Source organism: Apis cerana, linkage group LG3 (genome assembly GCF_029169275.1).
Source record: "Apis cerana isolate GH-2021 linkage group LG3, AcerK_1.0, whole genome shotgun sequence".
Taxonomy (NCBI): domain Eukaryota; kingdom Metazoa; phylum Arthropoda; class Insecta; order Hymenoptera; family Apidae; genus Apis; species Apis cerana.
Window position 1 is genome coordinate 2,523,844 of NC_083854.1, and position 56,839 is coordinate 2,580,682.

The following is a 56,839-nucleotide window of genomic DNA, read 5'->3' on the forward strand; positions in this document are numbered from 1 at the left end:
ATCTACATAAAAAAGTTTCAAACATTAAAAACAATTACAGTATAATTATTCTGCTTTCCTATTTACGTACGCTTTTTTGCATACATTCTCATCTGTTTTAATTTACATTTAGGTTTTAATTTAATTTCTATTCGAAATATATAATGACAGATTATAAAACGAAGAAAAAAAAATAATAGAGAAAAGTTGGAATTTTTTTATTTATGATACGCGATACACAATTTACGAACATCAATTTCAAATTGTCAAAAGATAAATTTTTAATAAATTTAAAAATGAAACAATTACGGAATTAAATTTCGAATAAGTTATATAACAATTAATCGATTGATAAAATTTGTATCAATTTTTGTAAAACGATTTATAATTAAATTTTTCGTTTTATATTTTCTTCAATTATTGAAAAATTAATTTTTTTGAAAGCTAGATAAAAAGAATTAAGTATTTAAATTATCGATAATTTAATATTTTATGTACGATTATATACATTTAATATTTTTAATATTTTTTTAAACAAAGCTTTTTATATTTTATCTGTATAAATCATTACAATGATTTTTCTTCGAAATATCGAAAATATCAAATATCATTCCAAGAACCAGTTTATTTTCATTAAAATTAAAATTAATTACTGAGTTAAATAATTAAGAGAATAATTAAAAGAATAAATAAGGGATTAAAATACAGATTCATTGCATTATAATATAAAGTTATAAATATTAAACGTATCAAGTTTCTGAAAAATTATGAAATTAATAAATCTAAACTTTTTATAAATTTTCTATATTTTTATAATTTTTTAAATTTTTTATAAATTTAATATAAAGAGTTAAAAATTAAAATTCTTTAATTTTTAACTCTTTATGAATCTTAATACAAAAGAAAAAATTAAAAAACTTTTGGAATATTATTCAAATTGTTTAAACATTTTCAAGTGACCAATCCGCGAAGGTGCTATTTACCCCCTCCTCTGTAAAAATTTGTCAACTAAACACTGATTTGTCAGCACTGGTACCCTTCCCCCAATACTTCAGGTATAAATACGAATAGACGTGTTATCGTGCTCGAGCTTCATTTAACATTTGATTTTCAACGCCTGAGCATCTAACTCTATCCCTCTATGTCTAACTCTAGTTGACTTCAGTAACATATTCAAAATTTTTCAAATAGAATAAAATTTAATTTTTTATCACAAATTTAAAATTTAAATGGATTTATACAGTGAAATATTATTTGGTGAAACATATATTACGTGTTAATTAGAACAGTGAAAATATTCAATAGATTTTTATCGAAAGTTTAAATAATACAAGTGACAAATAAAAATGAAGAAAAGTATTCTTCAGCGCATCATGAGTACGGATAACAAAAAAGAGGTCAGTTTTTCTAAATTCTTTTTTTAAATTTTATATTTTTTTTTTATCGTTTTTAAAAATTTTACTCACATTTTTATAGATTCATTAAATTAAAATTTAAAAATTGTATTAAAATATTTTTCTTATAAATAATATACGACTTTATTCTAACTTGATTCTTATTTATAATTTATTATAAATTATTATAATTATAATTATAATATTATAATTTATTATAATATCTAGGAAAAAAAAAATTAAAATTGATTTAATTTCATTCTTTCTCGTGCACCTTTTTTTTATCAAATATGAAATAAACTTACAATGAAACAATAATTAATTTATTATTTCAAATCTATGTTTTCTAATACATTTACTTCTAATACATTTTTCAATTGAAAATAATGATTTGAAATATTTATAATTTGATATATTTTATTTTATTATTATATAATATAATAATATAATAATATATTTTATATATTATTTCAATATCAAACAAAATTTGCCGAAATATAAATATTCTTAAATTCTCTAAACTCTCTAATTTCTTATTTCAATTTCAAATAAAATATCCAAATTCCAAAGCATTTTATTATCGCGAATATAAAATATAGAATCGAAATTTTTTCTCACGGGAAGGAATTCAAGCAAAAAAATTAAATTAGAAAAATCTGAAAAGCGAACGTGAAAAATAAGAAACGCAAATTTAAATATAACGCTTATTTAAAAAAAAAAAATAACAAAATTCCCAGAAAAAGAATAAAGAAGATACAGAAGAAAATTTTGATTTCTGTTACAGAACGCAGAAGACGGAAAAGTGAAAAAGGAGGAACAAAAAAGTGAAAGAGTAAGAAATTACTCGGGGATACCGGGGGGGAATTGGATTAAAATACGTAATAATTTGCCCCGCAATCCGATCGGCCCTATAAGGATGAATGCGATGAAAGCCACGGACAGAAGTGGTCACAGCGATCCCTACAATATTTTTTCCCCTAGGAGCCCATGGATAAATATTGGGTCATCGCCGACACGTCCGGAGATGATCGATTTGGAGACAATTATATGCGAGTTCGAGAAGGGTTTCCTCTCCCCATCGAAGCACGAAGTATCGAAGGAAGTAGGCAAACAGAGGAACTTCGTCAAAAAGATCGTGGCAGCATTTGAAGTGAAATACAAGGCGTGTAATGATCCAAACGGGCAGGATGGAGCCGGAGGGAGCAGCAACCCGGACACCAGTTGCGAAGGGGAGGTGAAGAAGTCACCGATCTTTGAATCCATCCGTTTCAACTCGCCATCTGAAAATTTGTGCGATTCGATGATGATGATAATGGACGAGAGGGGCGAATTTGAAAACGGGTCGAGCAGCAATTCGATGGGGCAAACTTTCGTCTGGACTTCCGAAACCAAGTTCTCCGACGAGGATGGCTTAATTGATCTTCGAAAGAAGAAATACGACGACGAGACGGAGAATCGTGAAAATGAAGAAATATCGGTGTACCCGAACGATTTCGAGACATCAACAATATTCCGGAGCGAGTTCAGCACAGATTGGAGGAATGAAACGGGAGAATATTCTGATTATCCGTTAAATCTCAAGCGACGAGACTCGAACGACTCTAATTATTCTTTAAATAAGAGTTTCTTTAAATTTGACAAAGAAGAATCCTACCAAAGATCAAACATTGATCCGAAGGAGGCAGAGACTCTCGACGACACGATGATTATGGACGACACTATGGTCCTTGACTTAACCATGCCCAAACAGGGAAACACTTCCTCGATGGAGAACGAATTCTCTCAAGCAAGTATAATTAATTATATAAAACAGGAAGAGATAGAAGAGGAAAGAGAGGAGAGAGAGGAAAGAGAGGAAGAGAAGGAAGAGAAGGAAGGGGAGGAGGAGAGTTCAAAGGACGCTGAAGAAATTTCGCGCAACAAGATCCCTAAGATAGTGGGGGCGTTTTTAAAAAAACCAATCGAAGTTGAGGATACTTCGATAAATTGGATACCTATCCCAGGGAAGAAATTGCCGCGAAAAAGATCATTGAAGAAGCTGCTCTACTCGTTGACAGGTAAAAGGCTCGACAAGAAACGAAAATTCTCATCGGAGAGGAACTTGAACGAGGGGGAATATCAAGATTCCGGATTCGACGAGAAATCTTGTTCCTCTGCCTCCTTGAGTTCTTTGGCCTCCATCACGGACATATTGGGCAAGACTCGGCGAGAGAATAATAATTTGCTGAACATGAACAAGGATATCACATTTGAAACATTCAAGTCAAAGAACTTGGAGGAAGAGAAAGATAAAGCGTCTTCCCTTCAAAGGTGAGTTGATTGATATTTGTATGATGTTGTTGTGGATAAAAGTAATTCATAAAATGTTTTCTCTCTTCTTTTTTCTATGTTAGATACAACTTTAAACTTGATTTTTTCGAAAATGAGATATATTTCTTTCGATTTGATTTACTTTTTCAAAAAAAGACGTTCCTTATATTCATTAAAACTCTCGCATTGTACATAAAATAATGCTTAACCACTTTTATAGAGAAAACTAGTAGAAAACGCTATCAATCACGCGACTCGATATGAAAACTTATTGTAGCATATAAGAAAACAAAGACTCTGACTTTATCTCTGTTATTCTATGCTCATTTACTTTTATCTAACTTCAATTACCAACTTTTATATTTGTTTTACAATTAATTCTTCAAATATCTAATTCTTAAAATATTCTTTCATTTTGAAGAGAACAAAAAAAATAATCATACTTAAAACATCTGCAATTATCATTAAAATAATTATTCAAATTTACAGGGAAGAAAATTTTAAAAAATTTATTTTTACGGAGGTACCACGCGAGACCTTGAAAATAGATCTAGGTCCAACCTATCCTCCTCTAAACTTGGTAACACAGACGACAATGAAAACAACGCAATCCGATGAGTCCAGTCCAACTCTCGTGGCTGAGAACCTGACCACACTGCCCAAGCATCCAAATCTCTCTTCCAAGATACGAAAACACCCTTTTATTTCCTTAACAAAAATGGACAACAGCCAGGAATTTTGCAACCCTTACGTGTATCGAACTGGCCAACACTCGTCCGTAATTATTAAAAATGACATGTACGAAGTGGAGATACGCTCGAGGGGCGAGGAAATTCCCTCCCCTACGGTTTCGGGCCGTAGCTCCTCATCCACAATCGTCCACTATGACGTTCCCAGAAAATTCTTATCCAAGTCTGAGACCGACATCTCGGTCAAGTGTCAATGCTTGGAAAAAGAAGAGTCAATTTACGATATTCCTAAAGTACAGATCATTGGGAGGTCTAAATCAAGCGATTATGAAAACATTCTCTCTCTTCAAAGGAAGAGTACCATAGAAGAGTTAAATGAGAATTATGAAAATTATGAAAATTATGAAAACGGCGACAATACTTATTAAAATAATAATTGTCTTAAAATAATAATGATTGAGATTCATGTAAAAGAGAATTTCGTATAATTTTATTTCTAATTTTCGTTATATTACATAACTTTTAGATAATATTTAAGTCATTTGTATTAGTGTGTATTATATGTATATATATATTATAAGTGTGTATTATACTTTTTTTAATAGTATTAACTCTTTGAATGCTTAGGATTATTTCTAAATTTTAACTTTTCTATCATCTTTTTATTGATCGACGCGTGATTAAATCCTTAAATGGAAATGATTATGTATATTTGTGTATTATAATTCTAATAATATTTATCTTATAATTCTAATAATATTTAAAGAATATCTGAGACGATTTACGAATTATTGAGACGAATCCAGATCTTAATGCTTGATTATTTTTTTTTTTTTAATAAGATCGATGTATGAGTATATCTAGAAATGACTCGAAGAAAATAGAAATCTTTTTACAAATTGATTATACTAATGATTAAAATTGTTATATAAAATAACTTGTATGTAAAATTGTTATATAAAATAGCTTGTATGTAAAATTGTTATATAAAATAACTTGTATGTATGTAAAATTATATAAAATAACTTGTATGTATACTTTTCAAATTTTTGTTTTGAAATATAGCGAATATTTGAGATATCTGGATTAAAATGATTTTTTTTTAATATTTCTAAAATTATTTAGATTATTTAGACTGATAGAGTTCATAAGAAATATTACGATAATTTTCGAAAATAAATTTTATGTATCAACTTTGTATTTTAATTAAAAATCACAGATATCGTAGAATATTTGAATATTTTGAAAATCTATTTTTACAAATGCGATAATAGTAGATTGATACTAGAAAGTGTAAATTGGATAGAATTATAAAAAGTGTATAGCAATTTTATCGTTTCTAATGGAAGTGTGTCTATAATGACTTATATTTTATTCACTGTCTTAGATTTTAGAACTTGTTTCTTTCTTCTTCTTTTGTTTTCAACTGAAAATGTTAAAAGCTTAGAATAATTCGCGTGGAACATTTAAGGAAGAAGAAAGAAAATACATTATTTCTGTTAAGAAATATTTATAAAGGACTTGAACTATATATTAACACTATATTTTATATTAAAATTTATCAATATTAATGTCATAAAATAACTATAATTGAAAAAGTAACATACGTAAACCGAGATTTCGATAAATTGTACAATTTTGTTGTGCAATTTATATAATATACGTATGTATGTAAAATATTATATATTCCTTTTCTTTTAAAAAATTCTTGCAATATTTCAAATTCAAATTCAAATATTTAAAATTTTTATATATATATATAGTAATAGTATAAGAATATAGTATAATAATAATATAGTATAAAAATAGTATAAGTATAGTATAAGAAAATAATTATTATAATATATATATAATTATTATTATAATTATAATATTATATTATATAATATATATTATTCGCAAGATGTGCCAAAAAATACTAATTTAAAAAATGTTAAGATTAATTTTATAAAATTGAAAAAGTGTAACATCTTGAATAATTTAATTATCTTAATATTTGCTAATTTCAATTCAAAATTTTCGGAAGCAGAGGATAATGATAAGATAAATTCATTTATAATATTTATCTTTGTACTTAATACATCTGTATCTATATTTGATTCTTTGATAAAGTAGTTACTAGTGTATATTGTACCAATGTCGTTATCAGAGCAATTATCTTTTCAAATATCCATTAAAGTGTTTTTAAAGTATCTCTTTCATATTTCAATAAGTTATAATTTTCAATGATCGATAATCAAATGTTTGATAGGGCTTGTTTATTAAATTGGCAATTTATATAAATGGTACGAAAAGATTACTTCTTCGACTCTTCGAATCCAACAACTTTTAATATAATGATGTTTCATATCATGAAAACAAGACGAGGGATCGAATAACATTGTAACAATATGGATCGTTTCGTATGATGAACGTTCGTAATTCTGCTGCAGTAAAGAGATCGCGGTTATAGGAGAAATGGCTCGAGGTTCGTAACGCCATAACGATAAAATCTTGGTGGAGAAGTAGTGACGTAGAAGCTCGTATGCATTGTGTGACGTGGGTGATAAGCGTGGGTGGATGATGGCAACCATTAACTATCCGTTGAAACTATGAAACGCAATGGAATGCACGTGGATTGGTCGATGATGGGTCAAGGTTGGCAAATTTCGAAACTATCTCTGCTTTATACCTGTGATGCAGAGAGAGACCAATGTCAAACTTCGAATTTTATTTAGAATTTTAGTCAATACGAAGATTCGTACGTCATAACAATGCGAAATAACAAAATGAAACGTCAGTCATTCGATTTGGAAAAGTTAAAACGGAAGAATATATACAATTATGTTCAAAAGAGGTATATAGCTACAGATATCCATTAAAGTGTCTTTAAAGTACCTCTTTCATATTTCATGTATGTATGTATACTGTAAGGATAATTAATCCTGACAATATCAAAGTTGAAATAAATAAAATTAATTCATAAACTTACTTTCTTTTACTTACCTTTTTCTTTAATTTAACTCTTTTAAATTTATTCCAATATCTATCTCAAAGGCTTAGGAGAAATAATTTAAAATACTTTCAAGTATATTTCTGAAAAACACACTTGTATTTTCTTCCCATATAATTATCAAAAATATAAAAAAGGTTCAGTTAACATTGATCAAAAACAATTTAAATTTTGTCACGGTGCATTCACAGTTTATACAATTCGTGTAACCATAATACGTGGACAAATTCACACGTAAATGTAGATTCAGCTTGTATTTGGAACATGCGTCTAGATATCTCAATGATAATGCCGATAATTAGTCACTAATTACACGTGTCGCACACGAAACAATGAAATATAATAACATTACAGATTCTAAATAGATGCGTAATATTTGATATTTAATATTTTAGACTTGCCTATTGCATTGTTGCAACAATAACGACAAATTCAAAATTTATAATTTTTGAATTATTGTAGAGAAAGAAATTGTCACTTAATAATAAATTTTCCATTGATACAAGTGTATTTTCAAATTGATATTCTGAAATTCTTATAATAGCACATTATAATAATTCAATATAATTTAAAATCGTTTTTCTAAAATAATTTTTAAGTTATTACTGAGTAATTGAATAATTGATACGATAGAATAGGAATATTTACAGTTTAAAGAAATTATTTCAAATAATTTTTTCTTTTGTAACATATTATTTATATGTTTCATCTTTGTGTATTTTAAATTTTTTCATACATATTAATGATCCACTCAACAGTATTATTTCAGTATTATTTAAATTTTGTATTTACATCATCGTTGCAGCAAAGGAAAAATACTTTTGTATTTGTAGAAAAAGAATATTTCTTTTATCTTCATTCAATAAAATATTCAATTTGTAACAATTCTAAATATAATATTCAGGGAAAATTTACTTTCTTTCCTCCCTCTCAAGAAAAGAATATCGACTCTTTATTAAAATTCCCTGTCTCTCGAAAGAAAAGTTTTCCCGTTTCAATCTTTTCAATTACAAGTTGCACCTTAACGAACCTCGTCGCCAACTATTAATTATCTTGTAAACGCGCTTTGTCCATTTACAAGTGAAATTCTCGAGAACTGCTTTCGATTCTTCTTGCTTACGATCGATATAAATCGACGCGTCGAGTTAACGAAAACTGGGATCATTAGCGTCCATCTTCAATACATATTGATATGAAATATGAATTGCATCTGTTTTCGGCAGTCAATAAAATCGAATGAATCGGATCGTTTGCATTGCATCGCAATTGGATTACCAATTAATTATCGAACGACGTTTTCAAAGGGTTGATTCTCCCCGAGCAGAAGATACGCCACTGGAAACTGCTGCTGATCGACAATTTACCTTTATTATATCTCTTGTTTATGCCTCCGAAATTCAAGCATAATTTGAGGAGCGTTCACCCGCTCGTATCGATTCGATCACAAGCTAATTAAAGCGATACATTGCGATACATCCCTTTCCAATTCATCGAATCGTTTTTCCTTGATTAATTCGCATTGATTTATAAACGGTGTGAAATGTCGATCGATCGTAATTATTTATATTATTTACGAAAAAACGACTCTAATCTCGATGATTTTTTTTTTTGATAGATATTGTCAATTATTTAAACTTTTGAAAAATTATCATAATAAATTTTTATCGATCGATAAAAATATATTCAATATGTATCGATTTTGCATAAAAAAAGAACTTAAAACTGTTAATCATGGAATAAAAAGGAAAAAATTAATCAAGATTAAAGAATGGTATTTCATTGTAAATATATAACGGATTTGTTTGCCACTGGATTTCGAATAACAATTTTCTGCAAGAAGAGAGAATTGTCTCGAGGAGATGCAAATCCCTCGAAGATTAAGATTTATGAAACACTAACCAACTAGGAAACGTACATCGAAATCCGGGCAACTCCTTCATCCGTTTAACCTTTGTTTCCATAGGAAAGAGCAAACTGTCTCCACAATGACGTGAGAACAATTTAAATCCTAGATTCGGTATACGACTTTAGCCTTTAGAAAACTTGGGGATTAAATTTCTTTGCTTCTTTTATACACCGATATTCATAATCCTTCGTCGTTTCGAGTTATGAACTTTTGAAGAAGTGAATGGAATTTGTTAGTTATGAGAAAGTCAAAGTTGGATATTATTCAAAGAGGATTAAAAAAATAATTATTAAAATAGCGTATTGTATTTAAAATGTTCAGATGCTATCGATGAAAAGCTTTTGGCTTTTGAAATGCGACATTGAAGGAAATTTATTTATTTATTATTTATTAAAAATAATTATAATTTTTTAGAAATTACAAAGAAATTACAAAGAAAGAAATAATTCCTTTTTTTTATAAATTCACAATAAAAAAATTTTCTTCCCGAATTTTTATTGACTAAATTTTTTTTTTAATTAATTAAATTAATTAATTAAATAATTTTTTAATTAATTAATTAAATTAATTTTGTTTTCCATTGTATAACATTCAAAATTTTAAATCTTTTTTTTTATATTAATTCATATAATTTACCTAATCTAGTGTAAATAATTAAATAATTTTTTAATTAATTAATTAAATTAATTTGGTTATCCATTGTATAACATTCAAAATTTTAAATCTTTTTTTTTATATTAATTCATATAATTTACCTAATCCAGTGTAAATAAAAAAAATAGTTTAGATAAAAATTAAATGAATTTAGATGGATATTAAATAGTATAATTAATTTAATTTTTAACTTAAACTTTCCTTAAACTTTTCTAAAATTAATCCAAAATACAAACGTAGTGTCGCCAATAATAAAATTCAAAGAAGCAGGGAAACAATTAAAGTTACCATTGGTATTTTAATAAAATGAGTTATGAATCCCATAATGAGCTTAATACAGTTACACCGGTAAGGCAGAATTGGCATACAACGCGATGCTTGCGTACAGCAAAGAAGAGGAAAAGGTCGACAAAACGAGGGAAGAAGCAATTTTCCAGATAGATGGCCTAGAAAATTGCTACTACGTATCTGTGTCCAGTGGTACTCAATGATTTTTTTATTTTTTTTTTTCTTGTCCAAGATGATGGGAGAAAAAGATTTTTCTTTAAATTTCGACATAAGCTATTAAAAAATTTTATTTTTTATCTTTTTATTTGTCTTTCTCTGCGACAAGAGACATTTTACGAGTTCTTATGGATTTTGTATAGACGTATAATTTTTAATTCATTCATAACTTTAATAGAGTGATTCGAAGATCTATCTCTCATAAACTTTATTACGGAAAGCAATAACTACATCTAGTGATTTTCCTTAAAATCGTAAAATTCTTTATAGGGAAATGGATACAATAGATGAGTTCAATGATAACAATGAAGATAATGGGCAACTATCATTTTGAGATGATATTATAAAGTTTATTTATTAGAAATATCGTTGAGTATATTTCAAATTAAAAATATTATAAATGATTATTGAAATTATTATTGATAAATAAATTTAAATATTTCTTTCTAAATTTTAAATAGTGATGAATAAAATGTTTATTTGTTATATGCTAATGTTACATTAAATTTTTTAAAAAGTATTAGAAATAATTATTTGAAATTTTACATAAATTTGGATTAAATTTTTTATTTTTATAAATATTATTTAGTAAAAAAAAGTAAATAAAAAATTATATTAAAAATATTTTTATTTGAAGGATAATGACTTTTTAAATTTTTTGATAAATCAATAAAATTAGGTGAATATTAATTTATCATTCAATCTATGATAATACAAACACGAATTTTAAAATATGCATGATTAATAGTTTAATTGACAGGATTATATAAAAATTTTGAAATATTTAATTGTACATATATTTCAGTTATTTTAAATCTATACTAATCTATATTGTATAATAAATATTATATATTTATTAAATCAAATAATTTATTATTCATAAGTTATCACTATCATTATTTATGTTTGAGATTTAAATAACATTTCACTTCTTCAAATATATACATATTATTTACAAATTAATAATAATATTGTTTGTTAAAATCAAATAATTTGCAATTCATAAATAAATTTATTTGACTAAATTAATGGTTAAAAAATCAAATAATATTTCATATTAAATTTATTTACTTTAATTAATATAGAAATAAATTATTATTTTCAGTTAATCATATATCTAACATAATTATAAGTAAATTAATACAAGAATATTTTTGAGAATGCATTATTTTTTTTAAATTTGCATTTTCATTTCAATATCATCGAATTTTAACATATTCCAGTATTAAATTACGTCCTTTACTTATTGGATAAAAGCGTAACAAAGAGAAAATTGTCGCACCTGCTCACTCTAGTTAACAAATTCCTATCCAATCCGAGTGTAAATTTCAAAAAATCGATTCTCTTAAAATTTAAGACGAATCTTTTGACAATTATAAATTTTCATGCAAATACATTAATAAAATTTATAAAAATATTTTAAAGAATATTTACCATAGAATGTATTAGAATATTTATGAATATGATTTGAATATTATATAAAATTTTAATTAAATTTAAATTAAAATTTTAATCAAATATAGGAATCTTATTGTAATTTCTTCTGCAAATATATAATAATATTAAAAATATAAAAAAGAAATGCTTGAGACAAAGAGAGTTCGATCCTACTGTCATTCATTTGACCTTGAACAAACCTGAAAAATATCAAAAAATCAACAATTCAAATATCATATCAACAACATCAATATATCAATATATAAATATCAATATCAACAAATCATGTCTTATCCAATTGTACCTCCAATTATGGAACACTCTGTATATTCTCTAGTGCTTATTCAACATGTTTGCATGCATCACTTACCAGAAAGTAGTTTCAAGTATGCTTGATCGTCTAGACGCAAATACGCGAGAAAAATATTTTTCCAAGACGATAGATTTAATTAATCTTATCGCGATTCTTGAAACGTTCAACTTGAAGGAAATTGTAAAAGAATTATCAGATACGTTGACATCACACCGACTATCTGTAAGAAATAATATTCTTCTTGAATAATTAATCCTTTCTTGAATATTTTGTTAAACTTTACTCTCTATTCGAAATAAATTAAATCACAATTAAATCATTATTGATTAAATTAAATTATCTACGAAATGTTATCTCGAAATTAGATTATCAACGGACTCATTAGAAATTCGTTTCGATAATGAACGGGAAATGGAGGAATAATTTGTGATATCGTTTTCAAAGTAATTTCGTGATACAATTTATGATATTTTAACATTTGAAAGCTATAGTTATTAAACTCGATTAATCTTGCGATTAATAGCGGATAAAGACGTGAAATTGGAACGACCGAGAAATAAATATGGATTTTCTTCGAGTTGGTTCGTGTGAGTAGAGTATTGTTTTCAATTAAGAGCTTATCTTTTTATGGAAAAGATAGAAAATGAACTTACCGAGCAAAGCAATGACAATTTAATATCGAAAAGACCACCAGCAGAGAAACGAAGACGTCTGTTTAATAAATATAAAGAAGTACGAAAACTATCCTGTGTAAAGCATAATAATTAATATAATTTTTTATCGAAATAATATTTTGCTTAGATACTTGCTTCGTATGGAAATTTTTGGATTGTTCTTGCATCCCATTCGATGAGAATGGCGCCCATAAAATTAGCCTGGAATTAAGGATTTTGCGATTAAAAATCTGTGGTGGATGAAAAAAATGGATATACGTAATTTCTGAAATATCTATATTGCAATAATTAATTTATTTTAGTTTTTTATATTCACAAATAGAAGTTATGATAAAAAAATGAAACAAATAAATTTTAAGTAAATTGACAGAATTTTTATAGTTTTAAAAAAAGTTGATATTATTAATTAAAAAAAAAATGAAATTAATGAAATTACAAATATGTTAAGCTTAAATAAATAAATATGTACGCAAAAAATAAAGTAAATATTAGCAGAATATAAAATATTAATATTTGTACAAGTCACTTTGCGTATTGCACAAACTAAAAATTTCATTATCAAAATTTACTCAGAAAATAGAAGAAATCGTGCTATTTGAAGTTCAATAGATTTTTGTTTCGTCCCAATATCTCAGTTTAGTACAATGCAGAGTTTATGAATGGGCCTGAGACTCATGACCTACATTTATTTCTTGGAAATGCATACGTATCTTCCAGGAATCGTGTCTCCACTTGTTTGGAGTTTGGGATAGGTCAGTGAGACGACCTATCCCAATGCGAGCGAGAGATCCGAGTGCACGATAAAGACGAAAATAAGAAATGACTAAAAATTATCTTTTCCTTTACACGATGATATCTCGAAAACGGGAAGTCGTATCGAGATAAATGAAAAAGTATTTTAAAGGGCAAGATTCCGCGCTTCTAATGATCTTTCGTTCATTGACCGAAAATCATTATCTTCGGAGTTATGACGATTTAAAGTTTGCCTAATTTTAATAGAGTTCAATCGAGTTTTAAGGAAAATTACATGATAAACATATTTATTTATAGAAAAATAATTTATAACGATCTTATTAATAATATGTTAAATCAATTTGAAAATTATTCTTAATTCTTTTTTCGAAATATTTGAATTGGATTTTAAAAAAATGGTCTATCTTTCGTAGAATTATAGTATTTAAAAAAAATCAATACTACCTCGTTTATCGTATAATCGCAAGCGATATGAAGGGCCAAAAGCTGAGTTATAAATCCGATCAGCCAACACCACATGTTAATGATGAGAGGCCAAGCAATGTTGGTCCAGGGTGTCAAGATGACCCAATCGATGATGAAGTATAAATTGCTGACGCTGTGTATACTCAAATTTCCAAGCCAGAACAATAGCGACCACGAGTAAAGAGAACCTAGTGTCTCGCTAGATAGCATCAAATCGTTGTGTAAATCTTGGATTGTCTTGCTCGAATAAACAAGAAACATTTTTATTAGTTGTTTTGTTTTTTACAATATGATGGGATCAAGTTCAACTTGTCAAAAAATTTATTTTGTAAAATTCAAATGCTATTAGCAAAGTACATATAATAATTTATTCGATATTTGCAAAATATTAATTTTAATTTTTCGAAATTTATAAGTTATATATAATGACAATAACGATCAATATTTAATTCTACTTTTGGACTACTTTGAATTACTAGAAAGTTTAAATCGTTTTCAGATTCGAATTTAAGTACAATATAACTTTTTTTTTCCAAATACCTATAAAATATTCTAAAAATTTAATCTATCCATGTTCTATAAATCTACTTGATCACCATTTGTAGAAGGCTAAACACAATTTAAATTAACTACATATATAAATACGCTACCTTTCTGCTGATGTTGCTGCTTTTATATCCAACTCTGGGTGGCAAATTCTCTTTCGCGATTTGATTGAGCTGATGGAAACGGAGGCCGAGAAAGCTTGCCATTCCGAAAAATTTGTACACAGCTGTCGCAGTACCGATATAAGTACACATGTAACTCACGTTAAACGTCCACGTCTCTTCGAAAGCAAACATCCCAGTCTGATTAACAGCCGTCCAAATAACGATCTGACTCGCCAAAAGTATCCAAGCTGAGATCTTGATCTTTGTCTCTTTTCGTGGATAGCCTAATTGGCTGAGCCTCTCGTCGAAATCTTGCTGGGCGTTCCAAATTCGGCTGAACGTTTTCCTCGTGAATATCGTGGAAATTAGATCGTACATAGCCACGAGGTAATTGACGGTTACCTGCGATAACGTTAACATCGTGGAAACGATAAATTGCCCCATCTCGGCCATAAGATTGCGCAAAATGTGAGAATTACCTTGGTCGTTTCCACCACGCTGAGAATCGCTTTGTCCCTCCTTACGTAGAGGAATCTTCTGTACACGATGTATATGATGTGGCAATAAATACCAATAAAGGCGAACGAGAATAGAAGGCAAACGTTCGAGGGTGTTATCTCGTCACCCGTGAAATCGTAGGGCGCCAAACCGAACACTTTCATTATGCACACCACGGGGTAAATCGCCGAATACAAAAGCGAGTCTGGCCCGTGATATTTTCTCGCGTGCTCTTTTCTCGCTAGAGTTACTTCCGCGAAAGTAGTTTCAACGTCGAATGGTTTCAACCGCGGCTTTGTTAATGGAAGAACCTTTTTCGCCGGGTAACGCGCCAATTCTTTTCGGATGGATTTCATCATTTTTTATAAATAGATCGTACCGCGGAAATATTCATCTGTAAAAGAAAAAAAAAAAGAGAAATCGAGATAAGTTTCAGAAGAAAATTTTTGAGAAAATGTTGAGAGTAATTTTTATTGTTTGTACGTGGTTGAAAGGAAATTTTTTGGATAATAAAAATGGATAGAGAGGAATTGGATTTTGAAATAGATAAAATTTTAAAATATTACGTTTTTTGTGAGTGTGCTCTGAGCTTTTACGTAAATTTTATCAATTAATAATATTAGAAAATTAACAAATTTGAAAAAAATTAAATTAAGAATTATTTTTTTATAATTATATATCAAATAAAATAATCAGATAATTGAATATATAAAAAAAATTGATTCTTACGATATTATAAGTCTTTAACTTATTTTTTAAATAAATCAAAGTAGTTTTGAAAAGTTAGAATTTTAATATTTAGAAGACTTTCTATAAAATTTTATAACTGATAAAATACACTGAAGTACATACAATGCACGATCAATCTCGACCATTTCTGAAAATAATAAAAGTATGAATAGTAAAAAAAAGGAAAAAGAATAATTTAATACATGTATCAATTACTACAGATTGAAATCCATAAATTAAAAATATTTTTTAAATAGCAACATAAGTCGAGAAAATAAAGCTCTATAATTCATAATTTACGAATACAATTATTCGTATTATCGTGAAAAATTCAGAAAATTATTTGAATTACCTGGTAACACAAAACCGGTTCTTCGGAATTTAATTATTCTTTAATGAGGATCCAGTTAAACTTTGAAGAGGAATTGCGATGCACGATCATTCTCAGTGGCCCGATAAATGGTCGAACGTTTCCGAGCAACCGTATAAATAACAGGGAAAACAGAGTTTCCCATCGGCCGTGATAAAGCAAGAATTAATGCCGTTTGTCCAAACAGTCATATATGAATGTAGATTTGCAGCTGACTGTATGATCAGGAAACGTCCTCCTTCCAATCATCGTTGAATTATGAATAATTGAACGGCTAAAGTAGAATAACAAAACGCTTAAGCGGATTTACCTTCTTATCGAACAATACTGATGCATTTGTTATCTATTTTTTTTTTCAGGAAATTTCTGTAAATCACGAGCTTTTATTGATTTCTCGTTCATATAATGACTATTAGAGTATGATGGATCACCAATTTAGTTGGACAAAAATCTATTTTCATGATTATTGTGACTAGTTATTATAAAAAATTTAATACGATGGAAAATGTTTAAATTTATTAACTCCTTGAATATAATGCTTCATCAATGATGAAATGTGTTTCATAATGGCACAAATTTTTTAATAATATTTATGTCGCTTATCTTTGTTTATTCTATTTTATTCTTGTTATATTAATAATACTTTGATGTAATATATTTAAGAATTTTAAAATGTAAATCAAACATATGATCATATTCGTCCAAAGTTGTTCGTTCCACGAATTTGTGATATTCGTTTTCGTCAAATCTTCATATCTTCAAATGTTATTAATTCGACCTAGAAAATATTATTTTTTTTAATAATTCCATATGAAAGATTTAAAGGTGAATTTTGTCAAGCTTTAAAAATTCATATATTGATAATAACTCATATAAAAGATATATGTGGTAAAAAATATATATTTCAATTTCAAAATTCGATGTTAATTTTTGCAAGTTCAAGATTATCAAAATCAAATAAATAACAATAATTTATCTTTCCTTATATTGTATAATTTTGAAATATTTTTTCAGATCTTCTATAGTTTTGGAAGATTAAAAGAAGAACATTTTCTATATATAGTTATATATCGGATAGTTTATCTAACTAACTTTTTTGAAAGAGATTAAAATAATATATCTTGTATACAGAATTATATTGAATATACAAAATAATTGTATAATGGTCTATTTAATTTTATTTAGAATATATATTTATTTTTAATAATAAAATTGAAAAATTAAAAAATAATTTAGATAAAAGTGATCTTGAATGATTTCAAGATAAATATCCTGATATAATTAATTTTTTATATATAGTCTTTATATATAATATTATATATAGTTTTTAATACATTAATAAATATAAGTCGTTATTTTCTATTTAAAAAAAATATTAAGTTTTTTATGTCGAAAAATAATTAATTTAAAATATATTTTAACTTGAATTTTATGAAACTTGATATACGAAAAACATGAATTGATAAGCATCGCTTTGTTTCTTCCTTATTTTTCGTATAATACATATTATATAAAATCCAAGATAAAATCTTTCAAACTAATGATTTTTCGACATAAATATTTCATAAAAATAAACATTAAAAATTCTTAAAAAACATTTTTACATGATTTTTATATAATTTCTATATCTTATAAAAAAATTAATTGTATCAAAATATTCGAAAACATTTTTTAATATTATCAAAAACAAACAAGCTATTTCAAATAATAAATAAAAATTAAATAGACTACTTTATATATTATTTTTATAAAAAAAAATATATTATATTCATGTAAAAATATTAATATTATTTTTATTTAATTTAAATAGATTAATATAATCTAATTCTTTACTTCAAATTTTATTCAATTAGCAATCTATCACATTGTGGGCCGAGAAATGATAATGCAATATCACTTGCGTCATCGCATCGAAATCCAAAATATAAACTAAACGACACACGTCTGTATACAATTCTAAACAATTAACTGTGCATTCGTGAATATCCTCTGTCGCTTATTTCATGCTATAAAAAAACAATCGTTCGTTATGAAAATATTTGTCAACGAGTTAACGACTTTATTTACTTTTTTGTTACCTTATTGCTTCTGATCGAGTTAAAAATGTAACAATCAAATCAATTTATGAAGAATTCACTTTTCGTCAAAATCTATCGTATTCTGACTCATTTTGAGCGATGATGTTCGATCATTAGTGGAATCTGTCCTGTCCGAATGTTGCTAATGGCGTGAGAATACGAAATCCATTAATCAGATTTTCTCCATCGGCTGATGAAGCTTTCACACGTATTGTAACGTGTCCGCTTATTTCTCTAATCGCATTATCTCATGAGTTAGCTATATGTAAAATAGATTTTAACTTTAAATATACAACAAATTCGCTTAAAATTAATGATAAATCAATTAATTGAACGTAATGATCTATGTATTTTTCTCGTTGATAAAAGCGCAGGCGCATCTAAATTGTAACGATAAATCGCATTCGACTCTTTAAAAATATAATCGATCGTGAAAAGCGGAGCAGAAGGTAAAGAAGAAATGCCGAGAACAATAAAGAACAAAAAATATGAGAAAGTGGAGTATTAAATGAAAATTTACGATGTAAAATGTCTCGTCAGGACGACGCCCCGGAGAAATGCAATTTAACTCGGTGTGCAAGATGAATGATATTCATCGAGCGGTCAATGCACAAGCCTGACTGTGCATATCCAGGAAAATAAAAGCTCTTTGTATCCCATTTTCCTGGAAAATTGCTTTCACATGAAACTATGAGCTAAATTTTTTGCATAAATATCACACTTTGATCATTCGTCATTTGAACACTGATAAATATTTAATAACTGATATTATTTGATAAATATTTAAAATGGGAATCACTTCATTGATTTTGATTGACTTTGAAAACGAGATTTTATTTTATCTAATGCAAATTTAAATTACTTATATATTATTATATTACTATCATTTGATTTTAATTTTTGAATATTACATAAAATTTTCAAATATAGTTTCAAATAAATAAATCTTAAACTCAATACCAAATCTAAATTCAAACTCTAAAAAAATATATATGAGAAAGAAAAACGAATAAGAATGAGAGATTCACTTTTTTAAAGAAAATTCCTCTTATAAAAATTCGAATAAATTCATATTTTGATGTTTATAATAATTGCCAAACTTATTCTCATCCATCTTTTTTTCCATATTTTTTATATTTTATAATTTATTATAAATATATAATTATTATTATTTATTTAATTCATTAAGAATCCACTAATAAAACAATATAATTTTTATAAATATTATTATTTATTACTTACCAAGATATGTAAGAATAAATATAATGTGAAAAAAATTTTTTCATATAAATTTGTTGTAATAAAATTTACATGACTTTTAGAATGTTTTTAGTGTATCATTTTTTTGATATAAATAAATAGTAGAATCTAATACATAAATTCTCATTCTAAATTATTCTAACTTTCTTCACCGAATTTATAATCGTTGCCGTTATATTTTATAAAATAACAGCTTTTCTTTTAGAAAATTGCCCGAAAAATAAGGAATAATAATTAAAAACGATGCTTTAAGTTTCCAATCGATGGACTACTCTGAAAATAGTTCCAAGTAATCGCATAAATAATCGAGAAACGATATCCATTCGATAATCGAAAATTAACAGTGAATCCAGCAACTATGTCCAATTAAGAAATAACGTTAGTCTTCTTACGTAAAATCATTAATTATCATTGATTTTTTTAAATGATGTCACGAACAAAATAAATTCGAAAATGACTATGAAGAGAATAAAAGAGAAATTATTCGAATGGGCTTGTAGAGAACATGCAATGAATAATTTTTTCGACAAGCATATGCTACGAGAAAAGGCTCTCGAACTGACAAAAAAATATGGTGTCAATGGTATTTTATTCTCTTGATAATATTTTATTTTATGTAAAAAATTGATAATTAATTCATATATATATATATAAGAGATAAAATTTTCATTTTATAAATATAATAATTTGGAAACTATTATGTTTACGTATTTACGTTTACGATAAAAATTCTTACGTAATAATTTTATATATTTATTTAAGATTATTGAATAATAATTGTTATAATAATCAGGAATCAAAATCAGATAAAGTTATGCAGAAATAGAATATAATAATAAATGACTACAACAATGTGTATTAACCTAAAAAAGAAATATTCTATTCTATTATGTGAAGTTATACGTATATTTTTGACTATTGATATCACATTCTAATATTAGTAATTTTTATTTTATTCAATTATAACTAATTACTCTTCGAATAACCTCGAATTGCAATTAGATATATTTAACGATTAATGATTTTAATGATAGTTTATTTAAAATTTTAGTTAATAAATTTTATTTAATATTGAACTATGCTTTTGATACGTAGATATATATTTTAATTATGATTTTTTATTATATATAATAATGACTGATATATATCTGATGTATATATTGAATCATTTTTTATTTTGTTTATTTTGATTTATTATTAATTATTAATTATTTATATTAAATTATTAACATGTTACTTTCATTCCTATTATTTTTGATTACTATATATGTAAATATAGCAAAATTGAAAAATTATTTTATATTCAATATTTATTGTATATATGATATAATATAATAATAATATGTAATGATATATTCGTAAAACATCTTTACAGAATGAATTCTAAAAAAAAAAATTCAAAAATTATACAAAAGCCTTAATTAAGTTAAGTTATAAACAATTTAAATTTGCATTAAATAAAATGAGACGAAAAAAAAAGTTGTTTCATTTTATTTCTATTCTACATAAACTTCAATTGCTTATAATTGAATAAATAAGCTTCTATTAATTTCTATATTCTATACTAAGAATCGATTCTTTAAAGATATTTTACGAATGTATTAATATTTTGTATACATATATTTAAACATAATAATTTAATTATGTGAAATATATCACTTGTTTTAATAATATTAAAAAATGTCTTAAATAAAATTTAAATAATTTTGACAGGTGCATATTCTAGTTTATTTTTTTATCGATCAATACGTAGAGGTTATATAAAGATCATTGATACTTTTTAAAATAAAATCATTCGATTTTAAATGAATTAACCGATGCAATTTGTTTATTTATTTATAAAAGTACTTGTTACAAAAGAATATTAAATTATATAAAAAATCATTAATTTAGAGAAAAAATTAATTTATAAATTTTATAAAATTCAATTCAAAATATTTTTTAAACTAATGATTTTTCTACATATATAGTTCAATTCTGTGTGAAACAATTCTATAATATAAAATATTCTTCAATATATTGTCAAAAACATGAAATATACGATTCAGATATTATCAGATATAATTAAATTAGTTTAAATTAGTTTAAATTAAATTTGTTTATTTTTATAGTTTGTATTATATTTGTATTATTGTATAATATACATATAGGTTTCAGATGCTCGGATAAATGGTTAAACAATTTTTTAAACGATCATGGTTTTTCTATCGACTTGACGAACATAATATTTACCGATTATCGCAAATGGATCGATTTGATGAGATCGATAATAATCAAGTATAGACACAAGGATTTTTTTCATGCGGATGAATTGACTATGTATTCAGATGTATTTCCTTCAGAGATTTCGTGTAATGACTCTAAAAATCCAAACTTAGACAATGCACCGAGAAATAAAATTATCATTTTGATGAGTTGTAATTCAACGGGGACGACGAAATTGCCACTCTTGATCTGTGGACCATATCCATCCAAAATAACAATGAAAGAACATATTTATTGTCACAACAAAAATTCTCATATTGGAAATGAATTGTTCAGAAATTGGTTGTCGAATGTGAACGATTATATGATAAAGTGTAATCGAAAGATTTTGTTATTTCTACAACGAAATAGAATGCGTGCGCTCAAGGATTTCGTGGCAAGCAATATACAACTCGTTTACTTTCCCGAAGATTTCCCGTCGTTTTTACGACCATTGCGGAGAGATGTTTTTCATTATATCAAGATGATTTTCAGACGAAAGTAAGTCTTAAGAGAAAAGCTTTCAAAAACTTCAAAATTAACTTTTCAAACATTTCTATGCGCGATTTTGAAAAATTTAAAAAAAATTTTTTTTTTATGGAAATATTTATTTAAAAATATGACATTAATTATCTTAGTTCTATCTTAATTTAATTTAATTTAATAAATTAATTTTATATAAAATCATATATTCTATATTCATTGCATATAATTAATATAATTATTACATTAAGGTTAAAATATATATTTTTTTATTAATAAGTATTTAGTATAATTGAATCTTGATATCTTGAATTTTAAAATAAAACTAAAAATCTTCGAATTATGAGAGATATTTTATCATATTTTCAAATATAGTCAAATAATTTTCATTGCATTAATTAATATAGCTTTTTATTTTTTACAAAAAAAATATTAAATTATTTATGCTGAAAAATCTAATTTAAAAGATTTTATTTAGATAATTTATTTTAGATAACTTCTATTTAGATAATTAAAATAGATATACATAAATAATTAAAATAAATACATTACACAAGTAATTTTTCTATTTTTGAATTCTGGTGATAAAATTCTGAAACAATATAATAAACTGGTGTGAATAAATAAAATTATAACTTTTTTTTCAATAAATTTCAATTAATTTAAATGATTTCTTTTTTAATTAAAAATGGATATACAGTACTTCATTTTACAAATATTATATAAAATATATATATATGTAATGTAATAGCATGTTATCTAATGTAATGTAATAATAATAATAATAATAATATATATTTATCTTAACTTTTTTCTTTGTTAAATATTTGTAAAATATTTGTTAAAGATATGCAGAACAATTGAAGGATATTACGGAATGGAATCTTCATGATATTTTGACATCTTTAATCGAAGCATGGGAGACGATACCACGAGAGCTTATCATTTTTAGCTTTCAAAGAACACGTTTTAGAACTGACGATTGCTTTCTACAAATTAATTGTGATTGCTGGGATAGCTTGAAAATGGGCATATCATTTAAAAAATTTGTAATGTTCGATGACAATCTTTTGGACGAAGAAGTATCATATGAAAAAAACAATTACAATCTTCGTAATCGTAAAAACATAATAGAAATTAAGAAAAATAACTCAAATTCTAATTTGAAGATTACGAAAAATAATGAAAATACGATTCAAGAATTATCGAATAAAATCATCAAAAAATATCGATCAATGCCTTCGGAGATAAAAAATTATACGGATCAAAAATTAAACTGTCCTATAATAACGAATCATGAAAAAAAATGGAATGATATAAAAAGTAAGAAATTGAAAAAAAATCTAATCGATATGAATATTAAACAGAGAAAATCTCGAAAGAGAACTTATAATGAGACTCAATTTGTTAAGAAGGAACGAGATGAAAATCAATATATGATCCGGCAGGAAAATATTAAAAATAGCTTTGTACCGAAAGATTCCAACATTGCTTCTTCAATGTTGAGAAGAAAGAAATTCCAAAAGGAAATATCTCAAAGACAAAAGCCAGAAGTGAATGAAATCCAAGAATCTCGTCAAAAAGTTATAGACGAAGCTTTGACTTTATTGTCAACTACAAAAGTTAATTATTTGAACGATCTAATTGATAATATTAATAATAATACTGATGAGGAAACTATAAAGAGCAGTAATAATTTATCACAATTTCAACTTTTGAATAATAAACAAAATAATACAGAAACGGAGTGTGCGAATAAAATGATTACAAATTTTTCCACCAATTTTTTAAACAATTTTAATCAACCATCAACTTCAACGAATAATTGGAACGTTTTATCTCAAGAAATCGCTGAACAAATTGCTTCTAATGAAATAATTAAAAAACAAGTTTTCGAAATATCATTTGTTAATGCATCTGAATCACAGAAAGGAAATCATGATAAAAACCAAAATTTGAATTTACCCATAAATAAAAGTGCTTTGAAAATTATGAATTTCTCTAAAAAGAAACAACAAAATTCTTTGGATTTAAATAATCCTGTAGATACTTCTGAAACAGATGAACCAAAAACAAAAAAATCGAGAACAGATCATAATTGGTACAAACAATTCGAAACCACTTTTGTTTTTGGTTCCCCAGATGTAAATTATTCTTCAGGCATTCAACAAGATAAAAAAGATATCATTGAATCGTGTATTTTTAGTATAAAACCATCTGTTTCTCCGAAAAATTAAAATTATTATTATGATCTTTTAAATCATAAATTTTGTAAATTTCATTTCATTATTTTTTATACTGATTTATAGTAAAAAAATAAAATATTTAAAAAAGCAGTATTGTAAAAAATTGATCTAATCATAAATAAAAATCATTTTTAAGAAGAAAAATATGCTTGAAATATTATTATTTATAATATAAAAAATACAATTCTTTCAATATTTGATATAATATCTGATGATAAAATGAAATTTTATATCAATAATTGTTGTTTCAATATCACTATTATAAAAATGGAATATCAAAGCTGATATAAAGTTATTTAACATATATAGATACATTTTAATGTATAATTAATAATTCATTAATAATTCAACACATAATTGCATAATTCTAGTGCTCATAGAATATAAGATACATACATTTGATATTTTTATTTTTACTATTTTTAATATTTTTTTTTATTTTTTTAAGCGGAATAAAATCAATATATTTTAATTATTATTGTAGAATAATAATTGTGAGTTTATAATGTCACATTCACTTATTATCAATTATTAAAAATTGCACATAATATTTAATATGTATCTAAAATAGTGATGTATATGTGAATAAATTTAATTGTCAAATAATTTAAATATATTTTATTTGTCAAAAGTATAATAAATTTTTATTAATTTGAAAATTATATGAAAAATAATTTTTAAAATTATGATCTTTTTTAATTAACAAAGTATTTATACAAAAAATAACTGATTTTAAGAATTTTAAGGATTATTTTATATGTAAATCTATGTAATATCTATAAATATATAAAATCTATATAAATCTATATAAATATATATAATAATTATCTTATATAAAATAAAAATATAATTTTTTATTTATAATCAATTCAGAATATATATGTTATAATTATAATATTTATAATCATAACATAATCAAACTGATAACATAATTCAAACTGATTAATATTTCTATAAAAGTGAATGATAATAAATATATTTTTAATAATAAATATTATTTGTAATTAGCTATATCAATATAAACTTTTAAATCAAAAAGTATTAGGTATTGTTCAATTATATCATAATGAAATAAAATTTGTTTTACTAAATATATATCGTCTTGAAAAATCAGTTATGTCTATATTTGTTTATATCGTATTATATTTTTTTTCTAATTTTTATATTAAGATATTTAAGAAACATATTTTACAATACATATTTTAATTACATTTATACATTTATATATACATATATAATTTATAATGTATATATTAGATCCCTCAATGTATTTCAAATTAGAAAAATCATTGTTGTTTCAATTTTTAAAAATATTAATAATATGTTAATGAATACTAATATAAAAACTATGTTTGAAAAATAATAAGGCAAAAATAAAGTTTTTTTAATAAGTTTATTCTATATATGTTATTTCAGAGATTTTTTTTAAAAAGTCAATTAGTGATTTATTTTTTTATATATGTTTTTTAATTAAAACAAATAACATACATGGATTATTTATTATTGATAAATTACAATACTAAGAATACTCTCTAATATATTATTATATTTTATATCATATTTTCCATATTAAAGCTTGTGATAAAAGAAATAAATAAAACAATTTATTCTTTAATAATAAAAAATTCTTTTCATTACATTGTTTTATTACATTTTATTAAATTGAATTTATTATATATTAATATAATAAATTCAAAAAAATTATGTATACTTATATAATATTATAATGGAACAAAATTCGTGCTTATATATATATGTATAAAATGATAAAATAAAAAAATTTTAAAAATAAATATTACTTCATTAAATTAAAAAAAAGTTCTAATAATCATAGATTGAAAAATTATTTATCAATTTAAACATATTAATTTTTTTCTGTATTTTTATCTATATAAATTTCTGTTTTATATGTTTAATAAATTTTGTATATAAAATTCTAAATGCCAATTTAATCACTATAAAATATTTTATAATATTAAGGTATATATCTAATAACACTTTAAACACTTTAAATTGAATATAATTAAAAATCTAAATCTCTTGGAAATCTGAAAATTTTCAAGACTTTAAGCTCTTGAAAATTTCAAATTATTTCAAAGTTGAAATTCAAACATTAAGTATATTTTATCATTGAATATTTTATCCTCAAGATTTAAGTATTTGTATTTGTATGAAATATATTTAAAAAAAATATATTTTTCTAGAAAAATTATATTTGTGTGACAATCAAAATTATTATATGAAAATATATTTTTTCATAGTTGCTAAATATGATAAAATAATTAATTTGAAATTTAAAGGTATATATAAACTTTTTTTATATTTGATTCTATATTATTAATATTAACTATTTTTATCAGATTCATATAATTTTTCTATAGGTAAATATTTAATATTCTTTATAGTATCTATTACCTTTTCTAATATTTGAGAATGTATTACTGATTTATCATCATCTGCATTAATTACATACCATGTTTTATCTATTAATTTTTCATAATTAGAAGCAACAAGTTCTTGAAATTCAATATTTTCATAACGTTCATCTCCCCAATTACTACGTAAAGTTTGAGATTTTTTGGAAATTGAAAGATAAATAACTAGATCTGGAGAAGGCAGTCCACTATCAGGTTCTCTGCACCAATTTAAATTTTTGCCAGTTGTAGCTGCTGTATAAGCAGCACCAGAAGCAACATATCTATATTATATTTAAAATTTTTATGTTTTTTTTGTAAAGAGAGATTATGATATAAGAATTAATTAATTGTTAATTACTCACCTATCAACAATAAGAGTAGTTCCTTTATATAAAGTTTTCAAAATTTCATCTTTGCATTCCCAACGATTTGCAGAAAATAACAAATGTATTGCTTCAGAAGGAAGTTCTGTTTTTTTAGTCAAAAAATTATTTATTATTTCTCCAATTGCAGTTGTTCTATCTATAAATAACATTGAATAAAATAATGATTAATTTTCATGATCAATTATCATTTCATAAGATTATACATAATAAACAAAAATTAATATTTCAATAATTACTAATATCATATTATATTTATATTTAAAAAATTATTATAAAAATATATATTTACTAGGAAATCTATATAATTCAACAGGAATATTACGGTTATTTAAAGCACTTATTAACATTTTCGCCTGAGTAGATTTTCCTGCTCTATCACATCCTTCTAAAACTATTAAAGCACCACGTTTTATTGACATTTTTTTAAAAAAATTTTAATAAAATCTTTTAATTATTAAAAATATAAGCATTAAATATTCTCTTCATATATGTACATATAATTATCGAAATAAAAGTTTTGTATTTTATATATAAAATGAAATGTTTATATATGAAACGAAGTGAATATAGTTAATCTTATGAAATTGTCGTTTATCTTATGTAAATTTTGTTATCTTATATAAATTATGTAATAATAAAATTATGTAAATATATAAATTATCAAACATCTAAATTATTTTTATTGTAAAAAAAACTTATTTGATGAATTTAAATTCATTTTTTACTTTCAAAATCATCTCAACGTCTTAATAAAAATCGTCTTATAGATTATAGAATTAATGTTGATTAAAATAATATTTTAATATTATAAATTATATTTTATAAACTTATAAAAGTTAGTTAAAAAAAACTAAGTTATACTAAAATAAATAGCTATATGTGTAGTAACTATGCATATGTACTTATCTACATTTTACTACCATTTATATGGAATTTAACCTAATTGATCTGTTGTTAAGAATATACTATTAATGAGAAAAAATTTTTTTAAATGTGTAAATATATAGGCATAATAAAAATTATATAGAAAAAAACAATAAATAATAAAAATTAAAAAATAAAGTAATTTTAATGAAAATAAATATATATTTCATGATAAGAAAAACAAATTTTCAAAAGATTAAGATTTATAAGTTGTATTATTCTTTATTATAATAGCAATAATAATAGAGATAATAGTAATAGTAATATACAGTATACATTTTTCATTATCCGTATTTCCCATAAACATACATCGACATTTGAATTGTAAAGTGCATTAAAGATATATTATAATATGTTACATTAAGCCAGAATCGCATCATTTATAAACCATTCTATACATACATTACGCACAATTTATTTAATACTTCTGTTCAACTTTAACGTTTTTATGTTAAAATTTTATTTTGACTTTTACTTTACTGCGAGTATATCACGTAGGGAGCATTTGAGCAGATCGAATTAAATAATGAAATAAAAAATCAACTTTTAATTATCACCTATTCATAATCTATGAATAAAACATTATTACTGAAACTTACGATAAATAAATTAAGATCGAATTTAGATATTATTTGAAATTTTAAGATTAATTAAATTTAAATATTATCTAAAATCTTAAAATCAATCAAATTTAGATAAATATACTATTAAAGTTTTATTAATTTCGCAAAATATATTGTAATGATCATAACAAAAATAGATAACCCTGCTCAACGAAATCAAGATAGTTAAAAGCAATTCTAGATTAAATTTGAATAGAAAATATTTTTTTAACAATAACGTAACCACAACATATTTTGTACCTTAATGCCATTTTTCACAAAAAGAATTATTCTGATTTTGATATTGCCTTTTAAACTATATAATCAGAATATAATCATTATGAATTTCTTCAATTTTATTTAATGGCATTTACATAAAAAAGATAATTTGACAAATAGTTCTATTTAAAAATATGTATCAATATGCGAATTTGTTATATCTTTCGAAGAGACTTATGTTTATATATTTACAAATCATAAATTTCAATATATCTATATATATGTATATACATGTAACATACACAAAGATGCGATTCAATAATAATATGCTACAATTTATGCATAATATATATGCTTGAGAGTATACTTGTCATGAATATAAAATCAGATAATCTAATATATTTTACAAGACTCGACAAAACCAGCTTTACTCCAATTGTGATTAATGGCGGAAAAGAACATTATTTCACACAAATATAATAGAATTATTTTCCTTCGAACAATTTCAAGACTGTTCGTTTTATGGAAATTACGGACACTAACAGAATAAAGTCTTTTCCTTTTCTTTCTTCGCGAACGGATGAGTGTTATACATATTTTGAATACATTCGTTTAATTATATCCGCTACTGTCTTCTTGCTTTCGATCATTTTTTTATCACAAAACGCTGGACGATAAATAATGAAAAACCAATCTATAAGACTTATTCTACGTTTGTACATTGCATGAATGTTATTCTTCGTTCATCAAGTTGCCATATTTGCCATATTTCTTGGCTCATATCTAAGAATTTCCCTCGGTAATAGATAGTGAAAAATATAATATGGAATATGTATCATCAAAAGCGATCACCGAGAGGAACATAGACTTTCGGAATAATCGTATTACGCTCGTAAAAAGAAAAACGCGAAATAACATCTTTATATAGAAGCGTATTTGCTCGTTTGCAAAATATTTTCTCTTCCACTTGAGCATTAAACTTTTTATGGCATACAATTTGATAATTAGAGATTGAAACATTCTGACAGCACCAACGTTGTTGAGGGAAAAACGAACTATGCATTTTCCTTAAAGAGAAAAAGCTTATGGTTCGTATGGACGCTGCAATCTACAAGTCAGCATATATCTACAAGCATAAGCAAGTTGAAGAATAATAATGCAACTTGCAATTATTTTTTTTAAGTGATAAATATTGTTATACTGTATAATGAGAAAAGGCAAAATTCGAAACGTGCAGTTTCATTTATAACAATGAACATAAAACATAAAATATAAAACATATTGCAAAAAGATTATTTGTAAAGGAAATATATATTTATAAAATACTAGGCACCCAATTAATTGATAGAAACAATATTGGAGAAAATATTTTTAGACGAAATATATAGAATGATTATGAAGGAAAAATAAAAATTTAACATAAATATTGGCATTTTACCAATTATCCCAAATTCAAATAGATAAATGGCAGTTACGCTTCTTATTGATATAACGTTGGTATGATATACTAGTCTGATGATTAATAACAATATTTGCATGATATATCGCCTAACAATAGGATTCATAAAATTTTCAGATTTCTAACATTTCTTACATTATTGATATCTGCTTCATTTTTTATGCAACTGTTCTTTGCCAGTGTATAAAATCAGATATGACCGTGTATTATTATGTTATTAGATTATTTGTAACGAATTTTTTCATAATGTATACGATACGGTCAACATTATTCTCGCTATAATTAACATTATAACATGCAAAATGTTTCGGGAAAAGCATTCACGTAAAACTTAAATCTGAATCCTGTTACGAGCGCAAACTTAACATTCTTTTTATTCGCGATCTCATTCAACATAACACACATTAATTTTTTTATTATTAGAATTCTCGATTTTATCTTATTCAATCAATATCAAAAGACCGCGATTGAAACATTTCATCCATTCTTTTCAATGCCAGTAATACATATTTCTCTGTTTAATAATTTACATCGTTGAAAAGTATTATTTATGTATATATATTGAAAGATAAAAGTATCTACGATTCGCACGAGTTAAATCAAAGAACATTCCATTAAAAAAAATTTTTAGAAAACAAGTACCCTGTGTATATTTAACAAAATTCAGCAATGTATGAAGCACGTATTCTCCAAAATAAAAGCTGAAGAAATCCAAAAAGTAAATCCTATTAATATCAACGATTTGTTAAACTTTTTTCTATTATAAATTGTAATACTCCAAATGTTTACGGTACTATTTAAAAGCAATTATACGCTTAGAATACATATATACATATATATTCTCTAGAAATCTTATTTCTAGAAAAATGAAACTAATTTTTGTAAAATCGAAACATAGGAAATTCATGTATACTTGACTAAACTTATAACGCATCTATTCACTTACGTAATTTGAGGTATATTTGCCTGTTTAAGTTATGAAAATTTCGATTCATCTAAATAATGTGTGATCCTGATAGAATAAAAAAATCTTCTGGTTACTCATCAACGTATGTTGTTCAAGATTGTGGATTTTATCGTGGAGGATACCCGCTCTGATGTAAGTTTTTCGCTGAACGATTCTTCATGTCGCTTGGGTTGTACATCATTGGTCCCTAAAGATTATTTTTATTGAAAAATATAATATAATAGATTTAAATTATATACAAAATATTATCAATTTCATATTATCAATTATTTATAAAATTATTATACTTATTCTTGAATAATTTTGCCTATAACAAAAAATTATAGCAAAAATTACAATATTGTTATATGTTTTAAAGAAAAAAAAGATATACAATATATAATGTTTTGTAATTCAATTAAAATTATTAATTCTATTTCTTTAATATTTAAATTAATAGTTTGAAATTTATTGATTGTGATACAAAGCATAAAATATAAGCTTCAACATGTAATGCATACATTATAAGACCAATACCATAAATACATCCATCACCAAGCTCTCCCTTAGTTTTGCTATATAAATTTGAGAAGTGCTTAACATAATAAGTTTAAGCTTGATATAAATGCAAAAGCTATATGATTGTGATATAAAAAGAAATTTTATCTTAACTCTATTGCAAATGTAGAATATATTTTAATTAGTTTTGTATATTAAATAAAAAAATATTTAAGTTAATTTTGTAAGAATTATTAAAAATTTATTCAGAAATACTGAAAAAAATCACTTATATCAGAAATCATTTCATTTATAAAAATAATCAAATAAAATATAATCTACAATTACAAATTTATTATAAAATATGATTTTATAATAAATAAATTAAAATTTTTAATATATTGTTGAGTATTTATATATTTAAATGATATCACCTTTAGAATATGAAATATCTAATGCCACTGGATTACCTTGTTTTGTGGGAGGAAACGCGGATCCCTCATAGTGTAGCTCTGCACCTCTCGCGATAACGAGCTGGTTGAGCTCCATCGAGAGAACTGTGTGCCATATAATAAACACAACAATCTTTTCTCACTAACCAAATACTCATTCTATTGCTATAGTTATAAAAGTTTGTGAGGATGCAATACCGACTTTCTTTATCATAAAACATATATATTGTACCACAAAGTGATTGTAATACAGAAAATTATATAATATCAAAAATACAAATAGTTGGTATTGCAAATCTCTAATATTGTCATAAAAATATGATGATTCTTTATGATAAATATTCCTTTTAAATACAAAAATATAAATCATGCTGAAAATTATAATGTATATACAATAGTGCATTATTTTAGTGCCTTGTACCATATGTTAGTTTGTAAATTTAAATCATTTTTTATATATATATTATTATCAAAAAATTGTATACATGCAAAAGAAGAAGATTTTAAAAAAATAATTTAATAATATTGATAAAAAATAAAAGAAGATAATAGACAAGCAATTATTAGAAAATAGCTTTTACTGTTTTCTACCTTAGTATTATTTTTATCCTTACTGTAATTCACTTTCACTGTTCAAGTGTAATGTTGTTCTACTATTCAAATAATTAAAATTTGTTGAATACATATATGCATTATCATTCATGCTACAAATATTACAAACCCATGCATGTACAAAATAGTAAACAACAATGTGTAAAATTAATAAAATAGTTCTTACTATCAGCAACAATTATTATTTGGCTACATCATTCTGCCTCCCCGACTGCTTGCAAAGAAAACATAAAAAGAAAGGTAGATTAAACATAGATTTGCAACAAAGAGAATATCTATTATAATCTTGGAAAATCTACTTAATATAATGAACATTATAACACAAAAAACACATACGATTTTCATTATGTAGGAAAAAAATAATAAATTGAATTTTTTAATTTTTTTACTTAGTTTTTAAAGAAGATCTATTTCATAAATTTATATCATTTAGCATAGAATAATTCAAATAACCAAAAATATGTATAATTTTTATATACTTTTAGTATTGCACATATAAAAATATAATTTAATTTTAAAAAACAAAAGATATTAGATAAATAGACAATACACAGAACTAGGGAAAAATTACGGTACGTACAAATCGTTATTACAAATATAACTATAAAGGAATTTTGCAAAAAAAGGTTATATTTTAACATTACAGTTCCAGAAACAGGTTTAAGGGTATAATAAAGCTGCATACCAGCATACTGCAGCCATAACATAAAGATAATAAAGGAGTTGTGTATAATGATTTTTGAATATAATGAAATTGTAAATATAAATATGAAACTGTATTGTTAATGTTGTATACATGTTCATGACAATGAGAAACAATTGTATATGCATAGAAATGTTTACAAAAATTATTCGTAATAAAAAAAAAACTTACCCCTTGAGATACATTTTCAGAAGCATTTGTAGGTATGATTGATGTTGCTGTTGGAGTTAAGAAGTCTACAGGAGCACTTGGATCATTAACTATAAAAAAAATATAATTAATTAAAAAAAAAAAAAAATATACAGAATCTTAAAATCTATTAAAAATTTACCTGGAGCGGGAATAAATAACTGAGGTGACGAAGTTGCCATAGGTACCATGGGGGATGTTACTGGAGTTGGTATACTTGAAGGTGCTCCACTATTTTTTGAACCACTTGGATTCATTACATCTATATAATTGGCACGCATACTTCTACCTCTAGGTAATTTAAATTTATTCACAGTGGATTCATCAGTTTGCAAAGGTGGTTGAGATGATTGAGATGGTTGTGATGGTTGGGATGAAATTTGTTCCGTGGGAACGGGTGTTCTAAATCCCATATCGGAAGCTTTTGGAGGAGGAGCTACTGTAGTCGAATTATTGTCTCCATCTTCGTCTTTGTTCATCCATTTTTTAGCAACAGGATCCCAAACGATCTATTAGAAATAAAATAAAATATAAATAATTAAATTTTCTTTATTATTAACTATAAAAAAAATAATACAAATTTAATTTGTGTTTAATTTGTGTTAAAAATAAATATAAACTATAGGGCTCGAGTAATTTTACTGTTTAATTTTGTTAGAAACGAAAGTTGGAATGTTAAGCCAGAATATATCAATAATTCGTTAGATGTTAATTGAATAACCGAACATTGAATTATACTGGCCTTTTCCTCTTCCATCATTAAAGTCGTCATATTTACCATAAGTACTCGCGTAAGCCCTTAAGCGACAGAAAAACATAAAATATCTATCGTAATTTTTAAATAATAATATAAGATATATAACATGTTTTAAAAACTTACTGTTGGATTATTGTCATCTGGTAATATCATCTGATTTCTTGGTTTTGGAGCCAATTTGCTAAATAGACCACCGAACCAAGAACTTCCACTATTAGATGATTTCTTTTCAGCTGATTTTTCTGAAGTTTTCTTAACCGAAGCTGCAGATTTCAAAGCTGGTTTTGGAGTCTCGAGTGCATCCAGTTCTTCTAAGGGATCATATTGTTTTCTCGTTGATGGTGTCATTGAAATTGCCGGTTGCGATGACTGAAATAAAATATACAATTCATCATCGCAAAGTTGTTCCAGCAAAGTTAATCACTGTTTACTGCAATAGTGAAAATATTTATTCTTATTTATTCTATTTATAATGCATTTAATATTCTTTTTAAATAATCCTTTTCAAAAAAATATTTTACTACCACAGTAAATAGTAAATAACTTTGCTTGTATATTCATAATTTATAACTAATATAAAATAAAATTTAAAACGAAAAGACGAAGAAAGAGGCGCATCTCTTAAAAATTCAAAAAAATGAATAACATGAGAAATTTTATTATATATTTAATATTAACAAATTTATGTACATAAATGACATCTAAAACAAAAACAAATTTTATAACCATGTCTATTAATCAAATTATGTATAATTTATCAAAAATCTGTGTATTTATTCATGCCTGTTAACAACATAAAATATTATTTATTTATTTTATAAGCAGAAAAATTGACTTACAGAATTAATTTCTGCAGGTACAACTACACATGTATAATAACATTAAAATTTTAAAATTGAAAAACCTAATATCCTCTACTCACAATTTGTGGGAACATCAATATCATAAGTTTTAGTAATAGACTTTTCCATAGGAACATTTTTTAATTCCATTAAACAAAGATCATTTGTAAGTTTAACTGGTAAATCTATTGGATATGTTCCACCAAAAATAAGTGGTTTATATCGATATAATTCAGTGGAACTCTGTGAAGAATTTGAGTAAGACCATGCATCTACTGTATCGCAAATAACATCTTTCCTTCGAATATGTGGAGCTATTCTCATAACTTTTTTATCTTCGAAATTACAATATTGTGTTAATGATTGACTCATATTTTCAGAAATTATAGATGTTTTGCTTCCTAAATTTAAATCAAGTTTAGAAAAGGATTCAAAATTTACTTTGCTAAATTGAATATCTAAATCAGTAGTTGCTGATAAAGTTAAACTATTTTCATCTACATTGTCAGAATTTTTATTTTCATTATTTTTCATTTTTTTTTTAACTTTACATTTTAGAAATATGGGTGGTTGTGAAGAAGGTGGTTTTACATATCTATAATCTAATTTCTTTTTTCTATTTATATCTTTCAGATATATTGTATTATTTGATAAAATTTTTGGATAAGTTGTTGTTACTTTTGGATATGTTATTATTTTTCGCAATTTCATAAAATTTTCATCGAAATTTGTTGATCTAAAAGGATTAGAAGTTGATGATATATTCGTAGAAATATTAATACTCGAATCAGAAGAATAAGAAGTGACGCATCGATTTGAATTTGTTAATACTTTGCGTCGTCGTAATGAACTAATATTGGTGTCATCCAATAACCATTCAGGATCGAGATTACTATCCGCAGTAAGCATATAATTACTTACTTCAACAGTAGATGTTTTTTCTTCTCTTTCCGTCTGTCCATGTGTAAGCGTTAAAAAAAAGATGAAAAAATATTATTTTTATACATATATATGATTTGTCAAAAAATTTTACACAAGATGTTATTCTATAAAAAAGTCAAACATAAAATATTTAAAATATATATGAAATAATACAAAACAAATAAATGTAATATTTAAAATCATATATATATAATATTATAAATTGGAACAGTAGATTTACCTCATAGTTCCATTTTTCCTGTTGTTGAGAATCATCAATATCACCTTGTTCAGGAGGATATGATGAATGAGTTGATTGTTGCCAATTTGAAATGGTACTGTCGTTTCTTCCATAATTATTTTGATAATAAGAATCTTGATTCCAATATTCTTGTTGTTGTGGTTGCTGATAAGATTCTTCATTATTTTTTGTATATTGCATACTTTGATCATATGTGTCTGGTATATTTGATGGTAAAGATAATGGTTGCCATTCTGATTGTGTATCAGTCGTGGTTACTTCCATCATTGATGTTGGACCTTCTCTGTATTCAGATTGAATCGTATTCCATTGTTGTTGTTTTATCTCATGGACTTCTTGATTTTGTACATTGTTATATGATTCTTGTTTTGTTTGAGAAGTATAAATTTCATTCTCAATAATTTCTCCCATCTATAATAAAATAATATTTCTTTTTTTTTTAATATTTCTATTATTATAATATAAAAATTTATATTTTTAAACTTACATGGCATTTACCAACAATTTCAGATAAATTATTGAACCAAGTTAAAGTTGTAGTTTCATCAACAGACTCTTTATAAACTGGATCGTGATATCTAATCCTGTCTCCTAAATTGTAAACTGCATTGATAAATGATTTTTTGTACTTTGATGGTTCATTGAAAATATTTACTGCAATTTGTTCTATATACAATAAAGCTTTTTCTATTAATCCATGATCTACCATTTTTATTGCCAAATCAAATTTAAAGGTTTGAAGATCTATTAATGTAAAACCTGGTTCACTGAGATTTCTAGCATATTCATATATTTCCGTAAGCATAATAGCTTCCGTTGTGAAAAATGCATTATAGGGTTTATGATGGTTTGCACCAATTAATACAAGCTTTACATTACTTGCTCCATAAGTACCAAAATCAACTTGTGCAAGTATATAACAAAAATGAGCTGCGTAAATATCTCCTCGCGTAGAAAGTGTATCTCCAAGAGTTGTAATTGAGCGACGATTAATTTCTGGATTAGCAGATGTGTTTGATATAATCATAGCTAAATGAGGTCTCCAATCATCCCATCGTGGATCTGATATACCAGTAACAACAGCTGGTACACGACCAGAATGAAGTTGATATAAAGTTTGTAATGGATCGTGGAATGGTAAACTATTAGCAAAACGTGTCATTACAGACGCATGTGTACGTTTATCCAATTTGCTAGCTAAGAAGAGTGCATGTCCCCAAAGACCTTCATTCATTGCATATTCTGCATATTAAATATAATAAAATTTATAATATCTAAATATTTAAATTCATTCATTGAATAATATAAAAATTATGAATTTATATTTACCTAGTGCTTCTTGAACTAATCCATAAAGCAATGTGTTTCTAAACTCGTCTGTTATTTGTTCAATGCTTTTTCGTGGTTTATTTTCGATTTTTTCGGATGCTATTACACTATCTTGATTACCTTGAATACTATCTCCAATTGATATTCCTGATCTTTGAGATATTACTGATTCTCTTCTTCCCGAATCTTGTAATTTTTGCTTATTCATATCGTAAGGATATGCATCTTTGTTTCTGAGTAATAATGCTGCTATATCAACACCAACAACATTCTAAAAAAATATATAGATATAGATAAATATAACTAATAATTTATGATTATTTTAATAATAAATAATAATAAATAATAATTATAATTTATCTTAAAAGAATATATCTTACTCCATTTTGTTGAATCAACATAATCATTAATTCATATAAAAGTATATATGAGGCACGATCGACCATTTCTTCGTTTGATGCTGCTTTTTTAATTTTATTCTCGCAATATTCGATAATAGTTTTTTTATGAGTAACACCCCTAAAAAATATATATATATATGATATTATATAATAAAATTTATAATAAAAATTATTAAAAAACTAAATGAAAGATGTTTCAAAAATTAATGATAACACATGATGACACATGCTTAGGATAGTAGATACTGAATTACACTTGCTTAATTAAAGGACCAGGATAAGCTCGTAAATCACGTGCTATAGGATCATGCGAAAGTAGATTTTCCAACTTAAAAATGTCTACTTTGGCTCTTTCACCATCAGATGGATAAGCTGGATATACATGTATCAAAGATCCAATAGAAAAACATCCTAAACATAATAAAATAAATTTTCTTAAATAAATTATATTTAATATAATATTTAATAAATTATATTTAATCAATTTTAAATCATACCATATGCATGTGAAATAGAAAACTTAGTTGGTGTCATGCGTGCAGATGTAGCTGCTGAATCTTCAAGCATAGACATATCACCTAAAGTTCGTTTGTCAGTTGCTCTGAAAAATATGATTTTTATCATTAAATAATTAAATTAAAACGAATAATAATATAATGAGGGCAACTACAATTAGAAAAAAAATTAGCTTGTTTCTACATAATAATATTTACAAATATATAAATATTTTGATGTATCAATTTTTAATAAACACTAGCTATAGTAAAGACTTCTAACATCTACCTAAAGAAAATTTTTTAAAATACATCATGAAAATATATTAACTAAATTACTTTCAACAATAGAAGATTGATATTTTCAACATTTTGAACAAGTGTCGAACCGAGAGAATTCTCTCGGTCTCACCTATTTAAATTTTGATAACTTGAATTCTGTCTTCGTTGCGGACTCCTAGTCCATTCAGGATATCCGAAATACGGAACATATAATGCTTTGTTTGGCGAGTAGAAGCATGCACTTGAATTTGTAAAAAATCTAACACATAATTAATATTATAAAATCTATAGGAAAATAGAACTAAAATTTTCTGATTTAACCCTATTTTAATTTTTTGCTTACCTTTCGTCGCAAGAACTACGCCCAGAATGAACACTTGCTCTGTCTTCTGGATAATTACCAACACCACGAGAAATATGTTGTTGCTGATGTTGATTAGCGTAATATTTATGATACCATTCTGAATAGAGAGCAGGATTTGTACGTCGTAAATTTTCAATATATGCATAATAATTATTGGCATAATGAACACCATAATCATATCCAGGAACACCATATCCTATAACATGAAACAATTTAATTATTATATTATTATATTAATTTAATTAATATTTTCTAAAATAAAAATTTAACTAATTTTACAATAAATATACTTGCCATTATAAGGATAATAAGGATCTCTTGTTCGCATATAATATTCTCGATCTCTATCGTTATAAGAGGATCTACTGGATGGTCTAGATCTAAAAAAGCAAAAAGATATAAAATATATAAAACACTACATATTAAAGTATTAAATTTATTATTTATTATAATTATTATTATTAATTATTATATATATATAAATTTAATAAAAACTTAATAAAGCATGTACGTATATATATATATATATATACATGTGCTTCATATAATACAAAAAAATATTTACCCTCTACTATAAGGATCATCATAATATTCTCTTCTATATGGATCTCTTATATCATAATCATCGTATCGTCTTGGTCGTCTATCGTCTCTTCTTCTATCACGATCAAGATAATCACGATCTCTAGAATATCGTAAATCATAGTCTCTAATTTCTCTACGTCGCATCCCATCATCAACTCTATCTTTTCTACGGTCGTCTGGTCTTCTTCTAATATCTCTATCATCTATATCTTCTTTAGCTCTGTTTCTTCTATCTATTTCTTCTCTTGCATGTCTATCAAGATCGTCTCGACTATGATGCTTACGATCATCCTCTCGATAAGGAATTTCTCGACGATCGAATTCATCGCGTGTATTATATGTTCGATCATTTTCTCCTCCACGACGACGATCATAATAATAATCATCATCATATTCTCGTTCACGATCATAACTGCAAATAAATTAATATAAAATATTAGATTATCAAATAACTTTTATAATTTTTATCAAAAGTTAATTATCTACTAACTATGCACTTTTTCGTTCGTATTCATATCTTCGACGTTCCGAACTGCTATCACGTCGTCTTTCTCTACTATCATCTCTACTATTTCCGGAAACCTCATCATCTTCGTCTTCATAAGAATCTCTACGATTTGATGCACTAGAAATTCCTTGACTCTCGCGCATTGATGCACCAACAGCTTCCTCCCGTTTATTTCTTGAATCAGTAGTTTGATCTTGTATTGTAGCTAAAATCAAATATAAAAATTTAATAAATATAAATATTGAATTTACTTAAATATAAAATTTTTTCTTACAATTTATTGAAGGAACTTCTTGAGAACCTGTAACTACTCTTCCATTAGTTCTATCATCTGAAGATTGAGCAACTTCATTTGGAAATGCACCGCCCGGTATTTGTCTAAGATTTTCATCTGTTTGTTGTACAGGATCTTCAGATTCATTACCTCTTCCAGGCACTTCTCGGGTTTCACTTGGTTCTAACATAATTTGTGATTGAGACTGATACCTTTCTTCTCCAGATGGATCATTTCGTGATTGCTGTGGAGGTAGAGATCGTTCTCTACCAGACGGATCATTTCGACGTTCCATTGTATCAGAATCTGCTCGTGAGAGTAAAGGAACATTTCTTTCTTGTCCAGGTGGAACATCGCGCCGTTCTGATCTTTCAGATATGTTTCTTATCTGAAGACTTTGTTCTTGACCAGAAGGATCATTTCTTCTTGGATCAGATAATCTTTGACCGGATTGAATATATTGTTCCTGTCCTGTTGGGTCATTTCTACGAGGATCTATAGAGCTTGATTGTCCTGGTACTTCGCGTAAAAATGGAATGTCATTAGGCACTTCGTCATTTTCGTCATCTTGACTCGGCGGAGTTGGTTCATGTTCTTGATGAGAATCAGTTAATTCTCCAGTTTCCAAAAAAGTATTTCTATCATTTGATGCAAATTCATAATTATCTGGTACCTGTAAAAAATTTTATTTTTTTTTATTTCATAAAAAAAATTAATTTGTTACTTTTATACCTGTTCAGATTGAAGAAGTGAATGGGATCGCGTAGATTGTTGCGCGGAAGGTACTTCAATATTATTTATTTCTTGCCTAAAATCACGCATATTAACTATCTCCTTGGTAGAATTCAGAATTGGTTTAGGATCATTATCTAAAGTTTCCTTATTTATGGAATCTCTTGAACCATATATATCGCGTTCTTGTAATGATGGCGTAACTACTTCTAAATTTACAAATTCTGAAGGCTGTTGAATATTTTCATAGTTTTCTACATTTTGTTCTATACCCCATTCTTTAGATGAACAAACATTATCTTTTGAATACCATGTATTTTCTGAGACATGTTGTAAAGTATCTTGACTATACCATTGATCATATCCACTTTGTGCTACATTATCTATAGGTTTAATGTTTGTTATTTGATATGCATTAAGTACTGAATGTTCTTGACTAATAACTTTTTGATTATCATTAGAATGAATATTTTCTGTACTAAGTGTAGCACAATCTAAAGGCAATACAGATATATTATCAGATGTAGTATTATTATTAGAAGCTGTATTTTGACCCCATCCATCATCACATGTAATAGGTTGTATTTCTTTGGAATCATTTTGATTTTCTAAATTTTTATTTAATTTATTACCAAGACTTAACTGTTCTAATTTTGTAGGTAACTCTTCTGTTGAATTACTTTTACCCCATTCTACTGAATCATTTGCTAAATTAAAATCATTATTTTCTTGAATAGAAATATTTTCAGAACTTGCAACAGTTGATACAGTTTCAGGAGTAGCAGACATATTAAGTCGAGAATCAGAAAAATGTGATTTAGCAATATTTGTTTTTATATGTATATTAGAATCTTTAGAATTTACAGAATTTGGAATTAATGAAGATATAGATTTTTTTCTTTCTTCTTTAAGTTCTATATTTGGATCTGTTGCTGAAGTAGCATTAGATTGAATATGATGAGGTGGTATTGTATGATTTTGTTGTCGATCATTTGTAGAAACTATACCAGTAATTTCTTTTTTAACATTTTCTTCTACTATATTATTATTTTCTTGCTGTTCTTGTAACCATTGAGATGCATTATTATCATTCATTTCTTTCCATGACTGTGAAATTTCAGTATTTGTTGCTTGTGACCAAGCATTGAATTCATCATTAGCATTATAATTTTGTGATATTTGCTGAGTTTGATTTAACAATGTAGATTCCTGATTTTGAGCATTCCATTGAGAAGATGATATATTAATTTGATTGGACCAATTTTCATCATTTGCATCATTTATAGAATGTTCTTTATTCTCTGTAGAAGATGGAAGGTGTTGAATTGATCTTGTTTGTTGTATTTGTGATGCATATTGATTACTTATATTATCAAAATTTTGTGCTTCTTTATCCATTTTTTGATCTTGCCAATGTCCTGATATATTACTCTGATTTTGCCAATTTTGTGGGGTTATTAAATTTGTCTGATCAGATTTAATCCAATTGTAATTGCTGCTAACTAAAACAGGACGTGATGTTTGATGTTTTTGATTTTGTATACTTGATTTTTGTTGTGAATATGAAACATTTTGAGACTGATCACTTGTCCATTGAAGCTGATCAAAATTCATAGAACCAGATTTCACAGAATTTGTTCGAGGGGGTGGTGCATACTGTTGATATTGATTATAATTTGAATAAGGTGTAAAAGAATCTGTATGATTAGGAACTAGAGATCTACTAGCAACATTTCCTGATGTGTTTCTATCTGGCATTGAATTCTGATTAAGCAAATCAGATTTTTTACCATTAACATTTTGATAATAGTGGTCTTGAACAGAATTAGATATTAACTGTCCTTGATTATATGAAGGTATATAATGTTGTTGTTGTCGTTCTTGTTGTGATGATTGTTGTTGTTGATTATCTGTTTGTTTATCAAAATCCCAATTCCATGAATTATTCCAAGGATCATTTGATTGTTTTGGTTGATTCAAAAGAGATGGTTGATGTTGAATGGAATCATTTGATGATACTTGTGATGGTACTCTAGACATTGGATTCCATACAGTCTGATTATGAGCTCCATATCCTAAACTGTGATCTGCTCTAGACCTAGATGGTCTAGCTCTATAAGGATTCTACAAGTATATTTTACAAGATGTTAATACATAGAAATCAATTTTATTTGATTTTTTTATAATATTGTATTTTAAATTTTACTTACACTCATATTGCCTTTATGATAAGGATTTTTTTTTATTTACACAAAATCTATAAAACAATAAATAATTTATATATAATATTCATTGTATTATAAATAAAAGTTTTAAACAATCATTTATAAGAATTTTATTATTTTTTTTACAAAATGATGATATTATATATGATATTATATATTATATTTTATATATATATATATATATACATGTTGTACATATAGTTGTATACTTATAATATGTATTTTATATTTAAATATTTATAAATGTTTTTAAAAAAATTCAAAATATAATTTTAAAAAGTATTGTTAAATTAATAAAATACATATAAAAATATATTTTCATAGTACAGAAAATATATATGAAGATGTCATTAAATATTTATTTTTCATAGTTTTAATAACATTTCCGTATTGAAAAAATGACATTTTGCAAAGTAAAACTAAATCAAAAAATTAGTTAAGATTTTTACACCAACACTGGTAATAGTTTATTTTGAAAAATAAAATTCCTTAAAACTTTTTATACTAAAAGTTTAAAATTACTATAATTATATAACGAAAATCATGAGAGAGCAGTTATTGTATGCAAATAATATAACTAATAAATAAAAAAAAAGCTAAAAAGTGAAAAATTGAAAACATCGTATCGAAAGTTGGAATACCAGCTGTGATACCCAACTTAGCGTTCAGGGACCTTTCGTACGTTCACTCACCTAACTATCGTGTCTGGCACTGGTATCCATACGCGAGAATAAGCATTATTTTTTCGCACAAAACATTCGAATCGTTACTTTAATAAAATCAATCGTTTATTGACGTAAATCAAATTTTTACGAAACAAAATGAAAAAATCACAAATATGTAGACATTTTATGAATACTATAAGGAAGATGTGGGTTAAGCACGTCACGAATTTTTCTCGTTGACTTTCCACGCGAGCAGAACCATAGACGCGCACAGCGCGGACGCGTTGATCTCAAACGTCAAAAAGACCTCCAATAAAATCTCGTTAGATGGCATTGTAATATAATTTAAAATATTTTATGAAATAAAAATATGATTTAAAATATTTTACAAAGTACAAAAATATTTAATTAATTAGTCAAATTTTTAATTAATAACTTGTTAATAGATAAAATAATGATTTTTAAACATTTATAAAAAATTTCAAAATATTAAAATGTAATAAAATATTACTTATTTGATATGAAACAAATAGTTATAAATCTTATAATTATTTATTTATTTTTGTTCATTTTATTACAATTTTTCATTTCTAATATAAATTACTAATATTAATATTATACTATTTCGAATATTTTTAATTAAATTAATCATAGAATATAAAAACGATTGATATGAAAAACAGAGATATAATGTATTCAATGGAAGCTTTAAAATGTTCCACAGTGACTGACGTGGTATGATAAGAGTGGATCGTGGATATTAAACGAAGCGGTCACACCGTGGCCAGTTCTACGTAAATGGATTGCAGGTGGTGAAGAATTGATTATTTCACAAAGATTTTAATATTTTTTTCTACATTTTTGGTGACGAAATTAATTAAACTCTATTAAAATGGTGTTGTTAACAATGATTGCAAGGATAATAGATGGTTTACCATTAGCAGCAACCATGCAAGAAGATGAACAGGTTAGAAATCTGTTATGATGAAACGTCAATTTACTGTTGAATTTAAAAAATTTTTTGATTTTTATTTATTTATATAACAAATCATTTTATATAATTTTTTTAAATATAATTATATAATTGTAATTTATTTATAAATTATTGATTAAAATAATAAATTAATATTTTTTATTATTTTTATATAATATATTTATTTTCAGATTTGTATCAAATATTTTTCATATAAATTTAAATAATATTAATTTTTTTAATTAATGTCATATGTTTATTAAAGTAAAACATACATATATGTTTATTAAGTAAAAACATTTTTATTTATTAATTATTTTTTAATTCTTTTTAGACAGGAAGAAGTATTTTGGAATATCAAAATCAAGCGAAAATGTTATTTAGAAGATTAGGACCTCAGTCTCCAACTAGATGTACTATAGAAACAGGTCCATATTTATTCCAGTAAGTTTCTTCATATTACAGTTTATAAATTATATAATAATAAATTATCAGTTGTTTTAATTTACAGTTATTTAATTGAAAATGATGTATGCTATTTGGTATTGTGTGAAAAGAATTATAGTAAACGGATTGCATATAGTTATCTTGAAGACATAGCACAAGAATTTCATTCATTATATGGTAGACGTGTTAATTCAGTTACTAGGCCCTATAGTTTTATTGAATTCAGTATGTATCACTTTCTTTGTTTTATATTTTATATTTTATAATTTAGTTTTTGTTTTATATTTAAAATTTTTTTTCAGATACATATATTCAAAAAGCAAAGAAAGTTTTTTTGGATGGTAGATCAAGAAGAAATATGAATGCACTCAATAGCCAATTACAAGATGTGCAGAGAATTATGGTTCAAAATATAGATGATGTTTTGCAGAGGGGTACAGTTCTTTCAGGTAATAATATAGTATATGTATATATTTTCTAAAATATTTTATAAAATATATATATATATATATATATATATATATATATATATAAAATTAATCTTATTTAATCTTATTTAAATATTTTTTAATGAATTATCATTTATTTTGCAGAACTAGACACAAAGACACAAAATTTGTCCATGTTATCACAAAAATATAAAAAGGATGCAACTTACTTAAATAGTAAGTCTATGTATGTAAAAGCTGTGGCTGGACTCGTTGCATTTTTAGTCTTCCTGTTATATTTTTTTATTCTTTAGTTCTTCAATTTATTTGATATATTAATTATTATCTAAAATCTGGTTTTTATCATTATTATTCCCGATATTGTTTTTTTTTTTTTGGGTGTAGCAAATATTTTTTTCTGCGAATTTACTTTTCCATATGATATATTTAAATGTTAAGTCTATTTAAAATTAAAAATGATGTACATATATTGTATTCAGAGAAATACTAGTCGCAAGGAATATAATAATATTGATATCGTTCAAGATATAACTTTCATATATTATTATGCAGTAAATATAACAGTTCTTTATATAATTAATACATTATATTTGGTTTAATTTAGTAAAAAAAATAATATTAAGTATTCCATAAAAAATAAGACAATATATACAATCATTGTTATTGTTATATTAAAAATTACGTTATTTTTTTATTTTATTTATAAGCCAAAAAAATATTACATTCAAGATTGACATTTTATCATATATATATATATATATATATATATATATATATATATATATATATATATATATATGATAAAATAAAATCATATATATATATATAATCATATATATATATATATATGATTTTATATAATTTATAAAATTCTTAATAATTTACTGTTTAAAAAACAGTAAAATAAAATAAATTTATTCCTGTGATTTTATTATTCTCTGAAATCTAAAAATATTAAATATATGTGTTTATGTATTTACATTTTTGGATGTGGAATCAATGACTCATTAATATTATTCTATTTATATATAATTCAGTTGTATTAATCAATTGAAATGTTGTATTTATATAATAAAAAGAATTGAATTTGTATATTAATTCGAATTAAAAAGGAAAAACAATCGATTTATCTATAAAATTTTACAATGTATAATAAAAAGATATTTTATTGTCCCATTTTAATTAATTCATCATAATTGGGAATATTAAAATTTGATAAACATTCATTTTTTCGATCATCATTTAGTTTTTCTTCTTCAGAATCAGAAAAATCAGAATTAAAAAAATAATTCACAGTTGAATTTTTTTCTTTTATATTTGTTTGATTGTGTGTTCCATTATTTTTTTTTAACATATTATTATGAATAGTATATTTTGAAATATTTTCATCTTCATCATCTAAAAATATATATTATATAAATGTTAATTCATATATTATAAAATAAAAAAAATTACACTTTTAAAAGACAATAATAATTATATATGAAAAACATACCTGTATCTATTATTTCATACATATATGAATGATCTTTCAAAATTACATATATTATTGGAAATTCAATTATAATTTTATTTTCTAAATTTTCCTTTAATGAAAGTGTGATGTCCAATTCATAAAACCTAATCATTAACATTTAGTAATTCATTTTACTTAAAAGATTATAGAGATTAAATATACTTACTTTAAATTTGATTTTACAACTTTTTCTGCTTTTAAAAGAACTTTTATTCCATATAATCCAGCTGCTTGATAAAATTGTAATTTCTCATTTAAAGATATTCTTAGATTTAATTCCTCTATATCACTTTTATTTTTTACTGATTTAATAGGGTATAAAATCTCTTCTAAAAGCGATGATAATCTTGTAGATTCTAAAGCTCTATAATAATTGCAATATTCATTATGATAATGAATCATAGTGTGTATATATATATATATTATATAAATATGAAGAGAAATTTTACCTTTCTGTAATCCATTTTGTGCATTCTGCTTGAGGGAAAATCCATTCTATTCTCCAATATAATTCATTACTTTTCCAATTTAAATATGTTGTATTATTTTTATGCCTACTAAAATGTTGTGGCATAAATTGCAAAGTAATATTCCTTTTGATTGCAGCTATTCTTAATTTATTCAGATGCTATAATGATAATATTTATAACATAAACCTTCCATATATGATATATGTATAAAAAAAATTAATATTTTAACAAACCACTGGTAAATTGATTCGACGTGTACACTTCTTAAATGGATCTCTTTTCAATTGATCAACTGTTCTACCTACTTCTTCAAGAAGCCTATAATCTATAAAATGATAAATATTTAAAAAAATTTTCAACGACTTATAAAATTCAACTTACCGCTCAAAATATCTAAATCCGTAAATGATTTTAATGGTATAAATTTTGTTCTATCTCGAATACCATCACATTCTAATTCTTTTTTATGAATATTTATACATTGAAGACAACAAGTCCTAACCTCACATTTTGGACATGTATATTTTGCTTTATTTTCACCGCATACTTCACAATCTTCAATCCTATAAATAACAATACATTAATTTTAATATACATTCATAAGTTGAAAAAATTAAAATATAATTAATATTATTCTAATTGAATAATAATATCGTAATTTTAAAAATACCATACTTGACATTAGACGTCGCCATATTGAATATTGTCTTGTAAATTTCAATTATATATAAATCATATAATATTACAAATATTTAAAATCATTAATTATATGTAATATACAAAAATAAAATTATTGACGAAATAAATATTGTTATATTATAAGGTTTATTTATTTATATTTTTTATACATATTAATAGATAATATATATAAGCTAATTTCTTATAGTAAATTAAAATTGCATATATATATATACATCAAAATATTGATAATTTAGCTCTATTTTTTCGTTGATCTTGTTCAACAGCAATACTTTTTTCAGATGCTCTTAAACTAATAAGTTCTTTTTGTTTCTCATTATATTTCATTATAATGTTATTATAATGAACACTTCCTTTTGCATGTCTTGTCAATGATTCTTTTAATTTCGTCGATTCTCTTTCTAATCTTAAAATAGTTTCCCCAATTTGTAAACTTGCTACATTTAATTGTCGATTGGATTCTGTCTTGAGATTATTTTTACCTTTTGAAATATTTTTTTGTATTTCATTTTTAGCTGCAAATAGAAAGAATTATTTGATAAAATAATTAGAATATAATTTAAAAAATACAGGACTTTTTTTAGACATACGTTTATCACCTAAAGTTGCATTTATGAAATTAAAGATATTATTTTCTTCTCGTTCTTTTTCTCTTTGATATTGTTTTTCTCTTTGTTGTTCTAATTTTTGTTGTTGTTTTCGCATTTTACGTTCCACGGAAAATAAATTTTTATCTCCACCAGCATTTTCTCGCAGTTCCATACAATGATCTAAAAATAAATGTTTTTAATTAAATAATATATACATATTTATAAACAATATAATAATAAACAATATATACCTAAAGATTTACCAGCTGGTAATACTGTTGCTTCAACTGGTTCTACTCTTCCATCTGAATGTTTTCCAAGTCCAGTACCTGCTATGTATCCCATTTGAGCCATTAACTTGCTACCTATACCGCGTGTATATTTTTCCCAATTTCCCAAAGGTGTGTTACTTTCTACTGTCAAAAGAGATTTATGAACAACTTCTTCTTTAGAATATTCTGTCGAATCACTTTCACCATCACTATCATCAGATGTATCTGACATCTCCAAATCTGCATCATCTATAATAACATGAAATAATTAAATGAAATAAATATGAAAAAATTAAATTTGAATATAACTAGTTAATAAAATACATACTAAGTGGTAAAAGATCTTGGAGAAAAACTTCTGTGATATTACCACTTGCTTCAAATTTAATTCTGAAGACATCTCCTTCTTTTTCAGGCATTTTTAATACAATGCATCTATGCCATAACTGATTTTTTTGCTTTGCTAATACTCTACTGCCCATTTTTATACTTTGAAAATCAGGCTCTCTATAAATAAAGATTTCCTTTTTGATTTTTGTTTGTATTTTGATTATTAAATAGGGATCTATTTACCTATATTCTTGTATGCTAGATAATGATACTAATTCTCCATGTGAAAATCTGCAATCTTCATCAGAAAATTTACATTTTCCATCCAAATAATATGGACATGGAAGCATTTCTTTATGTGTTGGATTTAGAAAAAGTACTCTGACCTAGATAATAATTTATACTTAAATCCTTAGAATTATATAATAAATGTAAATAAAGAAAGTTTCCTGTTATTTTTTAAAAGAATATTCAAATTAGTATTAATGTAAATCTAATTACAACTAATTCTTCTATTACCTTTATATCTTGCATATTTTTTATTTTTGTCCTATCATTTTGATAAACAGAACATATCATAGCATTATGATAACCAATGCCACCCCAACTGCTACCATGGGGAGCTCTACATTTCATGCCTTCAAGCTGCCTCAACTCATCCTACAAGATGAACTTGCACCGTATAATTGTGTCATTTCTATGCCATATAGAATACTTGCATACTGACTTCTATATTATTTGAAGCTCCATCATCTTGTTTATCCTGTTCTTTATTCTCAGAATCATTTGAAGTTTTCTCCAGTTCTGCCTAATGAATTTACATCAAAAGAAATGATATAGGATTATTTTCTTGGATCCCTTGTATCCTTTTCCCATTTCCCTTTTTTGAAATGAAATGAAATTTGGAAAAAATCACCTTAAACAAGGCATATTCTTTTGCTAATGGATCGTCCATATCATCATCGCCGTCAACATCATCATCATCATCATCATCATCTAAATCTTCACTGGATGTTTCCACACCTTGTAAACTTTCTTTTGTTAAAGTAATGAGTTCTTGTATGTCCGATTGTAAACTTAATAAATTTTCCCTATCCGCTTCTTGCGTAGTTACGGATAAGGTTGCTTGAACTTGAGCTAACTAATGTGGTTAAAAAATGTTTAGAATACAGATATCAAAGGAATTTTTATAATTAAAAAATTAATTATAAAAATATTTAAATTAAATTATAAAAAAATAATTGTAAAAATAATTCATATAAAAGGTTATACTATTTTTGTTCGTAAAACATCGAAGAAATTGTAATTCATACCTGTTGTTCATATTGTGCGATTGCTTCCCTTAAACTTTCAGCGTCTGTCATATTATCTGTCATATTGTCTTACCCTGTATTGATTTAGAAATTCGTAAGTTTGAGAATTCACAAAAAACAGTTTTGACAGTTTACATTCGGGTCCTTTCTATCCTGTATAATTTAACGATCGTAGCAGAGCATTTATACCAATATCAAAAGAATCCGATTTGAATACCCTAAATGTTCATGTCCATTACGTGGCGACATCTGAGCTAAATCATTACGAACCATGTTTGAGATACATTAACAATCAATAGAAAAAATTTTTTTCGCTTTTAAAAATTTTAAATTTATAACGTTAAGAATTTATTTATATAAATTTATAATAAGTAATAATGTATTTTATATAATTTTAATTTATATTGAAAAAAAATGGACTTAAATATAAAAAAAGAAAAACATTTAACAACGCCTCGGTAGCGCAGTAGGCAGCGCGTAAGTCTCATAATCTTAAGGTCGTGAGTTCGATCCTCACCCGGGGCAGGAATTTTTTTTCAAATTATAAAAAAATATTATTTTAATTTTAATCATTTTTATTACCAATGTATAGAGATATTCTATTTCGAAATAAAGAAAAGTTATATAAAATTTTGATCGTTTTTGACATCCACTATATATCTAATTTATATTTTTAAAAATATAAAAAAAATACATTGTTTTTTGTTATGTATTTATATATAATGTTATATATTAAAAAATTGAGAAGATATATGGTATATATGATATAAGAAATCAAGATATAAGAAATAAGTGTCGAAAAAGACAGAAACGTACAGTTTTATAAACGAGAAACGGAGCAAGAGACAATTATGTAAATGTAACATTTGCCAGAGGGATTCGAGGCTTCTTGGAATTGAAATGTGGTAGTTAAAACGAGTTGTGAATTGTTTGTTGCCCTTTAGCGATACCACAATTTGCAAGCAAACAGCCCATTAAGTTGAAGTTGCCATAGCCTCTACCTTTATACGGTGAATAGGTGTTGCGACCCCTTCGCTGGAATAAATCTACCGAAAGCGACGTTCAGTTCCATCATATCCAACTACTATAGTTGTATATTTGCCTTATATAAAGAAAAAAATGTCGATATATTAAATTGACAATATTTTCAAACATATTGTACTATATTTTAATAATTTTTGATCATCGCTTTTACGACATTCAAGTAATATCGTTTTCATTTTGTAAAATTTTTGAATATCAATTTCTTTAAAGATGAATTTAATAATATATTATGCATTTTTGCATGATATCGCCATTGAATATCAATGTCGTGATGATACATCCTTGTCTATTGAAATATAATTCAAAGATAATGGAATCGATCCATTGTTTATCGGTTTTTTCTCATCGCATCAAATGATATAATATCTAAGCTAACTTAAATGAGAATTGTCTCATTGTTCGCTTACTTTTAGTATAAGAAAGTTGCAGAAGAAATTAATATATAATAATATGATATAAATCATATCATTGAATGATATTCAACGGTAGCATGAGGATACGTAACAAATGTAGATTATAGATTCTATTAAAAAAAAAAAAACAAAAAAAAGACGACTTTCAATGTTCAAGAAAGAAAAAATCGATAGAAAGATATAGAGAGAAATGTAGACTAGAACGAATCTCCGCGTGATTTTTTGATCTGGTCGCACTTATCGTATTTTCAGGATGATTATACGCCCGCGGATATCGGGGAAGCCGTGGAAGAAAAGGGAAAAGGTTGGCCGGAGAAGAGAGGGCGGATTCGCGTTTTCGCGGGTTATTTTATGCAACCGCTATGCATCCGTTACGTATAAATGCAGAGACGCGGCCCGATTTGCAGTTGCACAGCAGGCTCGTTGCAAGCGCGGTTGATTCCGCGTTGATTCAGGCCGTATTCAGTGCATCGAGTCCCGCGATGAAAAGGCGTTCCGCTTTCTGAATATATTCCAATTAAAAAGTCGGAGCTTCGTTACACTCGGCTCTGCCCGCGTGCACTCTACACCCTGCACCCTGCACCCTGCACCTTCTACCCACTAGTTCAGCTTTTCTCTTTCCCTTTCTCTAACCTTCTCTCTTTCCCTGCTTATCCTTCTCATGAGATCCATCTTTACCTCCCCCGCAGCCAACCTCGTCACACCCGACTCCTTTTACTTCTGCTTTTTGCCTTCCACCAACGGAGCCGCGATCCCTTTTCGCTACTGCTGTGCAGTCAGCCATCCTGGCTTCCCTCACTTTCTTCCACTCTCCCTCTCTCCACCAGTTTCTCCACAGCAATTACTCCGCCGCTTTTTTCCTAAAGAATTAGAAATGCCCAGCCTCACCAAGCTTTCTTCCTTCTTTCGCTCCTCCTTTGGGGCGTTCGCCTCGCCCCTTTGCCCGTCCTTGATTATCGATATCCGCGTCTATCTCTTACTTTCGAATTTTAGACGAGACTTCCCTCTTCTCAAACGGATCTTTTTTCTATCTCGATGATTTTGATTTTAATCTACTTATATAGAGTAACATCCTATCTATAAGATATTCTGTAAGTACCTATATAAGTGTTTAAAAAAGAAAAGAAAAAGAAAAGATATAAATTTTTTCTCTAAAAATTTTTCCTTTCTTGCCATCTGAGTTCCAGAGTGGTAAAAACGGAATTGTTAATTACCGATCGAGAAACGCGTGGAACCATGCGGCGAGTATATGTGCGAAAACGATCTGTTTGTGAAGAGAATCCCAGGGCGTGGATCTTTCAAAAGTATATAGGAACGATTTCGAAGGGATGCCCCCCCGTGAAGTATTTAACGATGCTGTTCTCGGTCGGGTAAGAGGGAGACGCGCATCATAAACTGAAGAGGGATAAGAAGCGCGTGTCCAAGTGCCAACACGACTTACGCACGTATGCACGCGCGTCCACGGTTATTCGCTCAATGACAATACGCACGTGGCCGAGTGCACGCGACGCCACTTCTCTTCCATCCCAGGATATCTCGTTCGAGTCTTTTCCTGAGCGATTCTCGGGATTTATCGGGGATCCTTGATCGTTTCAATATAGCATACGTATACGATTTGAATCATTTATCGATTGGTAAATTACAGCCATTTACACGATTGAAACGCACTCGAATGTGACATGAGATCTATACATGTGTGTTATAATGCAGTAATTTTATTGACTTTGTCGAGTCAATTTTTCAGTTTATTCGATCATTTAATTATAGAATTCGATCATTAAGTGTAAAGTGAGGGAATATTTGAATTTTTGAAGCATTGAGAGTATTTTTAAATGTGTATGCACACGGATCAAATCTTTAGAGCATGTAAATAGTGTACTTTAAAGCATAAAAATAATTTTTATTCCTTAAATGCGTTTTAATATAGTGATGTAAAACGGCCAAATATTTTTAATATGTAAAACAGCTTACGATTTGTTTCATAAAATATATAAATAGAAATAAGAAATCGAATTCAATTATATAATTATAATGGTTCGTACATGCTCTGTGTAAATGATACTTATTATATTTCCTATTATTTTATTATAAGAATGCAATGTAATAAAAAAGAAAAGAATATTGATATGAATTTGTATAAAAAATAAAATTAATAAATCTATAGTAAGTTTTTTGAAAAAACTTTTATAGATAAATACAAATTATACCAACATTTTTAAATTATTTCGAAAATATAGATTTTTTATAAACAATATATGTATAAATATTTAGATAAATACATAATTCGTAACTAAATTTGAATATCACTAATATAAAAATTGAAATATTCATTTTAATTTTGAAATATCCTATTATAACATTAAATCTCTTGTTATAAATACCAAAATTCATTAAATTATTCCCATTCTTCTTTTTTAATATATGTTTATTATCTGCCAACTATGAAATAATTAAATATAAATTATATCAAATCTGTTTAAATTTCTTTCCTTTTCTATATATTTGATATATTCTTTCTTTACATTATAATTATTATTAATAATAATTAATTAACTCAATTGATATCATACAATGATATATCACTTCCCTTAAAACTCATTAACGATTCTCGAAACAATTTGTCGAATGTAATTTTTCAAAGATTATTTTTTTCAAAAAGATCCGTGACCACTCTGCGATACTCGAGAACGCTCAAGAAGTCACGTTAAAAGACTAAAATTAGAAGCTCGCAAGGGAACGAGGGACAATAACGTGCGACGAAGAAAATTATTACGAATAATATGCGATTCATCATAGCGAAGTAATTACGCGTGGGGGATTCTCCGTTATCATGCCACGGCACGATTACTTCTCTCCGTGAAGAATTTGAAAGGAGATGAAAAAGGGGGAGGGACGAGTGTCGCAAGAATTTCTTCCTTCGCTCGCTTGATTTTACGCTTGGCAAGTTGTATCTCTGTTTCTTTTTTTTTTTATTTTTTTATTATTCGAGGACCAGACACGAAGAGCAGTTTCCTGGTTTACTTCATCTCGAATGAATTCGAAAGGAGTGTTTTCCCCGTTCTTCCCCCTCCCTCCTCCTTTTCTATCATCCCCGGCGACGATCTGGAGAGGATGTCGACGATTTGCGTCGACTCGTCGCCATCGCGCAACAATTTCTTCTTATCAAACGGTGAAGGAGGGGGGGCAAGGCTGTCCCCGCCGTGTTCCCCACGAGTCCTTTTAACTTTCCACGCGTCTTTTCCCCCAATTATGACCCCATTCATTTTTCTGGAACACACCGGAAACGGGAGATCGATCTCGAACGAGTCAAAGAGTCAAATTGTTGTTGTGTTTCAGAGGGAACACAATTTTACGTGGAGTGGTTTTTCATTTAAAAAAAAAAAAAAAAGGAAGAAAGAAAGAACGTGTGCACGCGAAAGGAAAGTGATTAACGAAAAGTCGTTAACGCGAGATCATTTGAAATTCGCTTAATGCAATCTAATCACCCGTGTAAAGAGATCGTGCACTTTTCGCGTTATTCTCTTCCTGATTTCTTTTATTCCTCCCTCCCTCTCTCTCTCTCTCTCTCTCTTTTCTTCTCCAATTAACAAACGACCGGAGTCCACGATTGGAAGAAAAAAAAAAAATCATCGTGACAATTGCTTCAC

At 25.9% G+C, this 56,839-nt stretch overlaps 8 protein-coding genes and 1 non-coding gene across 23 annotated transcripts; 4 read left to right on the forward strand and 5 right to left on the reverse strand.

Moving 5' to 3' along the window:
• Positions 1–1,067: 1,067 nt before the first annotated feature.
• LOC108002334 (uncharacterized) lies at positions 1,068–7,338 on the forward strand. Its single transcript, XM_062073384.1, has 3 exons — positions 1,068–1,376; positions 2,158–3,683; positions 4,173–7,338. The coding sequence occupies exons 1-3, from the start codon at positions 1,326–1,328 to the stop codon at positions 4,798–4,800; spliced, it is 2,205 nt and encodes a 734-aa protein (XP_061929368.1). The 5' UTR covers positions 1,068–1,325; the 3' UTR covers positions 4,801–7,338.
• Positions 7,339–11,212: 3,874 nt separating this feature from the next.
• Positions 11,213–19,227, reverse strand: LOC107997030 (putative gustatory receptor 28b). Its single transcript, XM_028666357.2, has 11 exons — positions 18,396–19,227; positions 18,151–18,323; positions 16,628–17,095; positions 16,300–16,555; positions 15,200–15,612; positions 14,721–15,122; positions 14,050–14,307; positions 12,988–13,053; positions 12,832–12,924; positions 12,236–12,398; positions 11,213–12,065 (listed from the first exon to the last, which is right to left on the reverse strand). The coding sequence occupies exons 5-10, from the start codon at positions 15,575–15,577 to the stop codon at positions 12,342–12,344; spliced, it is 1,254 nt and encodes a 417-aa protein (XP_028522158.1). The 5' UTR covers positions 15,578–15,612; positions 16,300–16,555; positions 16,628–17,095; positions 18,151–18,323; positions 18,396–19,227; the 3' UTR covers positions 11,213–12,065; positions 12,236–12,341.
• Positions 19,228–19,923: 696 nt separating this feature from the next.
• LOC107997041 (putative histone-lysine N-methyltransferase 1) lies at positions 19,924–24,772 on the forward strand. Its single transcript, XM_017055382.3, has 3 exons — positions 19,924–20,238; positions 21,806–22,400; positions 23,230–24,772. Exons 1-3 carry the CDS (start codon positions 20,109–20,111, stop codon positions 24,617–24,619), a joined length of 2,115 nt encoding a protein of 704 aa, XP_016910871.2. The 5' UTR covers positions 19,924–20,108; the 3' UTR covers positions 24,620–24,772.
• A 1,447-nt stretch (positions 24,773–26,219) lies between these two features.
• LOC107997038 (uncharacterized) lies at positions 26,220–28,015 on the reverse strand. Its single transcript, XM_017055378.3, has 3 exons — positions 27,721–28,015; positions 27,408–27,567; positions 26,220–27,326 (listed from the first exon to the last, which is right to left on the reverse strand). Exons 1-3 carry the CDS (start codon positions 27,848–27,850, stop codon positions 26,972–26,974), a joined length of 645 nt encoding a protein of 214 aa, XP_016910867.1. The 5' UTR covers positions 27,851–28,015; the 3' UTR covers positions 26,220–26,971.
• Positions 28,016–28,551: 536 nt separating this feature from the next.
• Positions 28,552–44,985, reverse strand: LOC107997089 (uncharacterized). Of its 14 annotated transcripts, none has more exons than XM_017055481.3 (21): positions 44,704–44,985; positions 43,997–44,043; positions 41,787–43,910; positions 41,055–41,727; positions 40,763–40,985; positions 40,253–40,684; positions 39,982–40,067; positions 39,667–39,883; positions 39,454–39,582; positions 39,045–39,148; positions 38,808–38,958; positions 38,527–38,665; positions 38,147–38,417; positions 37,305–38,059; positions 36,797–37,228; positions 36,556–36,588; positions 34,916–35,161; positions 34,178–34,544; positions 34,018–34,106; positions 32,550–32,636; positions 28,552–31,789 (listed from the first exon to the last, which is right to left on the reverse strand). In XM_017055481.3, exons 2-21 carry the CDS (start codon positions 44,000–44,002, stop codon positions 31,709–31,711), a joined length of 6,645 nt encoding a protein of 2,214 aa, XP_016910970.1. In that variant the 5' UTR covers positions 44,003–44,043; positions 44,704–44,985; the 3' UTR covers positions 28,552–31,708. The 14 variants fall into 14 exon arrangements, with proteins under 14 accessions (XP_016910970.1, XP_016910969.1, XP_016910975.1 ...); XM_017055480.3 differs by having other exon boundaries at positions 38,802–38,958; XM_017055486.3 differs by lacking the exon at positions 32,550–32,636 and adding an exon at positions 33,310–33,354 and having other exon boundaries at positions 38,802–38,958.
• A 394-nt stretch (positions 44,986–45,379) lies between these two features.
• Positions 45,380–47,663, forward strand: LOC107997029 (vesicle-trafficking protein SEC22b-B). Its single transcript, XM_017055369.3, has 5 exons — positions 45,380–45,643; positions 45,984–46,093; positions 46,161–46,321; positions 46,399–46,545; positions 46,690–47,663. Exons 1-5 carry the CDS (start codon positions 45,569–45,571, stop codon positions 46,836–46,838), a joined length of 642 nt encoding a protein of 213 aa, XP_016910858.1. The 5' UTR covers positions 45,380–45,568; the 3' UTR covers positions 46,839–47,663.
• A 30-nt stretch (positions 47,664–47,693) lies between these two features.
• LOC107997015 (box C/D snoRNA protein 1) lies at positions 47,694–49,344 on the reverse strand. The gene is made up of 7 exons (XM_062073394.1): positions 49,207–49,344; positions 48,913–49,094; positions 48,765–48,856; positions 48,511–48,689; positions 48,228–48,425; positions 48,041–48,165; positions 47,694–47,943 (listed from the first exon to the last, which is right to left on the reverse strand). Exons 1-7 carry the CDS (start codon positions 49,224–49,226, stop codon positions 47,711–47,713), a joined length of 1,029 nt encoding a protein of 342 aa, XP_061929378.1. The 5' UTR covers positions 49,227–49,344; the 3' UTR covers positions 47,694–47,710.
• Positions 49,338–51,958, reverse strand: LOC107997025 (zinc finger CCCH-type with G patch domain-containing protein). Of its 2 annotated transcripts, none has more exons than XM_062073393.1 (9): positions 51,736–51,958; positions 51,339–51,563; positions 51,150–51,230; positions 50,942–51,082; positions 50,666–50,808; positions 50,421–50,599; positions 50,072–50,341; positions 49,830–50,000; positions 49,338–49,745 (listed from the first exon to the last, which is right to left on the reverse strand). In XM_062073393.1, exons 1-9 carry the CDS (start codon positions 51,796–51,798, stop codon positions 49,447–49,449), a joined length of 1,572 nt encoding a protein of 523 aa, XP_061929377.1. In that variant the 5' UTR covers positions 51,799–51,958; the 3' UTR covers positions 49,338–49,446. The 2 variants fall into 2 exon arrangements, with proteins under 2 accessions (XP_061929377.1, XP_016910853.1); XM_017055364.3 differs by having other exon boundaries at positions 49,821–50,000.
• Positions 51,959–52,187: 229 nt separating this feature from the next.
• Positions 52,188–52,260, forward strand: Trnam-cau (transfer RNA methionine (anticodon CAU)). Its single transcript has one exon. It is a non-coding gene; the product is annotated as a tRNA-Met (tRNA).
• The last annotated feature ends 4,579 nt before the right edge of the window (positions 52,261–56,839 follow it).

Coding starts and splice junctions, on each gene's coding strand:
- LOC107997030 (XM_028666357.2), bottom strand. CDS start 15,577: ATGATGAAATCCATCCGAAAAGAATTGGCGCGTTACCCGGCGAAAAAG. Junction 15,123..15,199: donor GCGTGGTGGAAACGACCAAG/GTAATTCTCACA, acceptor ACGTTATCGCAG/GTAACCGTCAATTACCTCGT. Junction 14,308..14,720: donor GCAGCAACATCAGCAGAAAG/GTAGCGTATTTA, acceptor TATTCGAGCAAG/ACAATCCAAGATTTACACAA.
- LOC107997029 (XM_017055369.3), top strand. CDS start 45,569: ATGGTGTTGTTAACAATGATTGCAAGGATAATAGATGGTTTACCATTA. Junction 45,644..45,983: donor CCATGCAAGAAGATGAACAG/GTTAGAAATCTG, acceptor AATTCTTTTTAG/ACAGGAAGAAGTATTTTGGA. Junction 46,094..46,160: donor ACAGGTCCATATTTATTCCA/GTAAGTTTCTTC, acceptor TTTAATTTACAG/TTATTTAATTGAAAATGATG.
- LOC107997041 (XM_017055382.3), top strand. CDS start 20,109: ATGACTATGAAGAGAATAAAAGAGAAATTATTCGAATGGGCTTGTAGA. Junction 20,239..21,805: donor AAAAAAATATGGTGTCAATG/GTATTTTATTCT, acceptor ATATACATATAG/GTTTCAGATGCTCGGATAAA. Junction 22,401..23,229: donor AAGATGATTTTCAGACGAAA/GTAAGTCTTAAG, acceptor TATTTGTTAAAG/ATATGCAGAACAATTGAAGG.
- LOC107997015 (XM_062073394.1), bottom strand. CDS start 49,226: ATGGCGACGTCTAATGTCAA. Junction 48,690..48,764: donor GTCGAATCAATTTACCAGTG/GTTTGTTAAAAT, acceptor TTATCATTATAG/CATCTGAATAAATTAAGAAT. Junction 48,426..48,510: donor ACAAAATGGATTACAGAAAG/GTAAAATTTCTC, acceptor CAATTATTATAG/AGCTTTAGAATCTACAAGAT.
- LOC107997038 (XM_017055378.3), bottom strand. CDS start 27,850: ATGTCAATAAAACGTGGTGCTTTAATAGTTTTAGAAGGATGTGATAGA. Junction 27,568..27,720: donor TGAATTATATAGATTTCCTA/GTAAATATATAT, acceptor TGTTATTTATAG/ATAGAACAACTGCAATTGGA. Junction 27,327..27,407: donor ACTACTCTTATTGTTGATAG/GTGAGTAATTAA, acceptor AATATAATATAG/ATATGTTGCTTCTGGTGCTG.
- LOC107997025 (XM_017055364.3), bottom strand. CDS start 51,798: ATGACAGATAATATGACAGACGCTGAAAGTTTAAGGGAAGCAATCGCA. Junction 51,231..51,338: donor AAGAATATGCCTTGTTTAAG/GTGATTTTTTCC, acceptor TAAATTCATTAG/GCAGAACTGGAGAAAACTTC. Junction 50,600..50,665: donor TCTAGCATACAAGAATATAG/GTAAATAGATCC, acceptor CTTTATTTATAG/AGAGCCTGATTTTCAAAGTA.
- LOC107997089 (XM_017055480.3), bottom strand. Junction 40,685..40,762: donor TACGAACGAAAAAGTGCATA/GTTAGTAGATAA, acceptor ATTTATTTGCAG/TTATGATCGTGAACGAGAAT. Junction 38,666..38,801: donor GGTCCTTTAATTAAGCAAGT/GTAATTCAGTAT, acceptor TATATTTTTTAG/GGGTGTTACTCATAAAAAAA.
- LOC108002334 (XM_062073384.1), top strand. CDS start 1,326: ATGAAGAAAAGTATTCTTCAGCGCATCATGAGTACGGATAACAAAAAA. Junction 1,377..2,157: donor GTACGGATAACAAAAAAGAG/GTCAGTTTTTCT, acceptor TTTCTGTTACAG/AACGCAGAAGACGGAAAAGT. Junction 3,684..4,172: donor AAAGCGTCTTCCCTTCAAAG/GTGAGTTGATTG, acceptor TCAAATTTACAG/GGAAGAAAATTTTAAAAAAT.